Source organism: Pungitius pungitius, chromosome 13 (genome assembly GCF_949316345.1).
Source record: "Pungitius pungitius chromosome 13, fPunPun2.1, whole genome shotgun sequence".
Classification (NCBI taxonomy): domain Eukaryota; kingdom Metazoa; phylum Chordata; class Actinopteri; order Perciformes; family Gasterosteidae; genus Pungitius; species Pungitius pungitius.
In genome coordinates, this window is record NC_084912.1 from 5,930,799 (window position 1) to 6,001,481 (window position 70,683).

General features: G+C 44.4%; 5 protein-coding genes across 7 annotated transcripts in view; 1 reads left to right on the forward strand and 4 right to left on the reverse strand.

The window, feature by feature from the left end:
• Positions 1-1,839: 1,839 nt before the first annotated feature.
• Positions 1,840-12,553, reverse strand: LOC119214626 (carbohydrate sulfotransferase 15-like). 2 transcript variants are annotated; one of them, XM_037466483.2, is made up of 9 exons: positions 12,482-12,553; positions 6,955-6,982; positions 6,388-6,820; positions 5,238-5,577; positions 4,548-4,685; positions 3,752-3,908; positions 3,422-3,578; positions 2,459-2,606; positions 1,840-2,360 (listed from the first exon to the last, which is right to left on the reverse strand). In XM_037466483.2, the coding sequence occupies exons 3-9, from the start codon at positions 6,817-6,819 to the stop codon at positions 2,170-2,172; spliced, it is 1,563 nt and encodes a 520-aa protein (XP_037322380.2). In that variant the 5' UTR covers position 6,820; positions 6,955-6,982; positions 12,482-12,553; the 3' UTR covers positions 1,840-2,169. The 2 variants fall into 2 exon arrangements, with proteins under 2 accessions (XP_037322380.2, XP_037322379.2); XM_037466482.2 differs by having other exon boundaries at positions 6,388-6,982.
• Positions 12,554-19,638: 7,085 nt separating this feature from the next.
• Positions 19,639-21,715, reverse strand: nkx1.2la (NK1 transcription factor related 2-like,a). Its single transcript, XM_037466205.2, has 2 exons — positions 21,461-21,715; positions 19,639-20,237 (listed from the first exon to the last, which is right to left on the reverse strand). The coding sequence occupies exons 1-2, from the start codon at positions 21,675-21,677 to the stop codon at positions 19,639-19,641; spliced, it is 816 nt and encodes a 271-aa protein (XP_037322102.2). The 5' UTR covers positions 21,678-21,715.
• A 22,228-nt stretch (positions 21,716-43,943) lies between these two features.
• LOC119214515 (protein FAM53B-like) lies at positions 43,944-62,154 on the reverse strand. 2 transcript variants are annotated; one of them, XM_037466319.2, is made up of 5 exons: positions 62,002-62,154; positions 53,569-53,844; positions 52,302-52,356; positions 50,221-51,134; positions 43,944-45,021 (listed from the first exon to the last, which is right to left on the reverse strand). In XM_037466319.2, exons 2-5 carry the CDS (start codon positions 53,647-53,649, stop codon positions 44,671-44,673), a joined length of 1,401 nt encoding a protein of 466 aa, XP_037322216.2. In that variant the 5' UTR covers positions 53,650-53,844; positions 62,002-62,154; the 3' UTR covers positions 43,944-44,670. The 2 variants fall into 2 exon arrangements, with proteins under 2 accessions (XP_037322216.2, XP_037322217.2); XM_037466320.2 differs by lacking the exon at positions 52,302-52,356.
• A 664-nt stretch (positions 62,155-62,818) lies between these two features.
• eef1akmt2 (EEF1A lysine methyltransferase 2) lies at positions 62,819-68,300 on the reverse strand. Its single transcript, XM_037465438.2, has 6 exons — positions 68,173-68,300; positions 67,695-67,760; positions 67,381-67,495; positions 67,071-67,178; positions 65,812-66,028; positions 62,819-64,523 (listed from the first exon to the last, which is right to left on the reverse strand). The coding sequence occupies exons 1-6, from the start codon at positions 68,283-68,285 to the stop codon at positions 64,426-64,428; spliced, it is 717 nt and encodes a 238-aa protein (XP_037321335.2). The 5' UTR covers positions 68,286-68,300; the 3' UTR covers positions 62,819-64,425.
• A 58-nt stretch (positions 68,301-68,358) lies between these two features.
• The window catches only part of abraxas2 (abraxas 2, BRISC complex subunit), a 6,233-nt gene continuing 3,908 nt past the window's right edge, over positions 68,359-70,683 (forward strand). Inside the window, exons 1-2 of the mRNA XM_037465437.2 lie at positions 68,359-68,463; positions 69,608-69,698. Of these exons, the coding sequence (XP_037321334.1) occupies positions 68,392-68,463; positions 69,608-69,698 (163 nt within the window). The 5' untranslated portion in view covers positions 68,359-68,391. The remainder of the gene's footprint in view (positions 68,464-69,607; positions 69,699-70,683) is intronic.

Sequence of the window (70,683 nt, forward strand, 5' to 3'; positions counted from 1 at the left end):
ACATTTCGGATTCCCGCCATTCAATTAAGGTCCTTTCATCCAGTTTGTTGGCCCCGGCATCTCACACATGTTGTGTTCTTATCGGTTGTTACGTTTTCATTACGGTCATGCGATCCACTCGTACAATGAATCTGCACTTTAACGCGGTGGAGGGGTTCGTGGGTCCCAGTGACCCCGGCAGCTGTGTTGCTGGGGGGATTGAATCTTCTCCACGTCTGTTTATGGAACCAAACTCCTGGTGACACGCTGGAATCTAGGCTTTTCTGAAGTAGAACCAGGGCGAGAGGACCTCAGCTACTGTCACTCAGACACTCATGCATGTTCATATTCCTCAGCATCTAACCATACAAGCTAAATCAGAAAGATGCATTTAAACCATATTGAGGAACTATTCCTGGAAACATTAAGGTTAGTTTAGGCATTCCATAGCTAGGGGAGGTTATTTAATGCCTCCTACCAGATGTGCAACAATAAGTCAATCGTCATATTAAAAAATTACCATATGAATCTGAAAATGTTGCCGGCAACACAATTATGAGAATAATTCTGTATTTGTTGTGTCCGTCTGATTGGAGTAGGGATGGACCGTCATATAATTAAATTCATTAGAATGAGTATCATCTGAATAATGCCAGATGTCTGCAATTTGTTGTTCTCAGTACAGCTGACAATTAAATTCCACATGCTTGATACAGGATGCTTGGTGCGCTTACCTCTATCTACCTTTTCTTTCGCACCGTTTTCCATATGGTGGTTTTTAATCACTTTCTCTCTTTGATTTAATTGTCACCGGAAATGTCATTTTTCTCCTGCTGGCCAAAGACAGGCTTTAATTCTCTACCAACCATGGTGGACTTTTAAAACATTGTCAATTAACATTTTCACTGAAGAACCAACCATTAGAAGATAGCGAAGAACACAAACAAAACCGAAGGGGCTTTGAGATGCAAAAGGTGAATGTTTTGTTCCTGCAGTTCAGTACAAAACATGTTTTCTACCAAGCGCAGACGTTGGTTGTTGGAATGGAAAGGTCTGCTGATAAGTGGGTTGTTTTTCACGCACTGATGTAATCCTGAAGGACGAACTTTGGAAGCCATGACCACTCTTGCAAAGTTTGAACTATTGGTAAAAGCACTTGTGCCAACTAAAAAGCTTTTTACAGATAGAAAAAGATACAAAGATTATTTTCTGGTTGTTACTATTACCGTACCTTTTTGTACAAACCCAAAGACCAGCCAGATTTTATAAAACTTTGATAGGGTCCCCTCTGTAAAATGGTACTGAGGCGTTTTTCTTTAAGTTTTTATGTGTGAATGAGATGAGGAATGATGAGTGTTAATTTGACCCTCAATTCATTCTAGCTCCAGAAAATTGAGAGTTATCGAAAGACACGTCAAGACAAACTCTGTCGTCATCTGTGAGACCAATCACATTGTAAATGCACATAATCAAAGAGCTAATTTGGTAATGGGGAGTCTTGAACAGCAATGGCTGTTTTGTTACGTATTATCTCAATGCTGGTCTGTGGAGTGCAGGATCTGGACATGAAGCGACTGCTATATTGTATTTTAGTGCCCTCTTGTGACTAATCCCAAAACATCTACTCTACTCAATGATTTTATTGGGTCAGTGTGGCCAAATAGGTTTGAACACTGCTGGTATTGAAATATCTTGAATTGACTAAAAATGTACCTTGAAGATGTAAATTGGTGCTGTGAAGTCACTACAATGAGTCCTGTTATTGTGATGGCTGCTGACTTGAAAAAGGGGATGTCTTTATGTAAAAGCCTAAATTAAATCACAGAACCATCACAAGAATCAGATGTTATTCAACAAAAAATCAATCAAAAATTTTAATTAATTGAAAAACTTAAAAATCACTGCAGATAAAGCAGCGATAAAACGGCTTTTCCACACATGGCGCCAAATTAAAACACACATTCTGCTTAAATTTCTTCTGATCCTGACCCATTCTTTCCAGAGCGCACAAGTATCGTCAACAAAACTCGTACTTAGTCAGACCTTCATATGACCCCACATAATTATACACCGGTTTGTGCTTTCTCCCAATGTACATCTATTTCTATTTGTGGCATCCCTGCTTTAGCCTTTTTTTCTCCGGTGTTTCATTCACAAACGTGCACATTCTGGTGCATGCTAACATCCTAATCAGGTGTTACTCCAGTGGAAGTCTTTGTTGTCCAACACGCCGGCCAGTTTATGGTTGAAGGGTTGGTAAAATTCCCTGAGGAGCTCACTGGTGGCAGGAAGCATATGTCCCAGGATCCTGTCTGCCCTCCGCCGGGCGTTGGATTTGGGCCGTTGGTACAACGCTGCCTCGCTTTGCTCCGAAAGAGGACCTGCAGGGAGGATGTCAGAGGTCTTGACTACAAGTGAAGGCTTGAGGCGGAGAACAAACACGTCAACATACAGCGATGGAGTGTTTTTGGGGACGTACTTAATGCGAGGAAATCAAAAACTTTATGGATGGTCATTTGGAGGTTGGATGCGTAGTCCTCGAGCCGAAGAACTAGAATCTGCTCACTGTGGAAAACTGCCAGCCAGTCCAGCAGGAAGACAACGTACATCCCCAAATTTAGCCTCACCTGTGGAGAGAAAAAAAGCCACATCACAAATATGTGTTGACAAGAACGGCTGTTTCCAAGGTTAACTATTAATTAAGCATGAACAACAAGTCCTCACAACAACTGTCCTGCAATGAGAGAAAATAAACAGCAGACGTAATGCTGGACGACAAAATAATATTAACATTACATAGAAATGATTAATTCTGTCGCATTGGGTGGTATGTTTCTTTCAATATGATGAACATGAGCAGTGTAGATTATTTGAAGTGGAGGAATGCTTTGTCCTTAGGTTCCTATTAATTCCCAATAAATGTAATATTGCCTTCAGTTTCCAGTAATAATAAATAAAACCTAGATAACTGACATGTTCAGCATAAGGACACCAAATACTTGTACTGTGACGCACACCCACAGCAATACTTGAATTACTCGTTCTTGTACCTTTTAAAGTCTGATAAACTCATGAAGTGCAGTTTAAATTCCTGTTTATTGAATGGAGAAGTCGAGAGTGAGATGCAGCGACACTCTGATTCCTCAAGAGGGCAGCACATCCTATCAACACGCTGTCCGAGGATGCTCAAGAAAAGAGCCACAAACATATAACAAAAAACCTAATGTTGGGCTTTCGAAAAGGTTTTTGTTGGATTCGAGATGAATTCTTTTTCTGTTCCATTGGTTTAAGGCCAAGCTCATTGCTGCTCATTTTACTCCTCAGTGGGTGCTGTCTGAATGAATCATCTGAAGCCAGTGTTCAGCTAGCTGCTTGTAGATTTTTCTTCAGAGTCGGTGTGCGGGTATGTTTGATTCAATTCTATTCTGTAAACTCAGCTGACCGGCATTGCGTTGCAGAGGCTGGTGTTGTAGGCGCAGGTTCGGAGTGACCTCTCAGAAAGGCAGGACTGAAACAACTGCACGGATTCCACGACTTTCTGATGGAAGTCCTCGGTGGACTTGTTGGCCATCTTAAAGTACAAGTAGTCAGAATAGAGTCTGAGGATAAAAATAAACAGAGTCGTTGGCCAGTTGGAACCACAAAAGCACAAAGAATGACAAAGAATTATAATAATAATTTAAAACAGAGACATGGTCTCCACGAAAATCATTTCGTAGCAATATAAACTGAAAAACGCTTCTGCAATCAGTTAGGCTTGTGGATGCTTTACCTCTCCACTGGATCCCTAAGCATGATGATGATTTTGGCGCCGGGCTGGACTGTGTGGATGACGTCCTGGGCCAGGAAGGGGGGCTCGGGCTCCTCCTGGTCTTTGTGAAGGTAGCTCCAGGCTTGGTTGTCCCACATAGTCGATGCACTGGCTTCACCTGTGAAGGCATCGAAAGTTCTGAGTATCGCCTTACGTGGCAACAGTTGGACATTCTGTACTTATGTGGAGACATTAGGTCCTGCAAATATACTCTACACTTTCGATTTTTAACCAAAAGCCAAGCAAAACATTTTCATAGGGGTAAAGCTACAGAACCTAGGTAATGTAAAGGACTGCCATTCAAGGTCAATGCTACCTTACCCTGAAAATAAAATGTAGTTGTGTTTATTGGAGGGTATTATATTATTTTATTGTATTATACTGTCTCTCAAGGCCAGGCCCAAAGTTTAAGCAAACCTCATTTAAAATGACAAAAGCATGGAAAAGGGAATAAAGATGTTTTTCTACAGCTTCCAGGGGCATCTGAGGTTTTAAAAACCCCCATTTTGTTCTCTTAGGCCACAGAGTATCTGAAATATGTGAGTGACACTGTAGTACTTCTGAGGTCAGATCCGCTTGTGGAGAGTCCACTGGAAAGAAGCATGGCCAGCCAACAAAGTAAAGGAAAACCAAAGGGATTTCATGGTCAGGATCCCACTCGGTCCTCAGAAAACCTCAAGTGAAAGACATAAAAGGTGGCAGGATGGACACCGAACGCTACCCACCCACACGCACAAACACTCTCACATGTGTTCACCTGTTATGAGTGCGCGGTGGTCTCCAGATGAATTTCCACTGATTCCTTCTTCGATGTTGTGGGCTGCCAAGTCAAACAGATCCAGGTAGTCTTGCACAGGAAAGTTTTCCTGGTAGCCATCTTTGAAACGGATATAACCTGCACTCAGAGGAACACCCAACAAATTCACCATCAGGTTGCCTTCGATAAGACTTAAAAGCGCTATTTACCGGAGAAGAATCAAAAGTCCAGGTGCACAAATCGAATTATTAAATTCATTTAGTACTTATCCGCACCAACAAAAAATACATAAAGACAGACAATACAATAGTTCTATAGCGTAGTTTTATTTGTCTTATTTATTTCTAATTACATATGCTGCCGGTTTAATGAAAGAAGCATTTCATTGAGCGGTTGCTGCAGAAGGTCCTCAGTTATTCCGGGGATTTTTGTGCTGCTCCCTTAGATTTGAATTTAATAAATGTTCTTTGACATTGATTTTATTACATCTCCAATTTTCTGTTCGTTGAAAGACAACATAATAGTATTTCCTTAAAATGACATCTTTACAAGACAAAACTTGGACCCGAGGAAGAAAATATATAAAGCTTTGGAAGCTTGAGTGTTTTCTGCCATTGATTTCTTCCATTTGGTCTTTCGCCATTACGCCATTAAAATAAAAACACACTCATCCATCTCTTTATTACTCACCGAAGCGTTTCCTGGTCCACCAGTGCGGCTCCTTTATCGTGTTGAACTTGACCTCAGGATGCAGCCGCAGCCGGTAGAACAGGTCCGTGGTGCCGCACTTCGGTTGGCCGACGATGTAGAAGAACGGCAAGCAGCGCAGGCGAAACAGTTTCCCCCCTCGGGGGTGCAGGTGCTTGTGAAAGTCGGCCCTCAGCAGGTCACACACGGCCTTGAAACTCTTTGTGCGCAGAGCGTAGTGGTTCCCCTCGTAGGGGTCGGCGCCGGGCTCGACTGAGAACTCCTCGTACCAGCAGGGGCTCTTGATGCCAGGCAGAAAATGGCGAGGAACGACAGAAAACAACTGCGGGGGAGATCAGAACCAGAGGGTTGATGGACACAACCGGAGATACTGCACTGTGCATCATGAGATGGCAAATGACATCACGTGTTTGGTGAAACAGGGAGAATTCCAGGATTTCAGATTGTGGCGTTTTCAGACAGCATAAAAGTTTGTGTTCCACTAACAAGCCCAAACATCCGTAATTCAGGGTCACGCGATTTGGCAACTTTTAGTTTGCATTGCGTTGCTTTGAAAAACTAAGGGAAACATTTGTGTGGGCAACATGCCGATTACTGGGGTTCAACTCAGTGACTCACTTGTGACGCCATCTTTACGCGTGTGATTGATAGTGTAACTGTCAGAGTTCACTGATGCTGCAGCGATAAACTCTAGGAAGTGATTCACGGTAACAAAGGAAAATAGGATGAGCAAACAAAGGAGGATTACGGAACATTAGCGAATGCCAGCAGAGAGGAGGACCATAGCAACACTCCATGTGAGCCAGGTAACCTGATATTACTTAACAGCCTTGCTGTTCTTCGGTCGGCCTTAACAAACACTGGTCGTTATGAGCTTTACGAAATAGGAGTTTACCGCCGGGTTGGTTGTAAGGTGTTTGTTATTTTTTGCTGTTGACTTGTGTTTAAAATGAAAAATAAAGCAATCGCAGCGGCCGCTCATTAACTCCAGTCGGGCCTCCGTGTTCATTTGTCCGCATGTTGTTGTAGTGAAATCATTACATAATTGCAGCCTGGAACTTTGGCAAAAACATCCTATATTTTAGTTGGCCCACTCAAGCAAAATGCAAAAATGAGTTTTCCAAAGACTTACGTGGGAGTTTGTTCCAATGACGTCCTTTTCTTCAGGCACCTTCCTGGGTTTGTATTCCAGTTTGGAGCCGATGATCTTAACCAACAGTTCCATGTTTATTAGAACATTTTCCGACAGATCACCGGCTGCTACTGTGCCGTTCGGGACGGCCACGGGTCTGACGGGCTGATGGGGTGGGGGGGTGAGAAAAAGCCGCTTCCTGTCCCACGTCAGGATGTGGGAAGCCATGATGAGGAACATCAGAGTCAAGCCCATCAGGAAGCTAACCACTTTACCCTTGGAGATGCTGCGCACGTTAGTCACTGATAACCCAAAGTCACACAATGTCCTTTGAGGCGTTTTCCCATTGCTTGTATCCAAGGGCAACCAGTGGAGGCTGTAAGTGTGGTCCGCCTGGGTCCGGCTTCCATGTTTGCAGCGTGGTAGTGACATACTGACATAGAAGCAGGGTAGGCATGTGGATTATCAATAATGGTCAAGCCTTATTTTCAGGAGGCAATGTGTCCGGCCTATTCATAATGGTTTCACATCTTCATGTTGTAATGTAATTTGTCTTAATTTTTTTACATGCTCCCCAGTCTTCAGCAAAGGCCTCCTGTGAATGAGAAACACTTGTCAAAACACAGCTTTTGTGCAGTAGTGCGGTTGCTTTTTTAGTCCTCTCCCATAATTCCAAGAAAGTGGTGTGACTGTTATTTAATATTAGGGTGTTTTAGGGAGCTGCGTTCCCCTCTGAAACATCAGTCTAACTATACTCCCTTCTATTGCATGAATTACCTCTAAAAATGCTCGAGGTCAGCTGCAGAGTGTGTGTGGTCTGCTGTATGGAGATCCACTGCATTCTGATGGGGGCTGATTAGTACATAGCAAAGACAAGCTTTACTAGGACATCTTCAAGGTCAGAATAATAGTCATTCTGTGACTAGAAACTAAAAACACACAATTATTCTCTGCGAGCTAAATGCTCACTGAGAGTTTTATTTTGTTAACGTGGAAATATCGTTTTCAAAGTTATGGCTGAGAAAACCACGGCGGGTATTGATTCAGGTGGACACGCAGTGTGGCAAGTGCATGCGTCTTGATTTTCTTTACCCGCCAAATGAATAATACCAAAAAGTAAGTTTTATTTTAGTGCATAGAAGTGCTAAATGTCTTTTGGACATTTAATAAAAAAACCTTCTTAGGTGACATCAATAGTCAAAGTTGAATTGTAGGAAAATTCCCTTTGCAGTGAAACCGGGGATATCTGTTTTTTTTATTCTGTCCCTTGTTAGGACTTTCTGAGTTAACAATGTTTTTGCAAGTGCAACGCTATCTCGCCAGAGCACCCCTCTCATTTTTAGAATTTATGATCATGTCCTCGTCCTAAACAAACTGTGCTTGCTTGTGACCTTTGAGTGTAAATTCGTTCCCTGCTCATACAAATTGTGGCTTAATCAAGCAAATTCGGCATGAATGCAGACTTGACTTGAAAAGTCAACAAGAAAGCCTTTACATACTTGCAGGTCTTATAATCTGACAAATCTCAGCCCTTGAAGACTTATGAGGAATGCGTGGCAATATCTGCAGGCCTGTGCAGGATTGGGCAAAGAACTTTATTTAATTAAAAATCTTTTGAAGAAGATTGACTCTTGACTCAGGCCACTGAGCAAATTTCTAAATACTCTGTCATGTGGTTATTGGATGAGTTATTTGTGCATCATGCTGCGTACGATACTTTGATACTTGCCTTACTCATTATGCGTCTTACATTTCAATATTTGGATGTTTTTTTTACCTATTTAATGATGAGTTAAGCTCTTTTATGGTGTCAAAAATGTACCTTTGCAGATCTTTATTCCTACATATGGTAATTATCCTCTCGGTTCTCTGGCACTATATATCTAGTATTCCCAATGAAGATTAATGTTGAATCAGAGCAATTTAGACAAAGACAAGTGAGAGATTTGAAAATGCAAGAGAGCATAGAGAGGACAGTGAGAGTCAAGGGTAAAGCATGATGTGGAGAAATGAGGCAACAGAGGAAAACAGTGAGAAACAGCAGCCTTTAGACTTCTTTGGAAAAAGAGAAAAAAAGAAAACGGCATTAAATGAGGTGAAACACCATCATTACAATCCTGTGGATTCAAAATTAAAGCCTGCATGCATTCGTCATTGCATTAGAGTCCTCCTCAGTCTGCAGGGGGTCAAGATTCCTGCCAACAAGTGAATCAGACATGAATCATGCTTTTGGTGCAATGTGTTTTAAATCAGAGGTCATCGGTTATCACATCTCATCCTGAAAAGACAAGTGTGTGTCATTGTAACGTATGCAATGCAAGGGGGTTGCTCGAATCACGCAAATTCCTCATCTGGGAAACTTAAATGTCTTCATAAAGATTTCATGGCAATCCACACTATGGTTGTATAGATGTTTCGCTCTGGTGGGACAGCGGTTAACTCTTGGGACCAAATCAACATATCATAAAAGCTGCTGGCTGCTTTGCCCAAATCATTTCTGGACTTCCCACACTTATTTTTTTTGCGTTGACAAACCGGTTGTTTCTCTTTACCCTATTTACCCAAAGTCTGTGCGGTTCAGTCAACCTCATCCAATCTACAAATGAGACCAATGTCGCGAGACACTTACTACACACACACATATTCTCGCCTCACCGGTAACATGTTTCGATCATGTCTTTGTGTTTAAATCTGCGCAAACATACTCTGACCGTGCAGTGCACTCTGGGACTTGGCTGAATACCAGCAATGGGGAAATGGGAGCCACAAGATAAAATGAAGCCAGAAAAGGAAATGAGACAGCCTCCCTGGTGATGGAGTCGAACCAGAACCAGATCTCACAGAGTCAATCCCATTGTTGCTGTCAAATTCTCCTCTAGTCAGAGAGTACTTTGTAGGATCGAACCACCGCGTCACTGCCCCCTTTGATATACTACGTCACGAACGAGTCTAGTCGCCAAAATCGTATCGTGCACATTTCAAGTAATGTGAACCACATGAAATAATAATACCTCCCTAAGCGCGAGCCCCGAGCATGCGGCAAGGTGTTTGTGTTTAGTGAGTCCACTGGGATTTTTTTTCTTCATTATTGTCCAAAACGAAACCGAAATGTGCTGTGAAGGAACAAAGGGAGAGTAACCAAAACTGCACAAACTAACCCCCTCAATACCAAGCGGTATGTGAACTACTTTGTCAGTGATGGGGGCACATGGAGGTGTGTGATGCACTAGTAGCTGCAGGCTTGGTGGTTCAAATCCTGGTTGCCCCATGTGCTGTGTTTAAGTGTCCCTGAGCAAGACGCCTAACCCTTAATCGCCTTTTTGCTCGCAGGCAAAAAGTAACGCATGGGTTATAATGTCATCTAAGTAGCTTTGGACTTTTGACATCATCAAATAAAGATTCGTAAGATCTCCAGTGTCTTTTGTATTTAAAAACCAACTAGCCATTGTTGTATAATCCTCAGACTTGTAAATTCTGCGCTTCCTTGTTAACTTGTAAAAAAAGATCAGGTCACGGACTGTAAGTTGGACAACCAAGCGCCGCAACCACTGGCCTTTGCACACGGGCCTCTGGTCAGCTTCATTGATGCAACCATGAACCGCGCTTAAGAGAACAAATATCTCACAAACTGGGTTCTTTTATTCTCCTGATGCTGAACTAATGCTCCCTTTTCATTCCCACTAATATAATGGCTGAGGTTGTTGATTTCCAACACTTGGCTTTATAAGAATCTGACTTGTTAAACGTCTTGTTTAACAGCAGTGTCTTTGTTGATCTGCCTGGTCACCACAGTTCATACTCACATCTGGAGGGCAGAGGTGGTCCTCTGAAGTAAACTGTGTACTTGCGCATGCATGTTAGTGTATATATTTGCCTGCATGTTTTTATAATAGTAACAGGTTGTTTGGTTTAGGGGTGCTTTAGGGGTTTAGGTCAAATTCCCGTCTTTCTGCTGCTTTCTGGGTTTGTTAAAGAATCGGTCGGATCGTCTGCACCCGCTAACGTTTCTTTCCCCCCGTGTTACTGAATCCAAACCCAACACGAGCCGGCGGTGAAGGCGGGATAGCGTGGCAACACGTCAGTGAGTGACTGGGGTTCAGCTAGCGAGGGAGCAGCTATGGAGCTCATGAGGAGGGCGTCAGTGAAGCATTGCGACAGAGAGCGTAGATACGGGAGCACAACTGTGACACTCCTCAGACCTTTAATGGGTCGAGGTTGTTCAGTTGGTTTTTTATCTTGTGTGGACACCTTCTGCGAAACTGTTTGCTCCAACTAAACAGGCGCAACGTGTCGTGTAGAAGCTTGTTCGCTCCGATTTGAATTGTTTTTGGACTCGTGTGAGTCAGAATCTGTTGTTGCTATTAAGAGGGCATCAGAGGAAAAGCTAACGAGTCATTTTCACCTTTTCACTACAGCACACACGTAATGCTGCTAAATCAACACACTTCTAATTTTATAAATCTATGCACTGTTCACTTTAAGCTGCTTGAAGGTGAGCAGTGCATAGTCATTGTTTAAAATAGTAATCCCTTTAGAATAACCTTGGTGTCTTACTTGCAGAGGCATACCATTGCAGTGTAAATGTCACGTGCTGTATAAATATGACCTTTCATTAACTCAATACGTGTGTCACAACGTGTAGAGCAGATTCAATCAAACAAAGAAACTACTAAATACATTCGAAGATCAACTGCCGTGAAGGAGAAAACTTTCTGGCACCATTGTAAAAAAAAAAAAAACGTTGTTTTCAACAAGACAAACTGCCAGCAAAGAAATGCTATCCGTCAGTAAAATGACCCGACAGGTGGAGCAGAACAACAACGGAGGAACAGACACGGATTGCGGCATTCCTTTATAAAACAAAAAAATGATGAAGACAATCTTGTTTTGCTGAGGATCGTTGTCTTCTCGAGAATGAGACAACTCTTTAAATAGAAACTCCCAACTGTGTGTCGCGCAAACCTCCCACATTCCTAATGTGCTCGGTTACAAAATCCCTTTTCTTCCATATGAGGTGGACCCCGGGAGTCCAGTCTAAACAATCTGATAAAGTTCAACCCCCTTCATCTTCCTCTTGCCTCATACTTTTAGCATTACCTAACCCTGGACAAAGAAGGCAGACATTTGCTCTGCAGACTCGGAGTGGCAACCTGGAACCCTTCAGTCCAGAAGACCTGACAGACTGCAGGACCGGGTGCAGCAGCAGGTTTACAGGTTGAGCTTGGGTGTGTGCGGAGTTATGGAGGGTGGAGACAACTGTCACCACATCCATGTCCTCCTTGTTCTCATGCTCCAGCTACCTCCAATTGACAACAAAAAAGAAGTTTAGTGCATTGCGACCTACGCTGAGGGAGTCCACAAGGGCTGGTTGGTCCAAAGGTCATCAGTCCCTTTAATAGACGGCAACGGGGGAAAAGCGCGGGAGGAAGATGAACTAAATCCCAAACTGAAACAGTGAGCAGGCAAAGCACTCACAGATCAACGGACCTGACCCCAGCCTTCAATACACACACGCACACACACACACACACACAAAATCTCCTCATGGCATGAAACCACTTGCAAGCATTTGAGAAAAAAAAGGATCCACGAGGAATCTGCCATACAGGCCGATGTTGGCAGAGAGCGCTTCAGTTTGTTAAGTTGCAATGAACAAAATACAAAGCACTGTCCTGCTTTCAATCAGCCGGACCAGAAGTCTTTTCTCTCCCCAGGGACGTGACGCTGAGATATGCAGCTGTTCAGTGGAGGTGGAAATGTAACCAGGAGGAGGATGTCACGTTTCAAACACTACAAAGTGTGAAACACTTTGCTTTGTGGGACTTTATAGCTCATTTCTGAACTTTACAGAAGGTGTTACAGCAGAACAGCTGCGATCCTCCACTGGAAAAGTGTCTGATGACATGTTGCTATATTTGGGTTTCTTTTTAGATTCATGATCAAACCGATAAGAAGGTGAACAACCACATAACCATTTAAAGTATCAAGATAATTCACTTTGAAATGATTGAATACATAAAGCCATGAAAATAAACATCAAGTTTCTTTGTCTTTATTTTGTCTTAATGGACCATTTAGTTACAAAGGTACTCACATCAGAGTTGAGTTCCATCCACGCGTCTCACGAACCACGATGAACACCCATCAAGTCGATGAAATCCACCTGCACGGAGCCACGGGGGGAGGAGGGGGGGGGGGATAAATGTGACTCTGTGTCCCGCGGAACGAACCGTGTTCATGCTGACCAACGCCGGATGGGTTCTGAGGCGGAAATACAGGAGACTTCCCGGAATGTCCATCTGACGGAGCTCCGCTGCGCGCGGCGCGGAACGGAGAGAGCGGAGAGGAGTGAGGAGAGCGGATTGAGTGAGGAGTGAGGAGAGAGGAGTGAGGAGAGAGGAGAGGAGTGAGGAGAGCGGATTGAGTGAGGAGTGAGGAGAGAGGAGAGGAGTGAGGAGGTGCGCGTTCACGAATCAAAGCAGCACAATCAATTTTGCCTTCATTCAGAACCTCGACATGGGTTTATTGGTTTATTGGTTAACGTTTCGTCGTGCAATCCCATAAAAAGTAAACCGATGGGCTAGGTTGTCGTTTAATAATAATAATAATCCTATGATCATATAATAAAAGCAATTCTCAGACGCCTGAAATAAAAAAATGTACATCTGGATTAAGATTTTTGACAAAATACAGTTAAATTCACCCAACACTTATTAAAGCTACTGTATCATCTCGTATTTGTTTTGTTACCATATTCTGTTGCACAATGCCCACAAGTGTCCTCATGAAGCTCCACCTAAATCCGTTTAAAAAAACATTCACACCACTTGCGGTAAAATGGCTAATTTCACATCTTCCGCCGCAAACTAAAGACGCACCCCTTTAGACTACCGTGACTAAAACGAATTGTAACACTTAAAATGTGCTTATAATGGCTCTTATGTACATCGGCTTATTTCATGAAATGGCACTTTCTTGTTTCTTGTTCTTCTGAGGTTTGAATCCTTATGGTTCAAATGCATTTATTGTATATCACTTTTTCTAAGCGTCAGCTAAATGACATGTGATGTCATGACTCATTCAGAGTGGGAGTGGATGTTTCACAATGGCCCATTTGGCCTGGTGATGAAGGTTACTCAACCTCTTCTGAAACAAAACTGAAATGCTGGTGCACGCGGACTGGGGCAATGGAATTCTTCTTTGTCCACAAAACACACATCATCACATTTATCCTGTTGTATGTGCAAATGTTTTGCTTTTTTTATTTTACCAACCAAACCAGACTGAGGAAGTGAAACAAAGCATTGAATGGATTTCAAAAAGGTTTTCACATTCATGTTCCCAGAAGGATGCATCATACATCTCATCTCAGATGCGTCCCTCAGCAGACGGTAGAGACCAAAAACAAAGCTAAAAGAGTGTGAGTGTTGGATCTGTATTTGCCAGGTTGACATTACATTGTTGACTGGGCAAATGAAATAAAATGTCCATGTTGTGCTCACAACTTATTCCAGCGGCCTTCAACATTGGAGGACATCCTCGTTCAATATGAAGTCACACCACAAACACACACAGGCATGCAGGCTTCTTTTGTTACATTTCCTTTAGCAGTAAATTGTATCGTCACATACAATTATTAGACATTTCCTTGTGGAGAAGAAAAGCTCTTGAAAAAAAAATCAACCTCCTCTTCTCTGCACGATGCTTTCATCTGTACATTTTCTAGCCTGTCAATTGGTGGATGACCACCGCGGAGGGTTCACTATTCGCCACGTAGTGTTTTCATCCGCAAACGGAGGCTTCGCGCCCTTAAAGCACAAAACTGTTGTGATTTGCACAACGTGTGGAACATGGACCGTTGCATCCGCCCGACAGCAGCAGCAGCCCAGTTCATTACACTGGCAGTAGTTCAGTGAGCAGCCAACGCTTAACGCCACTGAGGTAATGGCCTCTAATGAGCATGTGTGCGAGGGAGGACAAGCTCTCTTGCAGCACTGCGGTCTTTGACTTTGACTTTGAGACGGATAATTAACAGCGCTTTGTCCTCTTCTGCGTTGTTAGCACGGCTGACCTTTTGCATCAGATGAGTGAAGCAACACATCTGGTGAAGCCGCAGTGTTTGAGGGGGGAGGAGAGACGAATGGCATGTTAAACAGAGATTGTACATTTCACAGATGATTGCAGTACTTTTAACTATTGATGCTTTTATACTTAAATACCCACATTTTTCTTTATCTTTTTTTCAATATCAGGGTATCGAATATTTTCAATATGGTTGGAAAATGATTTTGATAAGAATATTTTCACTATGAGCATTATCAGAACATTTAACAAATGACCTCTCAACATCGTACACAACTAAACTGCACACTCAATAACGTCTGAGCAACAACACTTGTACTATTTTTACACTGGACACAAACACCACGGCATCGGGGAAGGTCCCGTGTTTTTTGACCCTCAGCCACATTTGGAACTTATTTGTGATACGTCCAAAAGAAATGCGAACCACAACAAACTATTTTTTCCCCCCAACAGCTTCTTACAGGAGTGATTATGGCAAACACATGCCTGAGTTTGAGTTGATTCAAGTCTGGAATCCAACCGAATTTTACTCACGATTAAATCACATTAAGCTCATTTGCCAAACCACAAAGCTTTTTCCTTGGAAAATCTTTTTTTTTTATCCACTGCTTCACTTGCCAGTGGTCTTGCAATCAAATCATCTTGTTTGCAGTAGACCGTGTGCACGTAGCTTAAAGATTTTGTGAAGGAGGTGAAAAGATGAGCCAAGCGGGCTCAATCCAATGTCGCCTGCCAGAGATTAATCTGAAACGTTGCTCACACGCTGCCATGTCCTTTCCAGAACCACTCTGGAAAAGCCCCTGCCGGGAAGTTATTCTAGTGAATTTCCTCGTGAGTCAGATCAGGTCTGAGTCCTCGTCGGGAGGGGGGGTTCAAACACTACTTTTTTACTGTTACAAGCTACTTCTGTGTTGACATTGCTTCATCAAAACCACATGGTTTTATCATAAAAGGAACAAATAAGTGAGGAGTTGTAAAGCCGTCCTGAAGGAGAAAAAATATTGACACAGAGAGTAAGTTGCACAGTGCGGCTCACTTCTCTGAATGGCCGAAAACGTCACCGCCTTTAAACCTCCACATGACCTTCATACTGATTAAAAGAGCATTACAAGATTGGTTCCTTCTGCCAGCGGACCTCCGCTTGGTGCTGTAGAAATCAGTTGTATCTCCTCCTGCCTTGGCTGGAGTCCCCGCTGCACTGGAGGATGCAGTTGAACTACAAAGCGTGTGAGACAGATGTCAAGAAGCATGGCTGTCTGCGCACTCTGCGGGACCATTTTTGATCTCCTTTCTATCTGATTTTCTAGGCCTGCACACGGGCAGTAACGCAACCAAAAGAGGAACAGATGCTATCGGCTTGTATGCTGGAGGTGGAAATATGTAATACAATTTGCTAGGGCTGTCAAAAATAGCGCGTTAACGGCGTTAATCAGCTGTTTGTTGTTAATTACGTCAATTTTTTTGACGCATTTCACGCATGCGCAGTGTGACAAATTATTCAGGTCAGTAAAGTGCCTCTTCCTCTAGGGAATGCACTTCATCCTATACAACACATTACTGCCACCTGCAGGCATATGTCAGGACGTCAGGTTCAGCAAGTCGTTTGCGCCAGAGACCCGCACCCCCCCCCCCCCCCCCCCCCTCCCCGTTCTCGCGCAGCAAAACAGAGAAAAAAAGCTCCGCCCAGCAGAGCTTGGCTAAGAGCAGCGCTGAGGTAGAGGACCATCGGAGAGACCCGTAATACTGTTCTGAAACATGCGGAGGAAGGGAAGCCAATGCGATCTAAATCCTCCCAGGTATGGGGATATTTCACACTGAAATGGGGGGTGGTAGCGGATTTCTTTGCAGCGCCAGTCGTTCTAATCGCCGCGCTCAACTTCAAGGTGTAACCTTTATTATTGTTCGGTCTGAAACGGCGCGCCCAGTGACGGGTGGTGCAGCAATATTGTTGTTTGGGTGGAAATCGGGAGAAAGGTCGGTCCGGGAGATTTTCGGGAGGGGCTTTGAAACATCGGGAGGGTTGACATGTCTGGTCATGTCTGGTCATCGCAGCCCTGAACCATCAGGAGCACAAACTCACAGCAGAGTGGGATAAACTGCAGAGGCTCGAGACCCTTCTAGAGCCATGCAGGGAAATCAGTCTGTGACTTATCAAATAACATTGCTTTGATTATTTTCTGAAATGAATTAAAAAATCAAATATCAATAACATGTATTTATGTAAAAAATAATAATGATGATAATAATGATAATTATGTATCTGTGTCCTGTTATTTATCTTTAGTATGCATTTCAGAAAGAAAAAATGGTTAGGATTCAGGTGTGATTAATCATGATTAATCCACTGAAAATTCTGATTAATTTGATTAAAATTTTTAATCATTTGACAGCCCTACAATTTGCCAAAGTAAGACCTCGCAGGGAATTAGTTTGTTTTTTATTGATAATAAAAACCTCTTCAGGAGTTTTGTTCATCAATAAAACAGATTACAGATAATGAGCTCTAGTGATAGTCTAACCTCAGTGTCTATTATGTATTGTATTCTGCTGCATACATGAATAAAAAGAGTGTCACGATCGCTGCTGAAGCAGGATGCAGGGAGGACTCAAGCGCAGAGTTTTCCAATCAAAGTGTTCTTTATTCCTGAACAAACCAAAAACGTGCTCCAACGAGGACTGACATTTAGACAATGACGCGACAGGGGACAACAGGCACACAGGGCTTAAATACACAAGGGAGGTGCAGGTGATTGGACACAGGTGGAGACAATCACGCAATCACAAGACAAGGCAGGAAGTGAAGTTAACCCAGGACCACAAGAGACATGAAACTTCAAACTAAAACAGGAAGCGAAGCCAAACCGTGACAAAGAGCTTTCCTCAAATCAAAGTTCACCAAATCGGTTTACGCAGCCCACACACTTTAACTCCTAACTAGCTTTACATGGCATATGTAAAAGGGATATTTACCTTAAGAATTCACTTCCGGAATTGAAGATATAAAGACCAGAATGGTTACACATCCTTTAACTTTTTTGCCCCCTACGCCTCCCATCTGATGTATGAACCTCAGTGGAATTGTTGCAGATCCCTGTGGACCACCACCGCGAGAGATAATGCCACCCACGCACACACACACACACACACACACACAAACACACACCAGGAAAGCTCCATTTTATTTATTCAAGCCTCCTACTCGTTTCGCTGCAAAACATAAGTACAGCCACAGAGGCTGTGGAGTCGTTTGGGCCTCAGACCAGCGCACACACAGACACACAGACACACACATCTACACACAGTGACATAAAAGCACTATTAACATCTGACCTGGTCCCACAGAGTTTCCCAACATGAATTCTAAACATGAGCCCTCTTAGCCCAGACCTAAATGACCCCCATGAGATAACTTGCTAACGATTTAATCACGCTGTCATTCAGTTGCCAAAATACGGGACGTGTTCCTTATGGTGTGCTTCCCATTAAATGATTAAAACTCTCAAATTCCTCGGCTGTTCTTGTTCATGTTGGAAGGAAAAAATACCCCTGATTTAAATCAGGAGACATTTATATGCACTAGCCAGAACAAACAAATCTACAATGAAGGATGCCAATTTAGTTCATGTTGGTAAGCATTTGAGGGGGAAGAAAATATAGATTGAAGCTGTACAAAAAACACCAGCAACTCTGCAGAACAGGTTAGGACTCGGCAGGCTATGACAGCAGTGACAGCACCCCTGATGGAAGGATGCGTGTCAGACCTCAAACTGCAAGGGATGTCAGGAGGAAAATTCTCCACAGCCATTCTCAGTCTGCACTTCAGCCCTCTCACTGTGTGACTGTCTGCAGATACAGTGTCTCCTCCGTCTCACCCGCTACACATCGTAATGGAGGTAAATACATTTAATTAAGAGTGTGTTGTTTTACAGACTTACACTTGTAGTGTTAATGCAATGAATTCACAAGTCTGCAATGAACTGTTTGCGCTTGGCTCTATTTTTCAAATTCATCTCCTTGAAAAAATGCACATGTACATGTCCGTCGTTGTTATGTAAAACCGTAAGAAAGGAAATGGTGACACTGTGTGGTTGTATTATGAAAGTGGAGGTTGTGAAAGAGTTTTCAGAATACAACTCATGGTTTAACTAATTCCAAATAAATTATGTTGCAATCCTTTATAGATCTGTAATGGCCCCATAATAATGAGAATTTTACACAATCTGGGAAACCAAAAACGATTCGTATTATGGTCTTATAACTGATCAATAAAACATTAGCTATTGATTTATTGTCAATTAATACAGCCATACAGATTATAACCCTATTGGACATTTATAAGTAACATTTACTTTATGTATGCTGTGTTGTTTAATCAATGAAAATAAAGCATGTGTAAAATCTTAAAGTAACTTTAGTGAGTACATTTGAGTACATTTGCCTCTAACAAACCGTAAGTAGTAACAAGTAGAAACTTAAAGCAATTTAAAACATAAATAATTATAGTTTACAATGAGAAATATTTTTTACTGTGGAAATGGACGTCATTACTTTTAGGTTGAACGCTGGTCATAATTATTATAGCAGACAGAACCATTCACCTCATCCATTACAAACCTATATCACTTATGTCACATTTTGCAAAATGAATATGAAGTAGGATGCAATTCATTCTCATTTGAATGTTTTTTACTTTGCAACATGTAAGCCTCACGCATATGTTTTATCTTCTTTTTAAAATTCTTACACACATATTTTGTTGTATAAATGGTGACAGACGGGAGCTGTGCGAGCCTTTCAAGGTGGAGACATAGCTGGGTACTGGATTGTTGTAATATGCCACAGTTTGGGATGTAAGAAAATTATGCTGTAGAACCTGCAGGTCTTCCAGGAAAATACAATGACAGACAATCGGTGCAGTTTAGTTCACAGAGCTTCAAGGAACATAAATGTTGGACACGGTCACAAATTTGGCCTTTTATTATAATGTTTAAATTTTGCAAAACGTTAATGACAAACAATTAAAGATAGCTGGCAAAAGCTTAACAAATAACAACCTCTTGTTCTGCTCAATAATTATAACATAATATTAATGCAACGGTTACAATTATTCTGGCCAGTACACGTTAAGCTCTGAGTTATTTTATTACCTTACCACCTTGGCATCTCTCATAGATGTGGATTAAAATAATTCGGCTGGACGAAACCACTGGACATGAAGGGATGCAAGAGCCCTCCAGCGGATGAAAGTGGAAGCGCGCCGGCCGCGTGGAACATCACGTTACCAGAGCTAAAGCTGGGAAAAGTTTGGTGGAACCCGGCGGAGCTTGCCCCACAGTTGGGCGGGTTTGGACTGACGTTGACCAGGGAGTTGGAGCCGGGCTGCAAGGTGCTGTCCGCCCCGGGGTTCTGCTTTTTCCATTTGGTCCTCCGGTTCTGGAACCAGATTTTCACCTGGGTTTCGGTCAGACTCAGGGACAAGGCGAGGTTTAGTCTCTCGCACACGGACAGGTACCGAGTTGAGCGGAACTTGTTTTCCAGAGCCACCAGTTGCTCGTACGTGAACGCTGTTCTGGCGCGCCGTGGTTTGGCACAGGCCTGGTCCGGGCGCCGCCGCTTGTGCGGCGATGGGTCCTGCTGGGCCGCCGCGGCCCCCGCCTCGTCCTGCTCCCCGGGGAGGCACAGCTCTGTTCCCGGAGGTGGGGAAAGGGCAAGCGGGTCAGCAACGACTGCACGATGCATGGAGGGTTCATCTCCTGTCTCTTTCTCTGTAAATCATATTTTTTTAAAGTTAGTCCACATCACGTGTATGTCCCTGCAAAACGGATTGTGAAGGACTTGCTGGATTTTAGTCTTATAGAATTAATATTCATTATTTTGCCGGTTGTTAGACGTTCATCTCTGAATGGGCAACATACTTTTAAGGATGGAAACGTGTATTACATTCAAAAGATCAACAATGCCGGACGTCAAGGTCTGACATCCCTGGTAATTCCCTTGTATTTTCAAGGGGATTGGCAAAATAAATAAATAGATAAAAGTTGAATTAATGTGTGCATAGTTCATTTTTAGAAGTTTCGAGTAATCCGGTGGTTAATTAAGTGGACTAATTTGGCCTTGGTGCTGAAGGGACAGCTCTCGACAAGCCAGAATGCGCGTGTCAAACGTGAAAGTTGAATGGCCAAACATGCTTAACAAGCGAATCTGCATCGTGCAAAGAAGTTCCTTTTTGTACTTTTTGATACAAAACTTGGCGGGCATGAGGTTTAGATCCGTAAAGCCGTTTACATTTGGACCGTGAGGTTGCTCAGAGGGGGAGACTCGGTCACTAATCCTTAAATAATTTATAAACCACACAGCCCCTCAAATGTCATGTTGCGGAAAGAAATCCCGTCTAAATCCCGCCTCGTCACCTCAGCCGCGACGTGCTAATGGAGTTTCATATTTGCAGGTGGATCAATAAATGTCATCTATTTAAAGGGAAGTTTTAATCGAACGATATTTAGGATCAGACATGGATGGGGTGTGAAGTTTGTACCTGCAAGGTGCTGGAGGGAGATATGCAGGATGCAGTAATGGGATATCGATCAAAGCGCGCAGAGGCATCCTCAATGGGACGATTTAAACAATTATCTAGCCTGCCTGTCCCCGTGCCAATCACATGTGGGGGCTCTGGGAGCAAGCCTTTGTGGCTTCTTTGAAAGGAAACGCAGCATTGGAAATTAAGGGAAGGTCACACAGAGATGACAATAAATCTGATAGAAAATAGCGTCTCACTTGCTCTAGTTTAGTCTAGACACGTAGTAAAAAAATGTTTAGCGTAATAAACTACAAAGGCATATGCTCTTATTTGAAATCGTTTATATATATATATATAATTTGACAGTGTAAGGATGGATGTTTGTAATGGACTTGGATATACCAAAACCATATTACACATAAACGTTTGATCCAGAGGAAATGCAATAACGCAATTGTGTATTTTCTCTACCTGCTTTCGTGCCCTCAACTCTGAAGTCTCCACCTGCAGTGCCGTCCGACTCCACACTTGTTCCCTCTTCTCGTGGCTCAGTAAACTTCTCAGCGACGATGGAAAGTTCGCCTCCTCTTTTGCTATTGAATTTGTTCGGATCCAATATATCAATTATAGAAAAGGGAATCTTGTGACTGGACGTCATTGTCTCTCCACGGTCCTTCGGGTCCAGCATCCTTTCCAGAGAAAACACCTTGTAAGAGAAGGAGACGGACTGGCGTGCGTAATTACGCGCGTGGATTGGAACTCCTCATTGCTTAGCCCACTTCTTGCCTTCAAGCTTCATCAAACCGGATTAGCGGCGATGATCCCTCAGAATGTGGACTTCGCGCCTCTGCTTCTGTCTGTCAGTCTTGCAGCTTGAATGAGATGACCGGAGCGCAGTCTTTAAAGCGTCTGCCGCCCCCCCCCCCCCCCCCCAAACCACAGTCTCACGTGACACAAACCCTATTAGTGTTTCACACGACCACCTAATGGGCTCAAAGCATTCGTCGATAATCACCCATATAATTAAATTCAATAATCCACAACGAGAAAGTAAATTGGGCGCAGATGGCACTTGATCTATATCAGGGCTCGCACTGTCTCCCCAAATTGGACTCTTTAAGAGGCGTTACTATAGGGAGGAGATTGTTGTGTCCTTTCAAAGACAACATTCTCTTGATCGAAACCCAAATGGTTCAGAGAGCTGCAACTCTTATCAGTGAAAATAATATAAATATATATACTTATAATGTGTTGTGTGTTTATAGTGATTAGAACCACACATAATTAAGATGCTGTTACAACGATATTGCAGCTTGAATTGGATACATTTAAAAACGGGATATATTGAAGGCAATTTACAATTATATCATCCATTATCCTGTAGAATGTTTGCTTAGTCTGGTGTCTTATGTTAAAGATGTTGTTTCTTTTAAATGAATGATACTTTTTCCAGTTTTGCATGTAATTTAATGACTGAAAATAAATAAATGATGTAGTAGTGCTGTTAATTTATTTTGTGAAAAAATATAAAACATTACAGTAACATAAATGCTAAATTAGTGTTTTTGAGGAGTTGGCTTCAATGGATCTCAACACATTTTTGCACGCTTTTTTAAGCATTCAAAGCTGCATTGCAGTCATTCTAATTGTTTTTTTGCACCTAAGATAATAGATTGATTTTCAATCTCTCTCGTTTTTGCTATTAGTTTTCAATAAAAAAGTGGCACAGTGACACCGGCTTGTTTAAAGCTTGATGCCTAGTGACGGCTAAAATTGTGAAACTGCAGCTCAGGATCAATATTCTCAGCAGGTGTCCAATACAGATAAACCCTGATGGCTACCAAAAGCCATTTTGGACACTGGAAGGCCAAACCAGTTGGTGAGAGCTTCCTCCAACTCCTCGGTCTATTAACAACCTACACGCATTTACAGCGAATGCCTTTACAATAATTTAACGATTTTTTTTTTATTCTAAAAGGGTGAAATTAGTAGTAAAATATATATTTTCTGTGATACATTAACATATTATAGCATCTAAGCCTGTGAGGTCTACATTGTGTGAGGATGACACAGATGCTGCCTCTCTGCTTGGGGTTACTGGGGATCCAATCGCGTTTACAAACTGGTAAAAGGTCTCTCGAATTCCTCCCTGCACAACTTCCTGTGTCACTTATATAGTTTATAGTCTAATTATTCAGCTGCATGGTGGTTTCAATTGCTGCCCCGTCGTAGTCCGGTGCACCGGCATGGTCTGCAGTAGTTACATAGTCAAACATTTGTGAAAGCCGCCCCTACGGGGTGTCTGCGTGTCCGCATTTGCATGTGTATGTCACATGCACGCCCATTACTGTAGGCCCTCCATATGAATAGAGCCCGCCGCACGTTGGAGGTTTACAACTTCCTACGAGAAAGCCCAGTGGCTGGACATCTGTTTGTGTTGGTCAGCGGAACAAAGAGAAACGCAACCGCCCCCCCCACCCCCCCTTACCCCCACCCACCCGAGGGCAAGGAGGGCCTCAGGTAAACTTCGGAGGGCGGGAACAGCAGCTTGACTGAAGCTCGGAGTCTGTACGGGCCGCAGTGAGACTTCAGAGAGGATGAGGGGTTCCTCCGCGGGGAGTCACAGAGACACACTTCCATCCGAAACCACCACCCCCCCCCCCCCCCCCCCCCGCCGCCACCCTGAGGGTCAATAAAGTCATCACTTCACAGGGTGGCTGCCCCTAGTCTGCTAAACGTCAGATAATTTGTCTAATGGCAGGAGCCGCATTATGAGCTCAGGTTGTGGTCGCAGACTGTGGTCTTTATTGTGCTCTTTAAAGTCCTCCCCAGCTCTCTGTAAGTGGGATGCAAACAAAAGGTCTGGGGAGTCACGGGGGGGGGGGGGGGGGGGGGGGGGGGCTGGGAGATCCTGCGTGCCGGATTTCCCAAACTTTGTAGTTGTTGTTTTTTTCTAAAACAAAGTTACATCACTGAAGAATAATATTTTTCACTTCTCATTACTGTTCTGTTCATGAAGAGTGCTAAATTTTCCACCTTCCTCTTTTTATGCATTCATTTGAGTAACGTTCATGTATCAACTGGCAGAGACCTCTTTTATGTCTATTTCATAAAAAAAAATCATCTTTGTCAAAGCATCCACGCTCACTTATTCATAATTGGGGGTTGATGAAAGGGTACAGATACGATTTTTTGGCCAATTGATCCGTGTGCTTTTGACAACAAAAAAAAACTAACTATATTACTTCTACTAAGATACTAGATGATAGCTGATACATGATGCAAATCGTACGGGGTTTTCCAAGTTTACTCTCATTCTGTACCAGTACTGTTTCCTTACAAGGTTTTGCTCATTTGACTTGTGTGTTTAACACGACATTTGAGCCCCTACCTGCATCTTTTCACTTCATCGACACATGGCCTAGACGTGCCACTGCGGAGCGTCTGAGTAAAACCTCCATCATCGTGCACAAAGCTCCCCTTATTCTCAATAGTCTCCTGCCAGCGCTGCATGATGGCGGCGTTTGCCGCCCGGGCCTCCCTTCAATCAGACCCCCCGTGTTTGTTTGACTCTCTCTAACAACAAGGTCGCTGGCATTGCCCGGTAATTGTCCTAACGGCCTGTGTACCTGTTGGGTGGAGGCGAGTAATGAGAGTTTTTCATTACGGGCGGAACGGGTGAGTGCGCCTGGCAGATGCTGACAGGCAGCAGATGTGTAAAGTTGGGGGTGATTTGTCAAGGGGTCAACTGCATCGCAGAGGAGATGGAGGGTGATGTGGGCGGTGGGGGTAAATTACGTTGAGGGACACTGTCAGTCACAGGTCGTCCCTGTCACAACGAGGTAAAGGTCAGTTCAAAACGCGGGCGTGGACAACAACACAGTGGACGTGCTGGCAAAGCGAGCAAACTTTTTTTTTCCCGGCACACGTGACCAGAGACGGCGCCTCTTCCCGAGTCTTGTTCCCGTGGCTCAATGCGAACGTGTGTATTTGTACCCCTTGAAAAATGAATCTCAGCCTGAACTGTATGAGGGCAAAGCTGCAGTCACGTTCTTCCGTCTGAAAGTGCAACATTGTCTCATGAGAGACGCAAGGACACACAAAAAGATATGCATTGGTTTCCTTTAAGCATACACACAGATTTGCATGTAAACATCTATTATGAAATCAATTTAAAAAAAAACCCACAATCCTCAGCTGTGGCTGATGGACCAAATAAGCAGAGCATTTAACCTCATTTCCATTCCTTAAACCCATTGAGCAGCAGAAAGCAGTGATGTGATGCTCTAGAGACCAGCGGGTACCAACAATAAGGATGAGACTTTGAAATAAACAAGCAGGTGGCCCAGGAGCATGTTTTGCATTCCAAGGGGCCAAAGCACCGTGCGCATACCTAAGCTTTTTTTTGGACCAAATGATGTGGCTGGACCTTTAAGACTTCCTGTAAATCAGCCTACACGAAACCGCCAAAAGCGACCAAGGGGAGGTTATGGAGAGTGTCGGGGGAAGAGGTGTCGCCGCCCCGTTTTTTCTCTCCGCGGGCCCGAGGAACGTCTCTGTGATCCCCGGCATCTGCAGGGTAGCGCACTGTCACTCCACGTGAGCATTGATTAGCCATTGTTCTGAGAAGGTCACATCATAATTCATTAACAACAATTAGTCCCGCAGCGCCACCTGCACTCCTTCTCTCGATTGCCCTGTTAAATTACGAGCAACCATCACGGTTCACGCGTGGAACAATGAAGATGTATCCGCGACGCAAAGGCAAGAGCTATTAGTTACATTATTTAAATGGACCCGTTTAAACCTGGGGAGCTGTCTTTATGAAGGGCAATTAGGCACTAACCATAATTGATAATTCGTGCTAATTACAATTAGGAAATATAAATAGTGGGTGTAGGATTAATCGTCGTTGCGGTTGGCGGTGCAGGCCGGGTGGGGGTGTGGTGGAAGGCAACGGATTACGCCCCATTCGTCTCCATTTAGTGCAGAAACAGATTGTGTTTGTCCCTTTTGTATTTCTCCACTGACCATTATCTCTTTTTTTGTTTCTGTGCCCTTGCCAAATGGTCCACTCGGTTGTGGAACTGTGCGGCTGTAGTTTGTGAGCAGCACAACGAGCCCACAGTGGTGTGCGATGGTCTTCTTTGGTCAACGATGAGCACTAGTTGGATGGCCTGGATTCTAACGTTTGTATTTTGCATTTGTTTCTAATTCAGTAAGTCAGTAATGTGTGTGAAAAGCTTTGAAATAGGTGCTTACACAGTCAGCTTTAGCTGCACATGTAACATGTTACGTTCTATTCTATAATATTTTTTTAATGTTCCCATTAGACTAAAACAAAGAGGTGATAATGTATTTGCATTTCTTAAATATATATTTCAACACACACATATTTCTTCCCTTTTTTCCCCATTTTGATTATTTTCAATCAAACCCTCCCCTCACCTTTGAACCTGGTATCTGGGGCCACAGCGATGAAGATCCATAATCTAATCCACCACATGGCCTTTTTTTTTTATCTCTGTGCACGATGGCGTCATCATGTGACGCAAAATGACGTGACCCCTCCGCTCTGGTAATTGATGTTAAGAGAGCACGACGTTTCGAGCCTCCCGTGTTTGATGGGTCAACATTCATCAAGTGACTGACAGTGTCTTTGGTCTTAAAAGAGACAACAGTCTAATTTCAATGCAAATACAAAGTCGTATTAGCCGAGCAAACATGCGTATGGAAATGATCAGACGGGCCACCGCAGTGGGCACGTAGGCTCAGATGTGCCCCCCCCCCCCCCCCCCCTCCCCATTAGACTTTATTCATCAGGGATTTGAATAAATCATTGGTGGTGATTTATTTATTGTTTTAAAGAGGAAGACGGCGGGTCATTCTTCACCGTCGCATGCCGATCACGGCCCGCTCTGCAGCCTGTGTGTAATGTGCAGGCCAATGGTCTTGTTAAATGTGGTGAAACAAAGGGAAAAATAAATGATCTATGCTAATGAGGAGGAGGAAGAGGAGGAGGAGGAGGAGGAGGAGGAGGAGGTGGTGCTACCCGGTAAACAAACCCTTCATCCAGCAGATCAGGAAGTGACCACCTTTCCCCTTGTGCCTCCATTACCATTATGTTTAGTGCCTCTACTGGATTAATTATTATTCTACAGAGGTTTGGTATCGTGAACACAATATTAAAGCAGATTATTAAATCAAAACATCACCTTACTATACTATAAAAATAAAATTTTATGGAAATTCAGGCACACTTCTGTTTCAGGTTTTTTTTTTCTATTGGGCTCGAAATGCTTCCTGTTTTTCACAATGTGATCTCCAAATGGGGCCCTGCACCACGCGGCCCCCCAGCTAACGGCAGGCGGCTGATGGTAATTGCTACTGCGAGAGCGGGATCAGTGGAGCTGTTCTGATCAATAAAGTCTTCATCAGCCGTTTCCCCTGATGATTCTCCCTCATTTTCTACTTTAATTGTTCTTTTTCATCAAACAAGGTTTGTGCCGTAAGCGTGTGTGTGTGCGCGTGTGTGTGTTGATGTTGTGTTGCTGTGTGCTCCCAGGAGCTCGCGGTCCAGTCCTCCTCTTCTCTCAATGGACTGCAGCTAACACATCGCTAATGGAAGTTGGGCTGAAAGGAGCGGAGGGAAGCGTATAGCCTTCTTAAAGTAGAAAGTGACCTCCATGGGATGATGATTACTGTTGATCCAAGCTTCGGGCTTCCCCAGAGAGGCTTCTTCTTCTGATACGGAGCACGTCCACCCGCTCAAATGAAGACCTGTACATGTTGAGACGACAAGCTCGGCTGCCTTGATTTGACAATGCACAATAAACAGGAATGTCGTTTCAGCCAATGGGAGAAAAGAATGCGGTCTGACGCGCGCTTTAAAAACTAGCGTTGAAGTTAATTATAGAAATACATTGTGGTTCCATTCACCACAATGATATAAATACTTTATTCTTTGATAAATATGCAAAGCATCACTGTGTTAATTAGTGCCTGGTATTTCTGCTTGTGAATCCAGTTTGTGAGCAAAGCTCCCCTTGAAGACATCGCTCTGTGCCCTCTGCTGCTCTGTGACCTTCATCCTCAGGACCCCTTTGGCCCATGTCACTGTCAAAGAATCGAAAATGATTGGGGTATAATTGTTTTCCTTTAGCACTTATTGCCCTTCTGTGCTAGTAAAACGGTGCGGGTCCTCGCCTCCTCCCCCCGCCGCCCCCAGGGGGGGGAAGGAGTAGCCTGCTTTCGTAAGGCGTCCGTCCTGCCTGTCTGGCTCTGCAGGCATCGCTGCCCATGTGGAGCATCCAGCAAGTCAAAGGACCGGATAAATAATAAGTTCATGGCTGTAACACCAAGTGGCAGCACATTCTCACCGCCTTTGACAATCCACATCTGTACCTTTTTAGAATGTAAAATTACAGTTTGAGTCACTGTCGTTGAGTCGGTTCTGATTAAATACAAAGTCTAATCCTCCAAGAAATGTAGAGATAAAGAGATTTACAGCTTTCCAGAAGTCAGTGCACATTAAGCGTCGTTCACTAAATACTCAAAATGTGAAACCACCAATAATGCGGGCAGGTTGAACTGGGGGTCATCTGCTGGGGGGGTGGAGCTCGGAGGTTGTGGGTCATTAGCTGCTCTAAATAAGATATGACTAGACGTTGTATGAAATTCAAATGAACTGCCGTCACTTTAACCTCATCGATTTGCCCCCGTTGCAGTAGAGCGGACAGAATAAAGCACCAGGAGGGGCTTTTATAAAATATACCCCCTGAATAAACAATCATTATAATGAAAAGCACCTCATTGAGACTTTAGTTCAATCCCCTATAATTCAACTGAATCAGAATTGACTGTGATATTGTTTACAGATTAATAGCTTTTAACACATTGTACCCAATGGAATAATTGCCTAACTTTGCGTGAAATGGTACACATTACAAGAAAAAGGGGGCTAATGTAGTCGGGAGTGCATTCCCTCTGCAGTGGCACTTTGTCACAACCATAAATACGCACTGGAGGAACATGTCCTGTAGCGTGATTCATGGGAGCTTTAGGGTTGTTGACTTACAGGCCTTTATTGAGAAAATTTGATTTGAGTTGTCTAACAGCCGGGCCACTCATCTCCTCAGTAAACTGCTGTAGATTGTGCCGCCGGGGGGGGGGGGGGGGTTTATCGACACATCCCATTACCGGAGACTTCACATTTTATGACTATTTCCATAAATTTCTCTCCGGGACAATCTCTTCTCTCCGTGAGGGCTGATGGAAAGAGCGTCTCGGGGCGCCGTCGTTTGACGCTCCAGCACCCTCGCGCACACACAATTATACACACACACACACACACACATTCATCTATAAACACACTATGAGCTGTGTGCCCTCTCTATTCCTCTACACACACACACACACACACACACACATGAGCAGTGATGGAAGTGGTTCAGATTCTTCCCAGACATCAAGGGAAAGAGGACGCGGCGTGTTGAATGGGTTTACAGATGATGAGGGCCTTAGTTCAGGTCAGTCTGTATTTACGGCTCAATCACTTAACGGAGCACAGGCCTCTCTATTAGACCTCTATCTATCTGGCTGGGTGACAGTCTGCAGCAAATAGGGCCGCGTCAGGGGCAAGGAGGGCAACTGATGAGACCTCTGGGATGCAGAACGCACTCTCGGGAGGGGGGGGGGTTCACTTTGTCTTCATCCCATCCCTACTTAAATATTAATGCATTTATGGCAACATCAAGTTATCCATCAATTAAAGGCCATGCCCCTAATTACAAAGAATGGGTTTGTATGGCTAAATTAGCTTTTAACAGTTTTAACCAGTTTCATTTGTAGTGTTAGGGGGGGGGAATCGTGATTTGGTTTGTGTAGAGGAAAGATCTGCCAAATGGGATTCCTGCTTTGTCTAGTTTTTCTCAGTTAAAGCAGCATTACACAATGCTGAATCATACTTTTCTGCACATATGGTGAGAGGTTTTGATGGTTTTTACGAACCCCATTAAAATGAATGCGGCATACATTTTAAACATTTATAAATACGTGCGAGGGCCACAAAGGACGATTCAGTCCAGACACAGTATTTATTTATCCAAATTACAGCAAAATAATTATTTTTTCCGTAATATCCATGGAGATAGTTTTTTGTTTGTTTGTTTTTTTCATTTCTGCCTCCACATCAACATATAAAGGAGCTGAATTTTGAATTCAGTCGTGCTCACAACATTGGATTTCTTTTTTTTAGTTTCAAATTGGGCCAGAGGCAATTTCCGAGATATTTATCTTAAAATCTGCACAAACAAAATCCATCTGTGCGGTTAGATACCAGATGAGTTAAGGGAGGTGATCAATACAGACTGAATAGTTTCACGTTGTGTTAACCAAAACATATGTATGGATGTTTTAAGCAGGGGTGGGAAAGAGCACCTGATATTCAAACCTGTTAAAAGTTATTTTATTTGTACAAATTGGCATTTTGTTCAAATAATAAGGTGTGGCCGGGCTTCATCATAGACCATTTGAAGTACTGGACATTGTTAAGAAAAACCAAATATATTGCATTAACATGTCAATAAATTCTAGTGCAAAAATAATAACTTTAACAGTAAAAAACAGAAGATCTACTTCCCTGTGCTGCTGTTAGTTGATTTATTTTCTGTGTCAGAAGAGGGAGCAGTCACCTCAGAAATCTCTCCCTGAACATTGAACCATTGAACATTGAACATTGAAGGAGTTTCTCTGGAAGTCTACATCCGTTTTCTGATTAATAAGTTATTACATAAATGATTAAACGTTAAACAGTATAAAGTTACTGTTTAATGTAACCAAAGTCTGGCCTAGCAGATTATGGTCTACATGATGATTTCAGAACAGAAAACCGAACTCACCTCAGACAGAAGTATGCTGCCACCTGGTGGGTTGGGGTTGTAATGAAGCCCTCCAGAGTTATTTCAACATACAGTATTACATGACGTTTTCTGTTGTTTTGGTCACTGGATTGAGCCTCGACATGATCAATGTTCCTCACTGTCATAAAACTCCAATGTTGCCTAAATGTGTTGTGGCTCGTTGTGTGCTTTTGTGTTTGTGGCACATGGGAGGCTGCTGCTGCTTTCATTAATAAGTATGAGTGCTCCTGGCAGCACAATGTGTTCCTTAGAGCCGGTGATAGGTGTTGTGCAACAGTCTGTGAAATGATTAGCGACCCCGACAAGGACTGTGGGAGGATGAGCCCTTTATAGAAAAGGTCAGGAAGGGTTTATTAAAGGGTATAAACACGTACACATATATACTCCCTGTCGCCTGTCACCCGAACATTAGCGGCGTTATTCTGGGTCATTTCAGCAGGTAGATGAAGGAAGGTTAACTGCAGTATTGTTGTCCAAGATCCGTGCGCACACACACACGCACACACGCACACACATACACAGCTGCTGTTCCAAAGTCAAAGCCGTGCAGCCCGACGCCCAGCTCCATCTATCTTCTCCCACGAAGAACCTGCTCGGGTTCAAAGCAGCGGGGAGTGTTGACCACGGATCCCTGACAGCTGCCTCTAGGCCCGGGCGTTGCGTAATCATCACTGGGCTTATTGGTTTGGTTATGGTTTCTCAAATTCCCCGTCCTTCTGCCAGATAGGCATCTCTGGCTTTTTGCCGGAACAGTGCAATGGCGATACATATGTTCTTCTCTCTTTGCACAATAACCCTTAACCCAAACCCGCACTTCGATGCAATTTGTAATTATTGTTATTTTTTTATTGTTTAATGAAGGCCGGATGAACAACTAAAACCATGATGATGTCTTGCTGTGTTTTTCAATACTGTTCTCTCAATCACCTGCAATAAGTACACAAATCAGAGTCACACGGGCTGATTAGCCGAGACAATTTTACTGCGTAAAACCCAAACCATTGCACAGCCTTTCCAACTCAATGTTGCAACCGCCTTACTCAGTGAAAGCTAATCTTGGCAGATTACCTGCTGCTCAGGGGAATTCGGGACAGACTGACATCAATCTACAGTATATTTGTCTATTTTCCAGATGGAAATATTTTGGGGAAAAAGGGTCCTGTTGTTGCTCCAGCACCGTTTACCGTGTACATGATGTAAACAGGCCCAGGGAAAATGTGGCCTCGCTCACTCTCTCCCTCTCGCGTGAATGATGGACCTGCCTGTGTTTGGGTTGTCTTTTCCTCGCTGCAGGTCTCCGTGGTGGAGAGAAGGTCGTGGAGGTCAGGGTTCATTTGTTAAATTTACGTCATCTCTATAATAATGCCCTGCTGTTGGATCTATTCTGTACTCACTTCATCTATTTCAGTTTTTCTCATTCTCTTTGCCATCTTGGGGGTTTGTTTTGTGGCGGAGTAAAGCCTCTTCAGACATATTTGTTGAGTTGAAAATTGACCCGTGTAAGAAATGCATGAATTGGACAACAGCTAGTCATAAACAAAAATAATATAATATATACAAAATATATATAATATAATACAAAAATTGAAGCAGACTTTCCCACTCACAATAATTTCCTGTTGTATAGCTTAGTGGGAAAAAATGTTTTCCCCAATAGCATTTGTACATTTCTTTGGTCAGACTACCACCCATAGAATATTTTCTAGACTCATCCTCAAAAGAAATTGGGGGAAATATCAGCGTGATGCTATGCTTGCCCCAAAGACGTACAGTATAATAACAGTACATCTCAACGCCAATTGAATAGAAAACTGCCATTGACAATACACTGAACTTTTGACATTTGATCTAGCTGAACTCTGGATCACATCAGCAAAGCTCTGTCCGTGTCATCACCAGGAAAACCAAACACACATATCAGTAAATGGCTGTCAGTGTGAACTCCAAACATCCTCGGGAGCCAACACTGCTGCCTCGCTCTCGGTTTCCCACATTCCGTCCTTTACTCCACAAATAGGGTTTTCCCGGCTTTAGATTTCGTAATTAAACAAAGATTTGACTCCGTTTGAGTACATCTTTCGATACATCCTGCACAGTTCTTGACTTTGTCCGCTGTGTCTTCCCTCCCAATCCCCTTTAGATAAGCGCTGGCTTCCTGTATTGTTAGGCCGGCCTTCCAGGCAAGCAGCCGCTGGGCCCCAATCTGCCAAATGAAACTGAGCACACACATGGAGCAGCAAAAGGGGAGAGTGGGGAATGTTTAAAAGTGAACACCTGATGACTTTCTGCCCCCATCATCACCATCACAAAATACCTTTTATTCCTTCGTACGTTCATTCTAATCATCACTCAATCCCTCCATCGACATTGTGCATTGTTTTCCCTTCCTTGGCTCCAATGTCTCCATTCTTTCAAACTTGTTTGCTGTGTATTTGTTGGCCTCAATCCATCTTCTTGTGCAGGAGGAAGATCAGAATCAACACATAAAATGTGACAATGACAGCTGCTCTGGCTGCAGAGATCATAGATGTCAGACAATGTCAGGCTACGAGTCATAATTGACAGGGTAACAGGATCTTCTATGTGTGTCACATGATATTAAACACAGTGAGCGTTCCCAGTGGCAGAGACCTAACGTCTGCGATGAGGGCCGCGAAGAACCAGAAAGACGACCTCGATCCCACACTTTCTTTTAAACAGCTTGACTGTCTTCGTTCCTCGAGCGATGGGCGCGGGTCGTCCTGTTCTCGTAGCGTAACTCATCCCTGTGACCCCCCCTCCCCCCCCCACCCCCACCCCCCACTTCAGCTCAACACCCATCTGGCCCTGCCTTCACCCCTCCTCCCACGGCAAAAAACCTTGACTCGTGCACCCCAGGGGCCACCCAATGTGAAAAAGGCAGACAACCCACCCCCACATCTACTCGCCCATGACCCCCTAGGAACACAACAGGAACCGCATTCTTTCCTTTGTGGCCGTTCTTCTTTCATCCTTCTGCACGGCCGGGGCAGCAGAAATAACCTGCAGAGGAGCATTGTGCGGCCCTGCAGACCATACGCCGTCTTCCTCACTTTCTTTTATACGTTTCTCCACATGCTCCGGCTTGTTTGTGTTGATGTCCTTATGTGGGCGAGTGACAGGTAAAGACAGCATAGTTTCATCAAGGTAAGCCCCTTCAAGGAGTCGTGACGCAATGCGTTCTTACTTACTGGAGTATTCTTCAGGATGTGAACTCCAGCTGAAACTGGGAGTTTCATGTTTCATGTGTTTTTTTTCTTCTTCTTCTTGGCAATTTGCATACAGACATAGCGGTTGCAGCACCCCTGGAGGGAATGCTATGATCCTTTCGGGATAATCAGGGTTAAGAATGGAAAAGGCAGGTAAATGATGCTGCCACTCCTGTTGACCTAGAGGCAAGAGGAGTCTGGCATCGAGACGTGATCTGACAGGACAAGAGAGTGCAAGGTGTGGTGTGTTTATCTTTTAATTGCACTTTCTTTATTATACACACACAAATCCTGCTGCACAGGTAAGCCCTTTGAATTGTGGTTAACTTTTCACTGCTCTGTGAAGCTATTGCTAAGCATGTGTAAGGATGTGCTCTTTAAAGTACCGGTTCGTTGCACCCATTTAAAGCTTGACTTATTGGAGAAATACTCTCATCGGCTTTCTGAACTCCCTGTGAAATGTTTAGCTTAGCTTAGCACAAACAACTGGACACAAGGGGAGGCGACCCACCCAAAATGAAGACATTTTGCATGCAGATTACAGAAGCGGTAGAACATGCTGCATCAATTATTCTTTCTCCAAAGAAAAGAGAAGTGGGCCAGGTTAAAAGAAAAGACATGCCTGAATACTATCTATCATTCTCTGGGTAAAACAGCCAGGACAACTTGATGTGTTTCTGGCTCATAACCTGTACTTCTTCTTCTACTGTGTTTAGCGGTGGATTTAGTGCAGTTATACTCCGTGGGCCAAAACTACACTTTATGTAGTATGACGCTCACTCCCCCAAATGTTTGCATTGACTGGCTCAACTGGGTTAAACCAGGTTAATCTAACATGTGAGTTAGAGGGAAGTTTTTAATGAACCCAGTCGAGGGAAAATAGGAGGGGGGAACGGGGGTGGGGGGGGCACATTCAGCCGGACAGATGGAAGGCAGAAATTTAACAGCAATCTGGGGATGATGGGGGGCAGGACCTGAAATGTTTAAAGTAGAAGATCAATAGTGGTTCGAGTTGTTTACTTTTAACCCCTCATCATCAGCAATGCTGATATCAGAAGATCCAACGGAGGACTTCTTGATAAGATCTTCCACAGTTTGAAGTTAGCAGCATGCGGTGAAACTCCCCCCCCCCCCCCCCCCCCCTCTGGATTTCACAAAAGAAGGAAGAGTGCTGTTTGTTTTGCATGTCAGCTCACTCCCTCCTTCCACTAGTTCCGTGTCACTAGCTCTTCGCTGTCTCTGTTGGACAAACACCTTCACGCCACGCCAGCAATAAAATGGTGTTCAGGTAATCCCAAGCCAAACACGCAGTGCCGTGTGAGCCGCAGGCCTACAAGGGAAGAAACAGTCATCTACAAAAACAACCTGAGTCACAAGTCTGGAGTCCATCCAATCAAAGAAGGGTAGATGTCTAGAGGAAAAATTCAGTTTCTCCAAAGTTTTTCTTTCCCATTTGAGTCTATTTATCTGCCATCACTGTCATTCACTGTGGATTTAGTAACTTCTAAGTTTAACTAATCAATATGTTTACATTGCATTTATTAATATGTCATTTAAATAGGTACCCACAAAAAAAAAGAATCACCCCCACTCAGCAGATCGACTCGACTCAACACGGCGTCTTCAGTCTCTCATCAACCTCGCTTCCAGCTGTAGAAGGCAGATGTTTCCAAAGAAATACTGAGCCTCAAACAGAAACAGACATGAAAAGCTTGGGAATGTGGATCAGCGGCTAAAGAGTTGGATATTTCCCTCAGGAGCTGGTGGAAACCATAAACAGAGGTTATAGGAGATGAATTATGCCCCATGCAAATAATCAACTGTACGCTGACACATTCTTCACAACTTCAACTTTAAAGTGTGCTAATAAATCAACGCTGTCAATGTCAAAAAAGAAAATGCCGGTTTTAAGTTGTGATGAAATTAAAGATGTAATTTTAACTCTTTATCCCATAGTTTTTATTTTTTAACGATATTATATCAAATCTAAATCCAATCATCTAATCTTTCCGTTAAACTGCATATGAAGTGTGATTATATCAACTATTTCAACCAACTTTTAACGAGGAGTGCGATGTCGAGTCTCAATCCAAGGCTTATTTCTACCGCCTGCATCCCTGCACCTCCACATCCGCGGCTCTGACGGCTCATGCCACGGCAGCGGCTTCACTGATTGGCTGCCCAACAGAGCGTGACGCATGGGAGGGATTCTTGCCTCTGAAATGGAGGATGTTTTCAGTAAATATTTACATACCGCCAAATTACAGATAAAATGTGTAACAAACTATTTACTTTTTTACATGTTTTTGAATCTAAAGTGCATTCTTCCTCGGTGTCAAAGTGGCTGTAGTTTTTATTTGGTGAGGCCTTGGGGGGAGAGACGAGTGACACGGATTTGAAAGCAGATTTTGGCAGCGGCAAACACAGCTCCATATGGGCTTAGGTTGTTGAATATACGTTAGTCATTCTTACACAATGGAGGCTATTGAAGAACAGGAAAGCAAATCATGATAATCTCCACAACAGACACATTTTAGAAACAAGCATTTATTCGCCAGATAAGCACAGCCGAGGAAATTGTTGGGCAGAACATCCAAGATTTGGGAGGAAAATAATTCTCGTTTCATGTGAACGATGAACACATTTTTGATACCGGACAGAAAAATCCCTGCACAGATATTTTGCACATGTGGTTTGACTCAAGCAACTCTGTTGTTCCTGTTACTAAATTTACAAAAGACAGAAGAGCAGTTTGGGGAAACGGAACGAGGTAATGGTCACTAATGCCGAACAAGAAACCGGAGCCTGAAGCTCATAAAGTACTTTTCTCCTGCTCGCCCCACACCCAATCAATCCGGTCCCAGACGTCCTGTCCTCTGCACAGATCCGCCAACCAGTGGGCCTTTTCAACGTGGTACCGCGTAGTTCTGCACAGGTTATTTGAGAGGAATAATCAGGGCGCTCTTCACCATATGTTATGATTATTGTCATAAACGATTATGAATACATATGAGTACTATAAACAGTTATAAAATGATTATAACACATCATTAGTATGTTTATGTGCCATGGGCCTATGGAGAAGTCCTCTGTGCCGGTGTGTGTCTGGAAGCCGGCGTGTTGCCTGCATGTGGTTTTGGTCTCGGCATTTGGCAGTGAGATGAACTGGCAGCTTGTATCTCACGCCTTGTGCCAAGATATATTATGCCTGCTTTGAGCGTTTCTTCTCTCCTCCTCTGCCCACTCTTTGTGTTTGGTCCGCTCGGCCCATGTTTTCCTCTTTCATGTCATTGTTTGTTTACAATCACGGCGGATGGAAATCACAGACTGCAGCACGATGCAGCCGGGAAACAAGGCCGTTCTCTCATTTTCTTTGTCCTTTCCTTCCCTTCTTTTTATTTTTTCCTTCGCTGAAAGGCAGGCTGTCGGCGATGCTTGGGGTTTCCGAGCTAGGGTCTGTTTTTTTTTGGGGGGGGGGGGGTCCCTGGAGAGCGACCCGGGCCGTAATAGCTGGGCGGAGCGGGCTGTACGGCGCAAAGGAGGGAAAGTGAATGGTATGCTGCGGGGCTTTCCAAACCCAAACTCCGTACAAGGCCTTTGTGGACTACATTTGGACGACCCGTGTTCACCCCCACTGTACAAGCCATCCAGCATGTGATGAAGGACACCGTTTTAAACATGTTTTTGCGTCTCACACTGGTGGAAAATACCCTATTCTGGTCTATTTGTGTTATAATGCTGCACGTTTGGTTCAATGGTTCAGTCAACACTCCCTTATATTTCACAAGGCATGGCCTCCCCGTTTCCTCTTTCCCTCAGAGAGCTAGGAGGGTGCACATGTACACCGACATGATGGAGTGCCTAGGGTATTCATGCCCCTGCCCATGCTTGTGTGCACAGATGTCTGCGAGTGTGTGTGTGTTTTTGCGTCTCACTTTTCATAGCAGCCTGTGGATTCTCGTGCAGAGGAGTAGACCGTGGCTGTAGATCTTGAAGGGAAGCTGATAAATTGGAGCGCCGGTGACAGTTTGACCCCCCCCGCCCCCTCTCCTCTCCCCGAATGGACTTTGCTCCCTAACCTTGGGAAAGAGAATCGCCGACTATTCAGTGATGACGGAAAGACGGAAAAAAACACCTCTGCTCTCTCTCCGGGCGAGACGTATCCCATCCTTAGACCCTGCCTGGTGATGAGCGTACGTCAACGGACGGGAGGAGCGACAAAACAAGCCGGAACAGGTGGAAACGTCCGAAATCTCAGACGGGGCGTGAAGTACCACCGACTGAGTGTCACGTGCTGAACACCCGAAGCTTGGCGACTCCCACGCGCAGACAACGGCATTGTTTGATCGCTTGAAGGCATCCACGGACATGTAAACAAGCAGCACAGGAGCACCACGCACTTGGAAAGCCCGAAGGCAAACACGGGGGGGTGGGGGGGGGGGGGGGGGGGGGGGGGAGGCCTTCTGTCACAGACATGCAAACCTATAGAAACAACAGCCACCGGCGCTGTCTTACTTACCCACAGAGCTGCATTGTCTTCTCCGTTCTTTCTTATTTACTTAAATCTCAATGACGGCTCAGTGTATGTCATGAAGGGGCCCCCAACCACCTGCACCCGACGGACCTTCAAAGCTGCTGCACAATGGGCGGCTTGGCTTGTGTGCGGCATTAAGTTAAAAGGGCGAGGCAACCGACGTACACACACAGCGAGCCTCCCCCGCCGTTTTTTTTTGCAGGTGTCGCGTCGCCGTCTCTGTAGAAGAGTCAAAATGAGAGAAGAAAAATTTAATTTAAAAAACAAGACACCCAACGCACTAAAAGAGATAATGGCAAGCTGCCGATGCCGTACCAAGGATTTTCCAAGCACTCTCTTTTTCTCTCTTCCCAGCGGGATCAAAAAGGACTATCTGTGCCTATCCTTGAGCGACCCACACCGAAGCAACAACACGGGCTCACACAGATTAGCAGTGCGTCAGTACTCGGTGGGAACCCGAAAGAGGGAAAGCAGCCGCATCAGGAATATGTTTCCCTCTCGGGGATTTCAGGGCATTCCAAGATGCTGTTTGTTCCTCCTCCCCTCAGAGTTTGGGCAACAAAATGAAAACAATGATCCAACTCAAACCCATTCATCTCTCGGCTAGAGTTCCTTAATTGGCACTTTTCAGAAGGAAATATGTGAGTTGTTATATTTATTTTACAAGCAGAGAAAGGATGAGGTTCAAAGCAAATGGGCTTCTTCCAAGTTATTTAAAACAAAGAACCACACATTTCAGTTCAGTTTATGACTATGATCGTATTTCCTAATTGGTGATTGTTAGATCATTTTTCCTCTCATTTTTTAAATATTATCTTCCTTTTTTTCAACAGTATGTAACTTCAATAGTGAAGGTAAAAGATGGACACTAAAAGGAAGGGTGTGTTGGATAGCTGCACACCAAATATTCAGTTGCTGTGTTTGGAAAATCTCTTAACAACGGACAAATGGGACCTTTATGGTTGCTATCTAGAGAAATATTAACATTAAAGAAGGAGAATTTATTGACTATCAAAAGATGTGGATGCCATAGGAGTACTTCTTTAGTGCAAGAACTCTATTTTAAAGTACAACGAAATGACTTAAGGAAGATAATTATAATGGTTAAACATATTTATAACCTCATTAAAAGTAAATCAGGTTTTAATCCCATAGTAGCGTATTATAGTATTATATACAGTAGTTTTCGAAGTTTTCTGTGCTTGTAGATCAGTCAGAGACCATTTCTAGGGAATACATTGGAAACAAATTACCATTTTCATGTCCATTTGCTGTCTGCCCTGCGGCTAACGTCGGTAGTGATAACATCGGCGTCGGCCGCCTCCTCGTCTGCCCGTGTTTACAGATGTGTGACCGACGGCAGGCGCCTTTCCTGTGCACGCCCTGAGGAGCGGGCTGGAGGGCGGTTGAGCAGATCTGTTGGACGTCAGAACTTCTACTTCCTTACTCGGATTGTGCAACCTAAACGGCACACCTGTATAGAAACCCGTGGTCCCAGAATTTACCTGTAAGCCTTATGAAGCATAAACCGTGTCATTTGTTCATTCTCTTCTTAGAGGAACAGGAAAAAGCTCAAGTATACAACAGCAAACCCAGATAGTACAGTCCAGATTGGATGGACAAGTCACCCAAATACCAAGGGTAGTTGTTATCTCCACATATCAGAGTAAATAAATCTCAAGGAAGGAAACAACCTGAGAACGGTTGTATTTCCATTAGACTTTTTCATGCCGTCACCTTACTAATTCATGTCAACAATTCCCCTTTAACCGACTGATCCCGTCCAACCAGGACTCCCTTTGCGTCCATTATCACCCCAGGGGGTAGTTGCACCAATTCGACCTCTATTAGTTAGGACCGAGGCGAGCCTCCTTAAATGACAACCCCCCATTACTACCTTTATACCCAAGGTCAAAGGTAAGCAGCCAGGCTGCAGCAGTGAAAACCAGATTATAGATCAAGGTTTTTCTACACTGGAGCATGACAGATCTGTTTTGTGTCGTCCAGGGATTGTCCAGAGATTTGAACCAGTGCACCATGTATTTAGAATGTTTTACTGGAAAAAAGTTATTTGTAAAGTTATTTGAGGTTTCAGGTGTTGCGCAAAGGCTCCCTTATTCGCTCACGGAATTCGATACATATGGCGAGCAATTCCTTGGTTTTAGGTTTTAACTCAAGAAGTGATCATTTATTTGTGATTTTTCACCACAGACCCCCACGGATGATCCCTCTTCTCTTCTGGATTCGGACCAGGAGGAAAGCGCCTGCAGGCCGCACCAGTCGACCCAGATGTGACTCGGTGTGATGGATTGATGCGGACCGGCCGCTGCAACAACATGTCTATTTCAGTCCCCTATTGTTTTGCGCTCAGTCATCACTGTGTATGCAGCGAGTCAACAGGCAGCAGTCTCCTGTGTGTGCTACCCTTTGCTCACAAAAGAAAAAAGGATTCCTTACAACAAAAAAAAGAGGGGGGGGGGGGGAAGGGCATGTGCTTCCCTTCGCTCTCTCAGTATGTGTCCTTCCCCCGATTGAACCTCCCACTTTCCTCTCTCTCATATTCTATCATTCCCAGCACACGCAGGATGGGAAATGTTTGGCTGACATGGCAACACATCGGAACAAGTGGAATATAAATTTCTTGGCAGCGTATGCGTTGTGAAATAGTCTGCGGCACTGTGGCCCTCCCCTTTTTTCTTATAATAGGCGAGTACTTAGCAGGGTTGGCAGCACCAGAACTTTGATTTGAAAAAAAGTTGATGTGAAAACCACAAAGCACATCAACACCATATGACGTTGCCATCTGCTTCAGAATGAACTCAGCTCCATTTCCAAGCATTTCCAGACGTTTATCTCGGTCAAGTTCAGCAACACGCACTGTTCAGGTGACGCCGTTAGTGTCTCACTCTCTGTTCCTCTAATTGACAGCTGCAAGAAAAAAATAAACTGCGGTCGTACTGAGTAGAGATATTTTGCATGAAAACGACACACTACGACAAGGCTGGAGGAGACAAAATAGTTGATTCGTTATTATTTTAACCCCTTATACATAATCAATACAGGACAGGGCTTTTCCTTCATCAAACAGGGAGCATTTGAGAACCCTTCAAAAAGATCAAATATAAGAACACTAGATCTGGCTACAGGTGCGGGTGCTCTTGGTTGGCCCACAGCAAAACCAGTCACTACAGCAGTTTATGAAGTCATAAATCACACTGTGATGCAGGGGTGAAGAGGAAGGCGAAGCCTTCATGGGAACCATGGTGATAAAGGGTTGGGTTGCACTGTGTCACCTTTTGAGTGGAGAATTAGTCCATCGGTGACACCTGACACTGCCGGCCACCTGTCTAACTACCACAGCCGTCTGCTAAGTACGCATGTAGACACAGTTTAACAAAGCTGTTTACTATCTCCAGTGAACTGGGGGTGCGGTTCCTGGCATTGCTTTACTCCGTACTGCAACAAAGAGGCCACTTTAATATTTAGTTAGAATATTAATATTCTATGGGTATTATAGTTTATCTATTGATGATTTTTCTGCGGGCTGTGTGCTCATTTCTCTTGCTCTGTTCTAACAGATCCCATCGAGGACACAGGATTTTAGAATGGATGCTCTTTCTAATCTGCTCTTATAGTCAGATTGCATTTCCTTTGGCACCCCCATCTGGTTTTTTGACAACCCGTACGTCAATTTTTCCCGGGGGGGGCCGTCCCCTAAGAACACATAAACTCTCACTGGAGGAGAATGAGCGGCGTCTTAAGAGTCTCAGAAGAAATATTCCTAAGAATAAAGTCAAGATGAAAACCCCACTCAGTAAATACCACATTACTCATAATAAGAATAAGATAAGTGACGTCATTATTCTGTGCTCCTGGGAAGTCTTCAAAGGGTAGTTCAAGTTTTTTTTGCTAACCGCGTAAAACGCAGCTTGCTTTGAAAACACAGCCAATGTTTTCTCACGTGTAATCGAGTCTGTGAGCAGTCCAGGGCGCTGTAAATGTGTGCAGCGCGGCCTTTCCTGCCTCCCTCTCTCCAATGTCCACATATGTCAGCAGCAACTACAATGCTCGCTATTTATAGCGCTTTTACCTCAGATATTAACTCACTCCCCCATTTACCCCGCCACTTCCTGTTAGAGAGGAAATGTGTGTGTGTGTGTGTGTATAGTTCACTGACCTTTGGGACCCGGTGAGCAAGCAGACGGCTGATGATGGCAACGGGATTTTGTGTTTCCAGCCTTTTCTTGTAAAGCCAAAAAAAAGTGAGGCGAGAATAGATGTTTGAGTCTGTTCTTTTTTTTTTTCATCCCCTAAATTCGAGCCCTCTGTCGTTCCTTTCATCAACCCGTCCTCATGTTGCAACATCTAGAGACGGAGAGATAATTTCTTACCAATTGGGAATGAAATAGTAACAGCTGATACAGTTTTGTGGGGCGAGGGACATGTTTTTCAGCAAAAACAAGCACACTTAGTATCCATTTCAGGGCCTTTGACTGTGTGTGTGTGTGTGTGTGTGTGTGTGTGTGCGTGCTGCTGTACGTGTTTGTGTAAGCCAACACCTCGGGGTTGAGATGTCGGAGTTCACCTTCCTTCAAGGCCACGATTTTAAGGAAAAACTGCAACTGGCTGGAATATCCTGTTTTGGAGGTAAACACTGTACTGTAGCCACGGCTCCCCCCTCCCCCCCCGTGTTGGAAAAACAATCCGTCTTATCTCCTCATGTCGGCGTCCAGCTTCCCCGGTGGCCCGTAATCCTGCTGACAGAAGCCTTTAATGCCGCTTCAAAATGCGACACCCACTACTAAGTCTTTCCTATAAAAAAAAAAAAAAAGGTGGCAGGTGCTTGGAGTTGGTTTTTTAGACTTGGACAGACTTAAGACACCCTTTTCTTTCAGTCTGCCAGTCTCGCAGTTTCTCTAGACATCGCTTCCTCCGGTCACTGCTGGGCTGCAGGCCAGGGATACTCCATGTCTAGACTTCCTGCCATGTTGCGCGGGTCTGGTGGGCAACAATAGGGCATCACATGATGTTTACTTAAACTCGCTGTCGTCATCAAGGGTAAGTAAGTTACTAAAAATAAAAGGGCATCAAAAACGCATCCATCAACAATGTGAAAACAATGATCGTGTTTGAGTGAGATTCAGTCTGCAATGTGAAGCAGGAGGTGGGCACAACTCCTAAAGGATATCTGGAAACATTTTGATCTGTCAAAGTTAAATCTGTCATGGTAGAAAGTTTTCCATTAACGAGCTGAAATTAAACCAGACATAACGTGCAGGTTGTACATTTATTTCACTCTGTTAGAGTAAAGGCCTCGTGTTCTTTCTCCTTCACAAACAACTCACACATACAGTTACTTAGAAAAATATACATTGATATTAGAACTGAAAACTTTACAATTTGCATATTAAAGGAACTACCAAATAAAAAGGGTCAGAAAAGGTGGCTTCGATTGAGGCTAGAGAACCGCTAGAGCAAACATCGGGAAGGCACTGTCGTTTTCCGAACGCCACGTAAAGCTTATTGAGCCTACATTCAGCAAAAAGATCAGGTTTTTCACGTGTGCACAAAAGACAAAGAGGACGGTCGAGGGTAAGTCTGTGAGAAGATACGTCTTCGTTTAAAAAAAAAAATAGGCGAGCTTAGCTACTGCTACAGGTTAGCCAACTTTGGAAAGGTCATCAGGTTGGAAAGAAAGTGGGGGCTGTGATTTTTTTTTTTTTTCCCTCTTAAGTCTAACCCTTACTTCCCCACTCCTGAGTTAAGCTGAAAACCCAATTTTTTTTTTTTTTAAGTCACTGCTTTTTGATTGAAACTGTACAAATGTTCAAGGCAAATGTGTCATCAAGAAGGCAACCGTTTACACCGTACTGGGTCCTCTGTCACTTTCCCTCTTCATAACAGCCAACACTTGGTACATTAACCATGTCTAATAACTTTCTACAACAGTCCAGACTAAATCTTTAAATCTTCAGTAAAAAAAACAAAAAACAGTTCAGTTCAGTTCCTCTCAATCTGATCGAGATCGAGCTCTCCCCCGAGCTGGAAAATGTCCCTCCGCGTCCCGCCCTTCCAGAGGGCGCCCTTGCCCCCCGCGGTGCCCTCGGGGGTGCAGGGCCGCGAGTCCACGCTGCAGGCCGAGTCGCTGTCCAGCTCCTCGAAGGAAGAGTCCTCCTCCCCGTCGTCCCCCGCCGCTCCTCTCCGCGACTGCGGCCCCGCCTCGGACGCCGCGGCAGTGAAGTCTGAATCGGGTTGGTGGGAGGAGGGAGGGGGCGGGCCCGGCCAGCCGCCGCCGCCGCCAACGCTGTCGGAGAATCCGGGGCAGCTCAAGCTCTGGAAAGTCTGGCGTTTCTGTATGTGGAGGAGACAAGAGGGGGGGGGCAGTTTGTCTGTGTGCTCACATTCTAGTGTGGGTTCGTCAGCTCAGGGTTTTCCAGGATTTTTCGGTCGGAAAAGTTGAGATTTCGGGTTTGAAGCCGAGAGCTGGCGTTCCCTTTTCGTCACTCCGCGTGGCATCATGTGACCGCGCGGGCACATGACGAGACACACCACTAGACACACGAGCCTCTGAAGAATATACACCAAAAACCCTTCTGACTTTCGGAAAAAATAACAGATGAGTTGCAAACTACAAAATGATCTTGTTTCAAACTTATTTATATTTGCGTAAAACACTGGGAACCGAAACTCAGTGGTTAGGCTATCATGTTCTATCTTGATCTATATGTGAACAACTGCCTGCGTTTTTTTTTTTTTTTTACTTGACCCCGGGGAGGTTTAATTCCCTGAGGTTGTCTTCCATGCTGTCTTTCCACCCTGAAATTCCTGTGTGCAACAAAGAGAGGCGGGCGTGCGGCGCAGTGAAAGGGTTAATGATCTCTGCAGTGCCCCAGCAGCAGATGTTTGAGGCATGGAGGTGAATAGAGATGAGGTTTTCTCTATAGAGCGTCGGTTTACATGACGGACACCTCTAATGTTCCTCCGTGTGTCGGGACATTGCTTTTCCTGTTACAATGAGCTGGGAGTCTCCCTTTCTTAAGTCTCACTTTAGTTCTTTTTAGCTCATTCTTTGACCCGCGCTGATTTAGTATGGTCCCAAAAAAAAAAAAAAAAGAGAAAGAAAATCTATGACACAGGATTTTGGCAGTTTGAAGGTTGGCTCACTTTTGCCGGATTAACTTTACATGTAAGCTGCTCAACCGTGCGATACCTCATCTGCAAATACTTAAAGTGCTCATGAGAGGAGTACGAGGCCTTTTGGGCTTTCGCCGCTACCCAACTGCACTGGAGAAGGGGGATTTCTGAGCCCTCGCTCTCTCGGTTTAACCCCCGGTATTACACACTACTAATCATCACAGCAGAGGAGCAGACGAGAGGAAGGTAGGAAGGAGGGAGTGTGGGGGGAGGGGGGGGGGCAGCTTCTCCACAATATGCTTTCCATAAAACCCACTTGGTGTGGTGGGAGGTTTGGCGGGGCAGGGGTGGGTTTCTGCTTTGTACCCAGCTTTGACTGGGTGTTTTTCCTCCTTTCACTTGAGCAGAACCCCCACCCATATGGACTCACTCACATTTAGGCTCAAGCTTTATGACGATGTGTCTCGCGCATAAGTAGCTGCCGTAGCAGGCACTTGAGCCGGTTACTTTCTCAATCATTTTATGACTACATCATTTGTATTTTAAGGTTGTAATTCTTAAAATTAGTTAAACTAAAGTTAAAGTCACGGGCCCAAACTCAGTAAGTGTTCAGTTCCATGTGATTTGGCAAAGATGTGAGACATGTGTTGACCACTAGGGGCAGCAAACACGCTAAACATGCAGGAGAAGAAGAGCAAGATCGCGGTCCAAATCACATACTTCTTGTTTTTACCTTTTCTACATGCTGCAGCTGTCCAAACAAAGTATATAGTGTTACATTCCGTTTGCATTCATTTGTATGTGCAAATATATATTGTTTTCTAGGCAGAAGGTTATGTCAAATTAGAAATCAGAAAAGCATCCAGTCTTGCATTCATTAGACGACAGTCTGGTTATTTTAGCACACTGCATTTATCTTATTGGGAAAAATACTTTTTTTGAGGCAAACATCCTGTGAGCAGACTCATGGTGTGGTTTTCTTAAAGAAGAGGAAGCTGAAAATGTTCTCTGATGTTGTAAACTGCCAATAAAAAATCTTAAGGTTTCCGGGTTCATAACTTTTAAAGTAAGCCACTATTTTACAACTAAAGTTCATACAAATAAAACTCTTTAATATACATAACTGATATTTATTATTTATGTTAAAGCAAAGTCAACCCAACCAACAACATGGGCACTGAGAGGCAGCTGTTGTGGGAGAAGCACAAGCAAAAGCCAAGAGGCTGGCCATATCCTCCTGATGATTTGAACAAACAACACCCTGCAAAGCACTTAGGTAAACGGGCCGGCTGTGAACTTGAGATACACTCACAAATAAACACATACACGCAGAGATGTGCACACAAACATGCAAAGAAAGAAAGAAGAAAAAAAAAAACACATGTTTACTTGCATTTGTCAGGGTCAGAGTAACAACAACCAGCCACAAACGGCTCCTAAGGAGACATGGAAACAAGACCTCCAGCAGCAAACAACTATAAAACAATGGCGAGGGCAGAGGTGCAGGCAAAGAGAGGAGAACTTAACTCATTCCTGACAACCAGACTACATACTCGCACACTCTTGCATCAATTATCCGTGTTGCTGTCTGTGTCCCCCTTTGTTTGGTCATTTGCATGTGTCCCGCGTTCACTGTACTGCACAGAGAGCACATGGCGGCTAGGTGAATATAAGAGGAAGTTGGGTTTAATGTGAATAAACCCGACAGTGTTTCAAAGGCTACTTGAGGAAAAAAAAATCTAAGATGAATTTGTTTGGATGAATCAAAGACTGAACATTGCACACTGAGCACCTCTGGGACATGTAGCATCCTGCCTTTAGCCTTTAGCGCCGCACCGAAAAGACGCCCACCGAGGTGTCCTCAGGCCCCCGGCGGGGCTTGCCGCTCAGCTGTGATCCCCACGTGTGCTCTCCCAGGAATGGAGAAAGATGGAGATCCAACTTGGGCCACAGAGAAGATATTAATAGAAAGGAGAAAAAAAGGGCAAGGAGTTTGTCTGCCAGCTTCCCTGCAGAAATAATACTCCCTTTCTTCACCCGGGTCATTTCTTACCAGAATGCACAGGCTCACACTCCCCCCCCCCCCCCCCCCCATTTTACCACCCATACTGCACATAACACCGCTAGGCCGACGGCAGCCTGTAATTTGTCTTTAAAATTTATAAGGAGGCAATTTCCTCAAAAGCAGTTTGTTGAGCTCCACCAACATTCTGCAAAGTGACCTACAATCAACAGATAACATTCATCTCCCCCCCCCCCCCCCCTGACAACTCGCACCACCCGCTACACAGAGGAAACAACAAGGTGAAAAGGCAGTCCGGAGAGTGAGCACACGCGGTATTTTTGGGGGGCGGTCGCACGTAACTCCGTGTCGAGGAGTCGAGGTGCGTCCCCAGAATCCCCACCGCCTTCATTGGCGTGTTTTGGAATCTAGAGGGCCAGATTACACCAAGTCCCACTGACAACACCCACCCCAACACCCCCCTCTCACACACACACGCTTATGAACTAGCTAAAGTATGGTGCCACTTCACTTCATAAGGAGGTAAGGTGGTAAGTAAATGGTACATGAAAATGCAATGGCGAGATTTTATTTTCATTTTTCCTTGGGTCTGTGAAATGCTTCAATTGCAGCGGAATGCCTTTGTCAGTTTGAGGAGTGTCGAATGGTGCGATGAAAAGGTTGAAAGGGAGAGAAAGGGTGTGTGGGAAAAGCAGAAATCGTGACACTTAAAGTACACTGGCTTTCAGTCTTCAGTTCACTCATCCAGTTTGACCCAAAACAGCTGTAATTAAACACAAGTCTAACACCAGACATGTGATTTAAATTCTGACAGATAGCTGCAGTTACAATCACGCACCAGCTGCTGCCCGAGGCCTTAACAGACACATTCTGGAGCCAGCACAGCGTCTGCACATCAGGATTTCCCTTTTCTAGACAGTTTGCCATCCACTAGACTCTAGTGACTAGAGCTTTCCCTTAGATATTAGCTTCCTCAACCTGTGAGAGAACGACGAGCATCTTCAACAAGTGCTTCAGCTTGCAAACACAACATTAAGCAAAACAGTAGATATGGAAATAATGCATCCAACCCAACTCTTCTTAACCTTTCAAGTACGTGCAATCTAAGTCGAGAAAGGCGAGAAACGATGCCTCCGTTGACTGCTGGAGCTGCAGTTTAACGTAAAACGGACTCTGTGTGTGTGTGTGTGTGTGTGTGTGTGTGTGTGTGTGTGTGTATCTGTGCATACATCTGTGACTTTCCCCTCTTAGCAATTGGCATGACTGGAGGAAACATGCTCGCTAGGCTTCATTACCGAAGCCTTGTTGATCCAACCCTGGCTAGGTCCTGAGGGTGAATGGCTGGGAACAGAAATCTCCGGGAAGAGGAAGGGAGGGGTAGGGGGATAAATTGATGGTACTTTCTGTTAGGAGAAACCGGAAAATACACATATTTCCGTGACAGGAGGGGAGCTGAAGGAAGGTTTTTATCTGTATGTGCATGAGAGATACGTGGAGCCGAGGAGAGATACTCAGGGATCCGAGTGCACGCTGGATTTGGTGTCAACGCCTCCAGTTGTTGCTAAAAGCTTTATGTAGAATGTCAAAAGTATTCAAAGGATGAGACCGGATGTAAAGAATCCAGATCTTTCAGGGCTCTGTTAAAAACAAACCGAGCACTGCCAAGCATCAAAACAGTAACGGTTCCATTTTAGGGTTTTGGTTGGTCCAGGGTCATTTTTACCCTGTGGCTGCTCCACTGCTTCCTCTGACCTTACGAGAGAACAAACAATCTCTTGTCTTGGGGAGAGCAATTTATAACTCCTCCAAATATCTCATTTATGAAATGAGAGAAGCAGTACTGGGAATGAACGATGGGAATGCAGGGCAGAAGTAAAGAAGAGTAAAGAGGACTTAAAAATGATGGCTGAGGGGTCCAACCATCGGACGGGCTGTTTACCCAACAGAGTAAATGAAATGATGAACCCGAGAGCCAGAGCCTGGCGCCAGGCAGCGTGACCAAACATGAGGAATTCTTCTTCCGTGACACCGCCAGTCGGGGAGGCCTGATTTCACTTAGCCCCCGAAGCTTCGGACCGACGACCCAGAAAACTTAATCCGACTTGATTTAGTCCAGTTGCTGATCAGTTTCACACACGCACAGAGGAAAGGGGAGAGAGACAGAGAGAGAGAGACCTAGAGACCCGTTTTTTGTTGATCTCTCCCCTCCGGCCTCAGAACAAAAAGGCGCGTGTCCGTGTGTTAAAAGCGTAAAACACTAAAGGACCGTGTTGATGTAATCACTGCATTTGAGGGATAGTCAAATTTGTAACTACACGCTTCCAAACTGTTCCGCGAGTTTGTGTGCTTGTCTGTGCACGTCGACCGCTGTGTGTTTGACGTTTCCAACCAACCTGATTCATCTTCGCCAGGTCCAGGGAGGGCCGCGGCTCCTGGGCATCTTCTGGTCTCGGGCGCTTCATGGCCATCTTCTTGTCGTTCAGCACGCAGGGCTGGGACTTGCTCCGAGACAGACGCCCCACGGCCCTGGCTCTCGGGCCGGCTCGCCTCCCCAATTCAGGGGTGGAGTCCGGAGAGCTGGCCTCGGCCTCCTCCCCCTCCTCCTCCTCCTCCTCCTCCTCCCGCTGAAGCTCCGGCAGGCTGATCTGCTCATGGGAGAGCGAGAGGGGCCTGAGGAAGTGGGGATGGCGGGGGGGGTGGTGGTGGTGGTGGTGATGGTGTGAGGACGGAGACGTCGGCGAGACTGGCGAGGCAGTGAATTGAGGGCGCAGGGGCAGCCGCTGGTGGAAGAATGGCAGCTCCGCGGCTCCGTCAGAGGGCACGCTGGAGCGCGAGGGCAGGCTGAAGCTGGAGCTGCGCTGCACGGCGGGCCGGTGGCCGCTGGAGAAACCCGCCGCTCCCCGAACGCTCCCCCCGCTGTGGCACCGTCGCTTCTCCACCGTCGTCCACACCCGGGAGCCTTGGGGCCTCCAGGGCGACCGGAAGCCGGCGAGCTCATCGGAGAACGACAGGGAGCGGCACTGGCGTTTGCTCGGGGGTGCCGCGGGAGCTTGGCAGGTGGCAGTAGTGGTGCGTTCGGCAGTGGTGGGCGTGGCGGGGCAGCCGGGGGTGGTCGTGCGGCCGTTGCCTAGGCTCAGGTCTCTTATCAGGCTGGTGATTGCCGTGGCGCTGCCCGGCTCCTTGGCCCAGTGCCAGCCCCCCGGCTCGGGCATCGCACCCCACAGGCTCTCCAGACTGGCACCGGGCTGGCAGGGAGCTCTCTGCTGGATGGCACAGCTTTGCCCCAGGTCCAGCCACCTATCTGCCTCTGCAATATTTAAAAACACACAAATTCATTCTCATTGATCCTTTTTGTATGTGACAAAGCAGACCTTTCAGCACGTTGACCTCGGCGAGATTAATTCTAGCTCAAATGAAAAGTCAGGAAGGAACATTTAATGCTCAACCACGTGGACGCCAAAGGCTCAAGACAAACAGAAGTGAGGTTAAGGCAAGAGGGAAATGTTGCTGAGGGATAAGATGGAGATGACTACCTAAAGCCTGAAACTAAAAACAGCCGATTCCAAAAACTTGATCTACATATTACGAAAAGGAAAATCAGCCCGAGAACCAGTTGGTAAGTGACTCCCACTAGTCCAGTTGTTAGCAAAATAAGCTTTGCAAAGCCGCATGACTTGCCAGCTATTTCCCCATCTGCACAAAAGAGTCTATCACAAAGCTGTGGGAGATAATACACCTACAGTAAAGTGCCATGTGGTCATGTCGTGAATCTATTGAAGCTTTTGGCAAAAAGGGCCCCTTGCTGATCCAAATTCCCGTCCTTTCTCGATGCTTTTCTCTACTTTTGGCACGCTCTCGCACAGACTTGTGGACGGAAATCATTGTTTTGGGCGGACAAACAATGTACGGGGGCGGCAGTGACGACCTGACAGGAATGTCTTGACAAAGAGAGAAAGGGGATGAACTTCAAAAGGGCATCCTTTGAAAGCAAGATACAAAGTGTTGAACTCACAAGACATCCCGGACAGTATCTATGTCAACACTAACAGGATAGCGGGGGTGTCGATCGGCAGTAGCATGTTTTTTAACACATTAATGCAACACAAACAGAGCGAAAGGGGAAAACGTTGACATAGGCAACAGCATATTCAATTATAGACACTCCCATGAGAGTTGTGTGCAACGTTGTGTGGAGGCAGGTGCACCATGATCATGAGGGGAGGGGGGGGGGAAGGGGGTTTAAAAGAAAAAGGGAGAAGTGTAACAGTAGCAGAGACGGGTATAGTGGAGGTGGGTGACTTTGATGGTTCAATTTAACAAGGGGTTAGAGGTGCAATTTATTCTGCTGTTACATTGGTGAAATCATGTGAAGACAAAAGGACCCCACCACCCACGGATACTGTCTAGATCTTTGGTGAATGCATTTGCAAAAGAAGGAAAGACACGCAGAGAGACATAAACAGAGATCACCCACCCACGGTTCCACGGGAGAGGAGGGTGGTCCCTTTGCTCATGCTGTGGAACTTAGGCTGTGGAGGACAGGCAAACATTCAAACATTTTCCTATTGAAAAAAAGGGCAGCGTTGCAGATTTTACTTCACTGCATTTATTGCACACCTATTATAAGTTACCTTGCAGTTTAGGATTTTAAAAACTATAATGAGACCATGATGCAATGCTATGCAGATTAAAATACCCAATGCTGCAAATGAATCTACCGAGCTCAACAGTACAGTCAATGTAACATTACCTTATACTAGGTTACTTCAGGTGTCATTAAGAGTCTCCATGTTTAATGTTTAAACACATTTATTTACCAATTCACTAATGAAGTCATTACCAAAACAAAAAAAAGATGTGTTCCATTATACAAAGCGTAGAATCCACAATAAAGGCTCCTGTTTTGGAAGTCACTGCTCCAACACAAGGTGTTTAAGAATCTCGCGGCCTTGTTTAGGACTGAGGGTGAAATGGAGCTTGAGAGCGACAGGGCGGTTTGCAGCGATGCAGGCGTTTTACAGGACAAGTTGCTGTGAGGCGGGCGCTGATGTTGCAAAAGGCAAAGCTCTTGAATTACCGCTCCGTCTACGTTCAAACCCTCAACTGTCTGGTCACGAGCCGTCAGTCACGAGCGAGCAAACGGACGAATGAGCTCAGACGTCCACAGATGGCTGAATGGATAGTTTGAAGCGAAGCGCTACATTAGATGTAGATACCAGGCCTGTTGACCTGCATGCTGATAATGACCACCTGGACTTTTCGTACCAACGGTGCATATAAAAAAGGAAATCATCTGATCATCTTCGGGCTTTTGCGTTAACTTCTCCCGTCTGAAGGTCTGCTGCATTTTAAGTCACAACAATTTAAATAAGCAAAATCATTTGCCTTCCAAGACGGTCAAATTGACATGTTAACTGACACACCTAGCTAACATCCCCATTCAAAAAGACTTGTGAGATGCCACATGTTACATGCAGTGGGTCCGACTGTCCTAAAAGTGTTATTAAATATAAATAGCCAACACAGAATTATCATTCTGGTGCACTGTGTAGCCTTAAGGTGAGTAAATGCGTCCTCGTCACGTACTGATGGAATATAATCGGTGTCGCCCATTTACTTTGCCGTGTGAAACACGTGGTTAAGACAGTATTTCCCGTAAAGACTCTTTGTAGCTCTTTCCCGGGCCACAACTGGTTTGCTTTGCGGTTAAATTCCCCCAAAAAGGTTGAGTTTCCTCTTACCGGCCGTCTCTCGGTGTTGTTGGACCTCACATCATCGACACCCTTCTTCTTTTCCAGTGTTTTCAAGAAAATGATCACCATGGTAACGCGCAGGTCTGCTCCAGTGTGCTGGGATCAGGGAGAAGGCCACAGGCGGCCATCTCAGACGAGGGTGCAGGCGAGACGGGGCATTTGGGAGAAGCAGGCCGCCGCTGAGCGACCTCCCATCTGCAGAGCGAGCTCCTAAGTGGTGTGACGGAGGCAAGGAGAGCGTCTCAACACACGTCAAGCCGATCCCTGTGTTGACAGAAAAAGGGAAGAGAAGGAATTAGCATTCGACTGAAAGTGGGTGCATCTCCAGAACACAACAGAGAGAGCATTGCAACACGTGCAATTTCAACTTTGCCCAACTGCTTCCCGCTGGTATTAAAGTTGGACGGAAGAAAAGCAACCTTGTTGAGCGTGTGTCAGCCCGAGGGACAAGACGAGCAGTGGCTTTCATACTTCAACCGAGTACTGCAATATTTACTGAAGATAACATTCTGATAAACAGCTCATATGGATTCCTATTAGTATGCACAATCCAGTACTGCCCTTGCAAACTGGAGTTCCTGTTTTACATGCTGCTAAGACCAGACGGACGACACAAACAATAACATAGTACCCCTACTTTTACATGCTTTTGCTTATTATTGTGTATGGAGAACAGGAATTCCTACCCAGATAACTTTACTACTTTTTGCAGAATTTCACTACTGACAAAGTTGAGAAATGGAGAGAGCTGACATGGTTTTTCCATTCAGCATTTTAACCAACCGTACACTTACAGCAACGTAACCACACAGTTCTCCATATAGCTCAGTGCCTATAAAACTACCGTCTCTGTCAAACAAAACACGCTGCCATATGACAAACCGTTTCCATAACCCTGTAAATAAGGCAGCATTTGTGCTCGTCAACAGAACCTGAATCTAAACATGCTGTGAGAGAGAGAGACAACACAAACTCTTAAAACACTTGGGAGTTATATGACAGGCAGATGGTTCACATGCTCCATCTTGTCATATCGGCTCTAATTAGTCTCTCGTATGATGCTCGACGCATGGGAAAGATCTCGCTAAGTGACGGGAAGGTCCAGTTCGGCTTGATTTATATAGAAAAAGGAGGAATGCTGTGGTGACCTCGTTAGCCAACCACCAAACACGCTGACAGCATGCGATTAGAGAGTACCAGCGTGGCTCAGATCCTACTCCCAATCAACTGGCGGCTAATGACATCGTTCGGCCTGCGGACACATGAAGAAATGGATCTCACGGACTTATCCTGCTTGTGTAACATGTGGTTTCATGTTAAGCACGGGCGGTTGCCCTTTTATACCTTGCTTTTAGATAAGACAAGTGTGCACTTGCTGTTGAATCAGTTTTGTGGGACAGTAACTTGTGCAACCCCCCCCCCCCTAAAAAAAGGACACATCTTCAAAGAAAAAGATTTGTTGTTACAAACTTTGATACAAAAACTGTTTAACCAGTTTATTCATGTGTTATTACTTAATACTGTGTAATCGCTATCCCCTTCCTCTCCTTCAGCCCCATGACTAAGGGAGGACTATAAAAGGTTTTACGTAGGCCCGCCTCAAACCAACTGCTAGCATATGACTTCCATTATCTCCATTTATCCCAGAGAGTCAGTAGAGCACAACTGGGCCTCCGCTAGAGTAGCTGGTGTTGGGCGTCCCGGGAGAGCCCATTGTTCTTCTCAATCAGTTTGGCAGATTGCAAAGCTGATTGGGACTGACACACACACAACAACAACAAAAAAAGGGGAGCGGCGATATGGCAAGATCTGCGCCAGTGTTGATGAGCGTGAAGGTCAAGGTTGTCACGGCGTGCCGTTTGACTGAAGCGAGACCAGTTCCACCGGCGCTCAAAAGAAGTACCTCGACCTCGGTGAGAAGGCGCGCGTGTGTTTGTGCATGCGTCTACGCTAACCTGCGCGTGTGTGCGTGTGTGTGTAGGGACTGGCAAGCGGGGTCATGGGAGAGGGCAGATCGAGTGTGAATTCGACACTGGAGCCATGCTTACCTAATGAACCGACTCCCGTGATGGGGAAACCAGAGCTTAATGGAGAAAGAGAGAGAGAGAGAGAGAGAGAGAGCTGCAGCGACTCCACTAATCAGATCATATTTTTACTACTTGAAGTGAGTCGTTTAGTTGGCTACATCCCACTGTTGCGGTCACGCGGAAGAAAATCCAGGATGAGATCAGTTTGCGGGACACCTCGCCTACGAGTACTCGTTACAATCGTACACAAATCATTTAAATAAATAAAGATGTCGAATAAAACATGCGTGCTGGATGTGCTACTTCTCCCTTGAGGTTGGTTTAATTGAAACAACTACCAGGTTTTTGCAGTTAAAGATGGATAGCGGCCCAGTAAGTCAGGATCTGGAGTAAGACGAATTCCTGTCATCATCTCCAAATCATACGAGTCCACTGAGATGTCACGTTGTTATCGTGTATTTGTCACTTTACATTTGATACTAGCACTAAGCTGAAGAACACCGTAAACCCAAAAGAGAAACCATGATGTTGTTCGGACCAATAAAACATTCTATGTTCAGCAACGTGAGGTTGACGCCCTCACTGGGCTGATATCTATTGGTAATTTAAGTCAGACTTGCTGCACGCTGGGGTGCAGACAGCAGCTCTTGGCTCACAATAGCCAGTGACTCAGGAGGGCACTAGAGAGGGCAGCTAGGATAATATGGCTCTTTGCCCAGGCGGTGATTTGTACAGGCAGATGAATAGAAGCCCACTCCGGGCCCCTCCTAAGGTTTGTGTGACTGGGTGTTTGGTGTCCATCACCAATTGGCTCTGGGTACTGCATACTTGTGCCGAGCGCGTCTGGTGTCAAGACTTTGATCGGTGGCCGAGAGAAACCAACTGATTTCACAGCAACGAATAAACGACGATGACCGAACCAAGCCTACACTGCATGTTCGATACGAGCAACACATTGTGTGAATTTCAGATTTTTTTTATTTCTATTTTGAGACGGTCACGTGTTAGTGATGAATTGAAATTTGAAGAGTTTTCTCTATTCGGGCCTCTATTGCTAGAACCCATCTTGTGCTGCAAGACGCTGGACTTTGGCATTTGCTTTGTGCTTTAGATATGGCCATTGGAACCATGATAAGAAAACATCAAAGGTTTTGCATAGTCAGGTTTTTTTGTCGTCTCGCCCTAATGAAAGTAAAAGCCATTCTTTTGTGAAAGTGTGTATTGTTAATTCATGGGGAACACACAGCCACCCTTCTCTCATATAATGAGATTAATGAGATGGGGGTCATAAAAACGGTGCCAGGGAGGTCAAGACATACCACTGAATCCTCTGGCCATCACCCTAGTACCCAGCGGCACAGAAAGACTAGCCAAAAACAACACGCCGCCACACCGCTGGATATTCACGAGGGCATAAATAAGGAGGAGCTCATTCAGTGAAACGCTGAGCTTTGTTAGTAGTCAGGATGAGGCCTCCTGTTACAGATTGGTGACATAACAGTGACCGCCGCATGCATACAACATTTAAAGTTCCTGTTGGCGATCAAGGAAATCATTTGCCTCATTTTTTTTTTTACATTGGAATGGGAGTGTTTTACCTAAAATAACAACTCTGCTGTGAAAACAAAGGCAGACGATCAAAAGACCTGATTAAAACTTTTAGCCCTATTCTCAACAAAAGTCAAACCTGAAAGTCCAGTTTGGCTCAGTTGGCATGAAGACACACAACAATAAATGCGAATATGCGAGCAGACTTCCCTTTACAGGGGTTGTTCTTCCCTTGTGGTCACATGCGGCTGCTGATCTGGGTGTGGAGCACACTGACTTTATTACCACATACGAGCGAGACGAACGCAAGTCATATCCACCAAGCGTTGTGACACAGTTGAGTTCATAGGAAATGCCTCGTTGGCAACCCACATTACACCCCAACATAATCCCCCCCCCCCCCTCCCAAGTAAATAGTGTGCAAGCTTTCTTGTGAACCAGGGAATGGATTGGAACGCCCACCCCAGCTCACGTATGAGAGCTGCAGGACGGGGGGGGGGGCTAACGTGAAACATACCCATTGTGCTGAGGTGAAATCCGTTGAAGGTTCCGCAGATATTGCTTGGGGGGCTAGTTTCTCTTGGACTTCTTTTTCATAATACCGTTGCTAAGTAGTACAGTGTCGATGAGTTGTATAGGTAGCCGTGGCAACCAAATACAAAACAGAAGATAACAGTGACAACTAGTGACGTGAACGAGGCCGACATCAAACAGACAGCGGAGTAAAATTTGAACAGCTCATCATTTCTCCATCAGTCCTCGTGTGTTTGTTGTAGGAAGCTGGACTTTTGAACAAGCCCTGTTTGCCGAGCTGCAGCACAGTGACATGCGACCTGCAGACACAACACAGCGTCACTAGTTAGGCAGCCTGAAATGTATTCGGGCCCTGTGTCTTAAGAAGCTCGACAGGCGTAGGATCAGGTGTTTCGGTTTGAGCAAAGGGAGCAATGGGGCCTCTTGCCCCCTGGGGTGACCCTTGCATGCCACGACTCTCCATACATCAGGTACCCCACTAATTACACTACCCACCCACCACCCCCACCCCATCAATCCCAGCCTTTCCGCCTGTGCTTTCTTCCATTATCCGTGAGTGCCTGTTCTGTTCTGTGCACACTAACCAGAGCCCTAATCCATGAGGGATACATTACATGCGAGCTTCCAGCGCTGCCAGCAATCCCCTGCAACCGATCAGCTTTGTAATGGTGACCAGTCCTGCGTTGTGAAAGAAATTGATGTTGTACAGATTGTCGCTACTAATCAACTAATGAATCCACATCACTGGCGTTACGTAGTGTCATGCTCACGTAGCACGGGGGTTGTTAAGGGCAGGTTGAAAGAGCGAAAGGGCCGGGAGAAAAAGGAGAAGAAAAAAGAAAAAATATTTGTAGCATTCAAACCGGTCTATTCATTCATTAGGGTGCTCAGCTCACATGGGTTGCATGGGTTCAATATGTGAAAGACAAGTGAAGGTCTGTTGTTTTGTTGCTATACATATATACACACATGTATACACTGATCCTACATCCTGACATTCTGCAGATACATGGTTTTTAATATTGCTGGTGTTCGGCCTGGAGCAGACGTTTAGAGTGTCATGCAGGTGTATGAGGAGCATGCCGAGGGACTCAACCCCAACTGCTGACATCAAATAAGACCACAGAGGCCTAGAGCCGGCGACAGCTGTGACAATGTCGCCACGATAATTAACCTTATTCTTGCAAGCAAGATTTTCATGACACTTTCCTGTGCTGCACAAAAAAACCCACTTTTGGAGGATGTTACACATTCACTTCTAGCTTTTGTATGATGAAAGGCCATTGAAGTTGACTTAATGAAGTTCCATTACTTGTACAGGACCGTAGAAAACAAGGACTGGAAATACAGGATGGATGTGTCAAAGGCCAAAGCTTTTAATTCTGTTGGGGGATTGTTTCACAAGACCGGATCTACAGAAAATCTAACCTCAACATGAACGTGATGTAGTTTGAAGCTTTTATGAGGGTTGACACTTTGAGGCAAATCTAAAGCAGCTCAGGAAAAAAAAATGAACAGAGATGCAGACAAAACTAAGACCTAGAGGGTATTTCATCACTACTTCGGTAAAAAAAGCAGCATATTCCTTTTAACTTAGGATGCTTCCCTACTAATTGCATGAATAGGAAAACCACCATGGATTGTGTTGATGGGAGCCTTCCTATTTTGTCCCAGAATGCTTTTCATCTCTAAGTAGAGTGTGGTGCCTGTCTTTGGGGGTTGGGGAAGTGCTTCTCTGGTCTATGCGAGAATGCCTCCCTCTTCTTTTCAGCTGCAGGTCGTAGGCCCTGTGGGCATTGAGACGCCAGAGCTACGAGTCTATCATTAGGACGGAATATACAAAACGGAGAAAAACAGGTATGCACTGACAACATGAAATAGTAAAGTACTCGCTGAAGCCAGGTCTTATGAGGATCAGTGTGTCTGAAGCAGAAGCAGTTATGATTGCAAATTGCAGAGAAGAAAGGGAAGCTTCTCAAATGAATGGAAAGTAGCATGGAGGCACACACGGGCATAGCCAGCAATCCCTTTCTTCGAGCTTTGCATAATGCCCCCGGCTGGACAACAAGTGAAAGGAAGAGAGCCGCAGCAACAGCAAACGGTTTTTCCTTCACCTTGCTGGCAACAACGGGGGAAAAAAAAAAGAAGTGAAATTGAAATGTGGGGAAATTCAAAAAAAAGAGAAAAAGTGCGACGCTGTCAGTGTTTGTGTGGGTGGACTGAGGTAGAGTTGTACACACAGAATGGACCAGCGGCTCGCTCAGCAGACAGCTGCCCGCGGACAGAATGGACCTCTAATAGGGCCCTTCGCCTGCAACACAAAGACATTGCAAATGTGCGCGTCTTAAGCACACACTGGAGTGCGGGGCGATCCCCAACCAGCCTTAATTGCATCCATAAATTATGTCTATAGTACGTCTAAAACAAGTCTGCAGACCAACAATGCCAGACCTGCTGCCGAGTACAATCCAGTGCATAAAAGTTGTGCTTCACATGAAACATTAAAGCAAAAAGTGATTTTTTTATACAGTTGGTCATCAAATAATTCCACATTCAAATATTAGATTTTAGACTATATTTACACTACTCAAAGGGTACTGCATAGCCGGTGGATTTATGCCAACATCAAACCAATGCGCATTATGAATTTGAAGTCACATTTTATTGATTATTGATTTTGTGGAAAACTGATTTTCCAAGTATCAACAGGAGGTAACCCTAAAAGCAATAACACAAACACATTAGCAAGGTCACCTGATGAGTGCAATTGGCCTGAAGACACTAATCTTTAGGCCGCTGTGAGACAGGTTAATTTGACCCTTCCTTCCAGCAGTGTTGCATTTTACGTTAAATCAAAACTAGGTGTGGTCGTCATCATGTTCTTCCCAAAAGGCAGATCGGGAATACTCTCTGATCCTAACTTGTGTTTGTGAGGCATGTATCAACATCCTCTTTGTAATTAGACACCAGAGATGAAATTCACTTCCTACGACTTGAGCTACACTTTGCATTTGTTGAACGCCCTGTTTTGAGCAGGATTCTTAAGTCAAAAGCAATTCACTTTGTGTTGAAGCCTAGTGGAGGACAACGTATGGATACATTCAATTGAGGCCCCCGGCCGTACCAAACCAGTTCTTCGTGGTATTGTGTTTATGGCGTCCACAAACATAAACCAACTGCCCTGCAATATTAGGGAGGGTGAACATAAGCGAGAGAGCTACTTCCTAACCCACAAAGAAAAGGAAACACTGACAAATAAGAAGCTTTGTGGGTCGCTGCACTAATCGAGGCAATGAAGTAGTTTGAACTCTCTGCTGTGGTTAAAGACACTAACACATCCGCACGCATAAAGATTACTGACTTCACTTGTGTTCTTAGAAGTATCTTATTAACACGTGGGGGCTCACTTTCAGTTTCATACATGTGTACTAGCGTGCATTTGGTATCGCAGCATTTGGTGTCATAGCACTGGACCATAAACGCATTAATGGGACTTTCACTAAATTTGAGGAGGAACAAAGAGGCTCATTGTTTTGAACCTCCTCGGCATAAAGGACCATGGTACATGCTCTGAAAAAGCGCAAACGTCAGCTATGACGGATCACAATCTCAGGAGTAAACCATCATCTAAATGCATGGTGGAGATTGGCGAGGGAGAGGGAGCCTCATGGCTCAGAGCACTCACGCTTGCCCTCAATGTCTCCTCACAGGTTGTGGCAAGGAGCCATATGTCAATATGAGCTGCAACCACACTGCCCCTCTGCACCTACACCACAGGTACTCTATGTAACACCAGCCTGGGCTTTATTACCATGGATGAGTGATTTTCTTTTAAGTGTGTGTGTGTGTGTGAGAGAGAGGAGAGAGGGGGGGGGGGGCTCTCGCTCACATAGCTTTGTTAATGTGTGCAGCCTATTAATGCAGCAACAGGTTGGTCAGACTTGGACGAGCAAACTGGGACTCAGTAGTAAACTCGGCAAAAAGCTGATTTTGTCCAGAATTGTTGTCTTAAGCTGGAGGGGATAATGTGACACCCACACAAGAGGGCTGGCGTTACTTGGGCCGATAACTACACTGTGCCTAAACCAGATCAAAAAGACTCAATGGAATAATTCAACGAAAACAAAGACAGTCCTGTTTTCTGTTTTATGGCCCAGAGTAACATAGCAATGTTGTCACCTAACGTGTTTCATTGCAAACCCCATCACGAGCGGCCAAAGTGACGTAAAACGTAAAACAACACAAAACACAACGATGCACGCCTCATCACCGTTATAACGATCCTTTGTATCCGGACAAAACTCGTTATTACCTGGCCAGCAAAAGACTCCCCTCGACGTTAAGTCATCTTCGACCAAAGCCCAAAGTCAGGAAGATTCACTAAAGTTTCTTTCGCAGCCGCCTGGTGCGCGTGGCCAGTGCGGGACTGAGCCGGACTGCGAGCAGCTGTGAGCCCACTGCTGCTCTCAGCCTTCAGCATTGATTTCTAACAATATGCGCGTTGGGACGAACCATGTGGCCGGAGGGGGGCGGGGGGGCGCGGGGGGGAATAGTTGACAGCTAGTAAACGTTTTCAGCAACTTCAGTTAGTGTATTACTGTGCGTTTTAGTCATTAAAGCAGTGTTATGAAGTGACGATAAAGAATCGTTTAAGGCTGTGCTGTGACAAGGCGCAAAAGCTTTATTTAAATGAGTCACCCCCGTCTCATCCGAGTTGGTATGTTCCGCTACGGTGCTGCCTGAGGTATTTACAACAGCTCTCCTACTTTCTAGTATTATGTTTTTCATTCTTGTCTTTTAAGGAAATAGGCTGTTACATCCCAGTTCTATGGGAAAGCTCGTGGATAATTAACCAACGAAGACTTTTGGTCGTTCATGTGTACAATGTTTATTGTGTAAAAAGGTTTAAATGCTTTTAAATAGGGTTCAATTCAATCAATCCACAAAAATCCGGTTGGGATGACTTCAAACGTGTCTCCTTGGAGATGGATTGAGAAAAAAAAAAACATAAATATTTGCAGTGTTCCACTTGAGAGGTTACAATGGAAGCATGGCATTCACGCTGGTAGAGCAGCCAGTGGGCATCGACGTCCTAAAGGGTTTATATTATGGGGGGGGGGGGGGGGGGGGGGGAATAAAAGTCGAGCTTCAGACGTGAGCGCCAACCCAAAAGCCAGTGCTGACGGAGGTATGATTACTGCACAGCTCAGTTCAACCCTACCCACGTTTTATTTCACTTAACAGTGCTCGGCAATACTGGTAGTATGATTCATTTGGACACTTTAACATAAAGCTAGTTAGCTTTTACTGGATTTGTTTTAGCTCAGAACTTTATGTAAGCTCTACCTCATTTTTCAACCACATTAGTATTGAGTACCTAAGGTTTGCATAGGTGGGTATACATTTGTCATAATTCAAATTACGGCAAAACACATATTTCATACTGTATAAGCTGTTTCACATGTAGTACTTTTATTTGTATTTTCTCTTACTATGTTTTCGTCATGAACCAAATGACCAAGGCTGAGTTTTTGGATGCGAATAAGCCCGATTTTAAAAGCAATCTACTCTTAGGAATGTTTCATAGAATAATTAACTACAAACTCTTAGACAAACAAGATTGTGGTGTAGTCGGTTTCTCAGCAACAGCACCTGTGCAAGGCAGTAAGTTGCAGTACATTCAAAGAGGTACTGTAACTTTACTGCATATTAAAATCTAATTACACATTGAGAAAAACACTCAAAGATCCCTCTAACGAGGCACTTTGTTCAAGTGAGAGGGAGTGTTGACAAGGATGAAGTGGAGGATATCTAATGGAGCTGTCGCTCCATGGGAAAATGTGATTATAATATGCACACCGAGGCAGGATATCCAGGGCCTTGTTAAAATCCAGACGGTAATTCTCATAAAGCTTGCGTGTGTTTACTCAACAGTGTGCCTCAACATCAACGGTTCCATTGGACCACTGGCCCGGCTTGCAATTAAGAGTCAAGAGTTTGACAGTAATTAATGATGCCATTGAGTCAGTGAATGGCGGACAGGCTTCTCTCGCACAGAAGGTACGGCCCCTTGTTTATTCACTATGTCAAAAGTTCTTACTCATGTTCGTCGGGAACCAAAGCTCTGCTTGTTTTTATTTGAGCCAATTAGGAACAGGCCATTATTCACATGACATGAAAGATAGCTCCAATGTATTTTTCAGTTAAACAGAATGGTGTTTTTTTTAAATGTGGGTCAGGACTCAACGGGGTCCATGCTAGGCAAGTGCTATGCTATTATGTATAGATGAGGGGGAAAAGATGTTGAGTGCAAATTATTGAATGCAGAATCGGTTATATATCACACGGGGTTTTCGTCTGGGCTGAATTATTACCAGTAGCCTAAGAAAAGTAAAGTCAAAGATAAAAAAAAAGTCTCATTGAGTGCACGAGGGGCACACGTTTACTTTTGAAAGTGCCAAGACACTCAGGGACATGCATCTCTCAGGAATATTATACAATTGTACATCTTCTCTATGTAATACGGGTTGCTATAGCACCATGGGTCAAGCAAGATAATATGACAAGAACAAAACAAAAACAACATTTATTCCAAAGGAAATTTGCTACACTTCACACCGGCGTCATTACACATATCTTGTAAAAGTGGATACAGCGTTATAAAAATATATTTCCGTAATTATGAATTTCAGAGATAAACAGAAAACAAGGAAAGGAAAAGAACCCTTGGGGTGAATCAAAACATTCGTTTGAAGATGAGGGCTATCACGGTGTTGCCCTTCTTGCCTCCAAAGTGGAAGCTTGGTGTTGGCAACTCCTCCACAAACTCAAAGCCTGTGAGGCAACAAAGACAACATATTAGAACATGGCCATGTCGTCTTCAGCACAGCTATCTGGAAGCTTTTCTTGTTGACCGGGTTTCAGAGGGTTATGAGGAGAACTACGAGTCAAAAACTATCCATCCACCATCTGCTGCGTTTCCTGGGGGCTTGTAAAGACGGCGTGTCAGTGTGACAGATGGGTTCTCAAAGCCCTTCGGCCCCCTGCAGGCTCTCCGGAGCGAGTACACTCAGAGCGACAGCTTATGGAATCTTGCCAAAATTCTGACTTTACAAGGCTGTTGTTGCCTGAAGTATAAAAACAGGACGGCTAAGTGCCGGAGCAGTTGCGAAACTGTGTCTGTGTTTTGACCGTGGGTCCCACGGCAAAAAAAAGTGTTTTCCCATCGTCACTACGCATTTACACCACTGTACATATTCACTTAAAAATGAGCCCCGTGGAGCTATCTTGTAAACCAATGAGTCAGGTTCACATTCAGTCGCACCAAAACAGATAGTCTATCCCTGAGCTCTAGCAAACACATCAAATGTATTCTTTAAAAAAAAAAAAAAAAAAAAAAGCAAAGCCGTAAAATGACTGTAAATTACAGCCAGTCATTTTCCCTTATCGGAGTATTGCTGAATATCTTGGTTACCACTACATGAACATCGGGGGAAGTAGTGTGAAACCATTGGCAGGACTGTGCTCCCCCGGACACAGGTGAATATGCGTGCCAATTCGCAGCATGAGACGAAGACTAACAGCTCAGAACGCTACGAGAGGTCAAAAAAGGAGCTTAGTAAACATTTTACATCGCAAGCAAACCTGTTTTATATTATTCCGTTTTCCCTTCCGGGCAGCTATTTATTTGCCAAAACTACCAAGTAGCTAACCAGAATGTAAATCAATGACCTAAGAATTTGCTTCATGGACCAATTTTGGGAAAAACCTTGTGTAGTGCACCAATTGCTTACCAAAATGTTTGGATGAATAAACTGCCGCAGGAAGCCGGAAAATTCTAAGCCAAGAACGGCATGAGAATCGTAAAAAGGTAGAATCAAATGCAGAAGGAGTGACTTCATTTTAATTAACGTATTGGATTAAAGGTTGGCTTTACACGATAATTATTTGACTAGTTGATTTGTTTATCGAAGAGTCAATCTTTCTTGTACACGACGGTGGGATAGCTGCATGCCCTGATAACAAATTCTGATGCAGCAAGAAATGAACAACATCCAACACAAAATCTATCAAAAATAAATGATTGGACAACCAATGAAAACGTCATGTTTTTCCCCCTCACCTTCACGAAATCGGTCCAGCAGCTGCTCTTTTGTCCAGTTACAGGAAGTGATAGCGAAGAATCCTTTGTCCCGGAGAGCATCTTTTAGAACTTGGACGTAGAGTATTTTGTCCTCCTTAGAGCTGTCCGGGTTCAAGCTTATTGCATCGAACGTGCCTTTGTCGATGCAGACGTCGAAGCCCTTTAGCTCGCCGCGGCAGTTTAAGAAATCCACCTCCTACAGCACACAAAAAAAGTCAGCCCTTAAGGTTTGTCTGTGATAACCCCCTACTGGAGGTTATGCTGCCGCATGCTTGGTCCCGAAATGTGTTACACCTCACTGTTTGACTATAGAACCACCGACGTGACAGCATTTCATTCTGCAGAGGTGGCTGACCTACCATACCAGCAGTGAAAGGAACCCTTTATTAGGACAGAGTGCAGAACACCAGACCTCTGGGGAGAGCTCAAGTGCCACATACTCATAAACCACGGGTCACAAAATGTATGACCTATGATGATCAAATGCTTCACTGAAGAGAAAGAGAAATGTTGCAACCGATCAGTTAAATTTTACGTGAGCCTGCAGAACGGATTTTTTTTTTGATGTTGAGTGGACAAAAGATGACATGACTAATGTGAATGCAGAAAGGGCTTGAAGTGATTACTTTAAAATGGTGAGACCGGTTGAAGGAGCTTTTTGTCCTACCCTTATAAAACCTGCAGACTCCATTCACACAAGCACATTCACACTAATTTTGGCATTCTGTAGTATTAAAAAAATGTCTCTCTCTCTCTCTCCCGCCCACTAGGCCTTGCCAGCTGAGGTAAATACTGACATCAGGAGAAGGCATTCTGTCCAAGCACACACCGGCGTGTTATGCAAATAACATATATAACACTGTAAATCACACACAGGAGAGGAAAACTCACTCATCACAGCCCCTGCAGACCAACCATGCATCTATAACGTGTTTTTCTTGCAGCTATATGTCACAGGATATTTCAAATCCTGCCAATTAATTTCAAGTAGTTCAATTTGAATGGTGGGCAGACTTCCATCACTTTCAGGGCCTTCCTCCTAGCCAACTCTCCCACATAGTAAACACAGCAGAGTTTCCTCTGACCTTCCCAGGTCGCTGCCAGTATGCTGAAAGCTGTGTTGTATTATTGGTGTATAGGAAAAGAGGAGATTCATTTGGTATCAATGGCTGATTTGTGCATGGCATAAAAGTTTGGATGTTGTTATGGTTTTTGTGACTAATAGAAACCAAACCGACCTTTACAGTGATATCCGTCAAGTCCTCGGCCCGCAGAACGTTTCTGGCCAATTCTACAGAGGCTAGAGAATAATCAATACCAGTCAGATTCCTGCGCCCGTGTTTAGCCTTGATACAAAAAGAGAAAAACACAGCATATTAAGAGTAAAGCTTATCAATTCAACTTACAAATCTCGGTCACCCAGAGTAATGCACAAATGCTGCTATATTTGAATGATTTGTTGAAAATGATGAAATGAAAAAAAATGATGGGACACAAAAAGTGCCTGTGGAAAAACGATTGATAATGAAAAATGTACTCTGTTCACACCAGTTTCACTAGAAAGGCTCCATTTCCAGTGCCAATGTCCAAAATGGCAGCCTCTGCTGGGATCTTAGCTCTGTCCATCCATCGCAGCACACGGCTCATGCTTTCCTCACCAAACCTTTCGAGACGATGGAAACACACAGGCTTCAGTGTGGAAGCCGACTACTGTCACAAAGCAATAATATCCCATTAACAAACTCTTCATAGTGTGACATGTAACACACTCATATTGTAATAACCAGTGGATATACTGTGTTGATTTTGACGATGGACAGGCATGACAGCATTGCAATGCACTGATCACTCATATGGATTACCATATCTCACCAACATCTCCGATGTCTTTGAATGTATCCAGTTCTTTTTGATAGGCATCTTCCCAACTACAGAAAAGGAGACACCGGCAACCGACGTTAGTTAATGAATACTATGAGCACCTGAACCTGAAAAAGCGTGGGACAAAAAAGAGGTAAGTAGCTTAAAGGTGAATGTATATCAAATATTATCATAGTATGTTTCTTTTCAAATTAACATTGTTTAGATCACTTCATTTTGTGATCCACACTATAAGATGGAGATGTCAAAATATAGCTTAATTTCCTGAATAAGTGGGGGCTCCGAGCGATTTAGAAATAAGTCCTAACATGTTTTGAAACGGTTAACGGCGTCAGTTAAACTTTCTCCACTAACGTTAGCTATGTCGCTAGCTTTGGAGCCTAGCATGAATAACCATCGGGATCGCAAGTTAACGTTAGAAGCGGATCACAGGACGACCGTTAACGCGACCAAGCTTACTATTCTTTCGTTCCGAGTTTTGAGGGTTCAAAATCGGTATCCGATGAGCTGTCATCCTCCGGGTCCGACATAGTCCCACGTTTCACTTTCTCGTCTCCTGTAGCGTCTTCCATGCTGGCCCGGCAAGTCGTTACCGCCTACAGTTCCCACAAGGCTTTGCGCTCGAGGAGCGTGCCTGGAAACGCAGGGGGCATTGGGATTGATCGGGATGTTTCCATCATGGCGGCATCCATTTCAGGTTACACTTTTAGTTCTGTGTGTTATCACAGCGGCAACAGCAATTCAGATCATGTAAGTATTAAAAATTATGCTGACAAACTAATGGAGAACTATTGCACAAGAGGGCTCGACTCCGCGATGCATATTGATCGCCCAGCAACACCATTAGTTAGTGTTGTTTTCCAGTGTCATCATCCTGTTGCTGGCTAGCTTGTGTCGGTTCCGTCTATTTACCGGCAGGTAGGGTTTGGTCGTACAGTTAGCTAAAGAAACGAGCAATTTTAAGATGATCCCACGTGTTACAGCTGCACGTGTTTTAAATATATAGTCTTGACATTACATTTAAAAACCCATGTACACAAATAGGTGCTGACTCAAAATGGCAAATGATGTTAGGGAAGTTTGAGCTCCGGGAAATACATAGCAGTTAGCTACTTAGCACGTTAGCTAGGAGCCAAGTCAAGTGACTTCCGTGTGCCCGTGCTGCTAACCTAGACTTCGAACTGTCATCTAATGGGAGTTCAGTGTGTCATCAAGGATATGAAGTGAAGTTAACACATTTCATTTCTTAGACTAGCGTAGGTTACAGGAAACCTGTTTGTTGTTTTTATTTACGTTGCTAAGTTAGATTAGCTTCTTAGCCACGTTGCTAATGTTAGTTATATTCAAGTTCAAATCATCTAACAAAGTGACATGCGTCAAAACATAATGTTGTTTTCCTTTTTTTGTCTATTTCTCTATAAACCTTTTGGAATAAGAGCAAATGAAGCTAACGACAGCGCTGTTTATATGGCAGACTTTTAAAAGTCGACCCTGGTCAGGTGGATAATTGCCGTAAACAGGTTTGTCTGCATTCCTGACATAAACAAAACTACTGGTTGTCTACTTACCAGCCGTTAACGGATTGATTTACTACCAGAACAAACATTGGAATTTCTATTTTACTTTCTAACCTTAGTTCATTAAGGAACGTCTTAATTAGGATTCAGTGGTTCTGACACCATTAATGTTGTTGTGAATGCACTTACTCAACGTAAAGCGATTTTCCATCTACTAGGAAAAGCAAATATTAACATTTGAAATTGTTGTTATCGAGAATCTCAACAATTCATTTGAAAAAACAGGGTTTGATTCTTTGTTGATTAACTAACTGACTTACTGACTCATTCAGGTTTATATTAGTGCCTAACAGTTTTGTCGAAATGTTTTTGCACAGGAGGGATTCCTATTAGGAGATGTAAGGCAAGAAGAGACTGTCAGCATCAGTGACACACAGATCAGCACTGCAGAGTTGATCCAGGTAGTAGGTAAGTCCTTCAACAGACAAAATAAGTCTATGAAAGAAGCCTGGAGAGACTGATAAGAAGTTTATCAGGTCACACTTCATGTGCCTTTTTTTCATTTTAGAAAAGCTAACATTTATATTAAAGATGTCTGAATACTATTAAGAAAGCTCCTTTCATGTCAGTATCCCAGGATTTGGAAACTCAATAGGACAAAAGCATCGTTAACACCGCTAGTAACACCTATGCATTCTTAGCAGTCTTACTGCACCAGTTTCCACTCTGGTGTTCCCACTTATTTTGTTTCATAAGAGCTCTTCCCACGACTGTGTAGCGGTGTACAGACTGATGTAGTGGACATCTTCCCCACTCATTTGTTTGTTGCATATGTTAGGGACAACTTTCACCATTCTTTAAATCGGTATATCATCACAACATTTTGTAATTCCCAGAATAGCATTGTCCGAATTTAACCTGAGGAACCATACATTCAATCGCCTGTGTACGAGTGCAGATGTGTAATCTTTGATTCATGGACAATAAGCATTTATGTTGAGTAAACGCTTCTGATTAGTGATAACAGGATATTTAAAGAAGTGGGGAGACCAAACACAATCAGAGATCACTCACTTTGACATTTGGATTTAAAAAGAGTGATGATCAATCAGCGACACTAAAGATAAGCCACAGGAATCAAGCAACAGTTTATATATAAACGTTTTAAATAATGTATTGCATATCCTTTTCAGTTGTGTGGAATGCTTGTCTTTTGCTCCCTGACTCACTCCCGCCCCTCTCAGAGATGCCTTTATGCACTTGAATGTGAAATGTTACCAGCAAGGAAAATAAGCCAGTAATCCGCTTTTTGATCAGCACTTATCCTCTTGCCTAAGTCTGCTTGGAATTTTCTGTTTTAAACTAAAATAATTGAAACATCTATGCAATTTAAAGTTTTTGTGTGGCCTTAGCAGCATGTTATTATTTGGCTACATAGATTTCACGTTTCTTT

Coding starts and splice junctions, on each gene's coding strand:
- LOC119214626 (XM_037466483.2), bottom strand. CDS start 6,819: ATGTCACTACCACGCTGCAAACATGGAAGCCGGACCCAGGCGGACCAC. Junction 5,578..6,387: donor TCATTGGAACAAACTCCCAC/GTAAGTCTTTGG, acceptor TCTCCCCCGCAG/TTGTTTTCTGTCGTTCCTCG. Junction 3,579..3,751: donor CTTAGGGATCCAGTGGAGAG/GTAAAGCATCCA, acceptor TTTTATCCTCAG/ACTCTATTCTGACTACTTGT.
- nkx1.2la (XM_037466205.2), bottom strand. CDS start 21,677: ATGCTGGACCCGAAGGACCGTGGAGAGACAATGACGTCCAGTCACAAG. Junction 20,238..21,460: donor AGTTGAGGGCACGAAAGCAG/GTAGAGAAAATA, acceptor TATGATTTACAG/AGAAAGAGACAGGAGATGAA.
- LOC119214515 (XM_037466319.2), bottom strand. CDS start 53,649: ATGGTGATCATTTTCTTGAAAACACTGGAAAAGAAGAAGGGTGTCGAT. Junction 52,357..53,568: donor ACAACACCGAGAGACGGCCG/GTAAGAGGAAAC, acceptor TGTCCTCCACAG/CCTAAGTTCCACAGCATGAG. Junction 45,022..50,220: donor ACCTGGCGAAGATGAATCAG/GTTGGTTGGAAA, acceptor CTCCACATACAG/AAACGCCAGACTTTCCAGAG.
- eef1akmt2 (XM_037465438.2), bottom strand. CDS start 68,285: ATGGAAGACGCTACAGGAGACGAGAAAGTGAAACGTGGGACTATGTCG. Junction 67,179..67,380: donor GAGCCTTTCTAGTGAAACTG/GTGTGAACAGAG, acceptor TTTTGTATCAAG/GCTAAACACGGGCGCAGGAA. Junction 64,524..65,811: donor GCTGGACCGATTTCGTGAAG/GTGAGGGGGAAA, acceptor GTTGCCTCACAG/GCTTTGAGTTTGTGGAGGAG.